Source organism: Dermacentor variabilis, chromosome 8 (genome assembly GCF_050947875.1).
Source record: "Dermacentor variabilis isolate Ectoservices chromosome 8, ASM5094787v1, whole genome shotgun sequence".
In the NCBI taxonomy this organism is placed as follows: Eukaryota; Metazoa; Arthropoda; class Arachnida; order Ixodida; family Ixodidae; genus Dermacentor; species Dermacentor variabilis.
The window spans coordinates 130,309,787-130,381,875 of NC_134575.1; the positions used below are offsets into that span (position 1 = coordinate 130,309,787).

Here is a 72,089-nt window from a genome sequence, read left to right on the forward strand (position 1 = left end):
CCCGCCTGTTCCCTTGGTTGACTAAAGTCCAGTGTTGCCCTTAATCTATTGGAGATTATTTTTGTAAATATTTTATATGATACTGGGAGTAAGCTACTGGGCCTATAATTTTTTAGTTCTTTAACATCGCCCTTCTTGTGGATTAATATAATGCTTGCATTCTTCCTATTTTCTGGGACCCTAGCAGTCGATGGACACTTGGTATAGAGAGCCGCCAGCTTTCTTATCATTATATCTCCTCCATCTTTGATTAAATCGACTGTTATTCTATCCTCCCCTGCCGCTTTTCCCCATTTCATGCCTTGCGAGGCCTTTCTGACCTCATCTATAGTTATAAGAGGAGTTTCTGTATGCTGTTCATTATTGTTTCGAACAGAGTGCTCCTGAGTCCTCTGGGTACTGTAAATGTCAGTATAGAATTCTTCCGCTGCTTTTATTATACCTTCGAGATTGCAGATGATGTTACCCTGCTTATCTTTCAGTGAACACATGTTGGTTTGTCCTATGCCAAGTTTCCTTCTCACTGATTTCAGGCTGCGTTCATTTTTAGCGGCTGCTCCAGTCTTTCTCACGTTACAATTTCAAATATCACTTATTTTCGCTTTGCTGATCAGTTTTGACAGTTCTGCGAATTCTGTATTTTCTCTTGAGTTGGACACTTTCATTCTTTGTCGTTTAGTTATTAGGTCCTTTGTTACTTGGGAGACCGTGCCTACTGGTGGCCTTGGTGCCTTGCCTCCCACTTCAATTGCTCCCTCTGAAGCTAGCCTCGTTATAGGTTCATTCAGCATCATCATCTCTCTGTTCTAAGGCTGCATATTTGTTTGCAAGTGCCAGCCTAAATTTGTCTGCTTTTACCCTTACTGCCTCTAAGTTGACCAGTCTTTTCTTGACCAATTTAACTCTTTCTCTCTTCAAATTGAGGTGAATCCCAGCCCTCACTAACCTATGATGAGTGCGCTGTACCCTACCTATCACTCCTGCATCCTGCACTATGCTGGGATGAGTAGAAAGTATGAAGTCAATTTCATTTCTTGTTACACCATTAGGGCTTTTCCAGGTCCATTTTCTGTCGCTACAATTTCTGAAGAAAGTTTTCATTATTCTTAGCTTATTCTTTTCTGCGAATTCTACCAGCATCTCTCCTCTAGCGTTTCTATAATCGACACTGTAGTTGCGAATTGCCCGTTCGCAAGCCTGCTTTTCCCACTTTTTCTAATTCAAGGGAACAGCAAATTAATATGCTAGTATCGGTAGCAACTTATCTCGTATACGGTCTGGAAAATATTTTTTATTGATAGGATATCTGTCAAAGTGAATGAAAGGCTTTGTTCCCTCTGAAGCTGTAGAAATCGCGAAGTTGTTCTAAATGCCAACGGGGTGTTCGGTTTGTTAGTGGGCTGTAGTGTGCCTAATGGCAGAGAAGGTATTGCTTACCAGTTTTCTTCCGGAAAAAGAGGACGGGTATTCAATTGTTATGGCAGGCGGCTTATGTGGTTTATTGTCAGCTGGTTAACATAGGCCGATCCGCGCAACAGCCAAAAGTGGGCAATGCAAATCCCGTCGCTCGGCACACGTTCCGCGCGGCCACCGGCATCGACGGTAAAAAACTTCTTAAACCCGGAGCCCCGGTATGTATTGTGATATTTTGTTGCGTTACATCTATTGAAAAACACTATATGCTTGTGTTTTATTTTTACCAGGGCTTTCAATAACGAAAATATATGAAGTTAGGAAAAGGCTCTCTGGTTAAGCAGCCATTGTTGACAGTGCGCGGATTAACCACACTTCGTTTAGGAAATTTTGATGCGTTTAAATATTAATTCGCACCGTTCATATAGTTATAACAGGACATACTTCGTTCGGTTTGATTTCATGACATATTCTTTTTCCTCAAAATGCGCTTTGAAGTAATTTATATAAATAATAGATTGAAAGTTTGTGTGTAGCTTGACAATGTCATGCAGGTATATGAAGGAGAACGAGAACGCTATTTTTCTAAAATAAAATAAAATAGCTCCTAAAAGCTTCTCAGTAGTACTTGGTATTTATAGTTCCATCTTTTCCAATAATATAGTACACTGCATGAGTTCGAAAGCTTCCTTCAATCCAAGTTATATTCGTTATATCATCAGAAATTAATTCTGGAGAAGTATGCATTTATTTATTTATTTATTATACCCTCAATGCCCAGGGAAGGTTGCAGAGGGGGTGGGTACAATGGAAATAGAAAACAAAACAATGACAGGGATTGAAAGGAAAAACATTACTTTCAACTACGCTAGGAAGTGTTCAGTAACTGCAGACTTGAACAACGCTTGGTCCTATGTGGCAGCTATGGAGTGCGGAAGGCGATTTCACTCTGTAAGGTATGGCTGCTTCATTTGGGTAGTTCACACGTGATGAAAACTACGCAGGTTCTGAGACAAATTCCTGTCGAAGTGCTTGATTATTAGAGAAGATTTTACGAGAAAGCAAGACGGGAATCTTCTCATTACCAGGTCTGGAAGGTCGAGAGCGCATTTTATCAATGTGGCACTGGCCGTACGAGTATAATTATTAAGTATAAATATAGCTGAATGGTTCTGGACCAATTCTAAGGTGTCAGGTAACGTTGATTGAGCTGGGTCCCATACTACAGAAGCACACTGGACCTTTGGACGGATTAATCTTTGATGCCTGGAGCATAAGGTGTGCTGGCGCTCGACGAAAGTTTCAGGGAAGGTAACCAGGAGAGCGACTAGCGTTGTCAGTAATGTAGGTAATCTGAGAGAGCCATGATAAATAATTCTATTTATTAGCACGAACGTATTTGTAAGTACTAACCTGCTGTAATTTCGTTCCATTCAATGTCATGGTTCTGAAGTGTTCAAAAAAGCCAGATTTCATAATTTCACGTTAAGGATTATTAGCGCAGTACTGCGCCAGTCGGAGACGCGATCAAGGTCGGCTTTAAGACAGTAGTTGTCGTTTTCGCTGGTTATTCTACGGTACAGGACGTAGTCGTCTGCAAAGAGTTTTCTGAATGACCTTTTGTTACGCGGAAGGTCATTTATATTGCCACCAGGTGTCACTAGCCAGCACCAAGAAAGAAGCCAAGACTGGGACGCGCACTGGAAGATGCCGGCGCTGAAGAAAGTTGAGACTGAGGACACGGGCCTTAGAGTATCCATGCCATCTTGTCCAGCTGCCTGGCTTGGCGACGCTGTCCACATATTGAAGTGTTGCTTCGTGACAATACATAGGTATATTGTCACGTAGTGGTGACGGCAGTCGCAGGGACGATGAGGATGGACAAAAGTTTGTCGAAAGAAGACTGTTTATTGGGCTGACTTGCGCCCACAATGCCCTGAATTACCTGGCGACGGCGAGGCGACTAGCGTGCTCGGCGGTCGTCGAACAGAATGCCCGCCGCTGTCGTCTGCGCTCAATTTAAAGCGCGTCTGGGCGCGTCTCAACTGGGCGCGTCTTGCGTCGCATGGCGGCAGCGCGCCTTGCGTTGCGTGGCGCGTCTCAACTGGGCGCGCCTTGCGTCGCATGGCGGCAGCGCGTCTTGCGTTGCGTCGCGTGGCGGCAGACTTGAAGAGTGAGCAAGCACGGCATAGATTCGCGGCAATATAAAGAAGAGCAAAATCCTAGGACTGAGCCTTAATGAACGCCAGATTTATCTGCACGGTGATGTCAGGAACAATCATCAGCAATTACGCACCCATTGCGGTCAGTCAGGAAGCATTCTATCTATTTGACAATATTGGGGTCAATGTTCAGTGTGCTGAGCTTACGTAGTAATAGTTGGTGCGACACTTTATCAGAGTCTTTTGCGAAGTATAGAAACGTACAATCAAGCGGATTTCTTTTATTTAGTGCTAAGATGAGATGATGCGTAAAAGACACAAGCTGAGCTTCACACGAGTTGTGCTTGCGAAAGCGGTGCTGGAACCTGCTGAAGAATGAGTTTGATTTAAAAAAAAATGTTAGAATGTTAGAATATATTGCATGGTCGAGCATTAAATGCAGGGCATACTTGTTAAAGGGATTGGTCGATAGTTTAGGGCAGTGTTGATTAGCGAATTTAAAGACGGGAATCACCTTTCAATCAGGTGGCAAAGTGTAGCACTGTAGAGACTGCATGAAAAGGTGCGACAAAATTATGAAAGAGTACACTTCAGTCTTCTTCAAAAATTTCACGTTTATCTCATCAGTGGCGCAGGCAGATGACAGCCTAAGTTTCCGCATTATGTTAATAACTCCTTCAAACCCAACCACGAGAAAAACCATTGGGAAATATCCTGCTGGTGCAAAGCTGCGGCACCGAAACTGCACGTGAATCGCAAAAAAAAAGACATTCCCAAAAAACGTCGCTAAGAACGCAACAGGATTCCGCGTTGCGCAATGCACGGCCATCGGAATCGGTAAGTGTTACGGCGGTGCCTTTCATTGGTTTAACTCTTTTCCAAAACTTGGATAGATCAGTAGAGAACAGCGAGGCAAGCGTAGTGGTGAAAGTCCCTCCTGCCGTTTTTGATAGACTAGCGATATGGGGAAAGAGCTTAGCGATAAACGTGACAACGAGAAACACTGCTGCCGAGCTTTTCAGAACGGAAGAGGTATTTTTTGTTATTCAGAAACCCTTTCAGATCTGTTGTAAACCATGGCGCTAGCTGCTTTTTGAAGCGAAGCTTTGTCTGCTTCTTCCTTCGACTTCCCCGCTGCTGCTGCTGCGGCTATATTGTTCGCCGCGTCATCGGAGGGGTAGTTCAGAGCGTGTATGTACATGGCAGGAGTGCGGCATAGAAGAAAGCAGACGCGAGAAACTCGTTTAAACTTTGCGCCGCGGCGTATGCGCACCATACTCTCTGGAGGTCCTTGGACGACGCCGCCTTAGCCTCTTGATAGCTGTAATAATCCGCGACTCCCTCAAGAACATTGAAGAAATTGCAGCGCTGAACTTTCTTCTAACGTGCAGACCCAGAGGGAAGCTAGATAGAATGGTAGGGAGGAGCGGCGAAGAGGAGGCAGATAATAGGTAAGACCAACGCAGTCGCGAAACGAGTGAATAACAGCCTTACCACTCTCGCAGATCCAAAAGGGGGGGGGGTCGCTTAGAGAAAAGGTGACGTGAGAAGTATAGGAAACGCTACTAAAGTACATTTAGACATGAGATCTGTTAAGGGGAAATGGGATAAACTTAAGTTTAACGTACGGTACGTTCCTGCTATTTCTGAAAAATAAACGTCGCGCAACTTTTGCCAGGTGTGCAGAAGCAGAACCACATTAAAGCATGCCGCAAGGTCTAGGCGATGCTACGGAAGTGGTTGCACGTCAAATCGATACTTCTGCGCCCCGTGGTAACCTTGCGGCAATGTTATTGCTCGAGGTCGCGGATTTCATCCTATCCGCGGCAGCCGTATTTCCACGGGAACGAAATCAAAACACTCATGCACTCATATTTAGGGACACGTTAAGAGAACACCATGGTGTCAAAATTAATCCGGAGTGCGCTACTACGGAGTGCCTCAAAATGCGATTGTAGTTATGGCAACTACTGCCACATAATTAAAGGAAAGTGTAATAGTTCTGCCACGATGCGATGTGCAATGGGACGAAATGACAATGCTCAACCCTCTCAGAGGTTACGAACTATATGTGGCGCACAACAATGCTTCAAAAAAAGACTTAGCCCCGTGTGTTTTTTGTACTGGCAGACAAAGAGCAGTGGTGCACGCAAGGCAACGTTTAAGATCAACTCGCCACTCTCCTGGTGGACTGAAGGTTGTAAAAATTAAACATTGGCCGTCAACGTCATCGCTAACTATCGTCAATTAAAGCAAACGGCAGAGGAAGCTTCGCTTGGATCGATTTCCACAGTGCGTGCGATCTGCATAATTTGTTGATATAACTTGTTCTGGTACGTGCATCGATCGATGAAGCGACTTCTCCTTAAAAATGCTCCAATTTTGCTTGGATGACTCGCCAGAAAAGCCAGGTGTACATTTAACAATAAACTGTTCAATTTCCTTATTTACTGCTGCATAGTAACCTCCCATGTAGTTTCTTATTGTCTTGGTAACAGTAGTTCGGGCTGAAGGGCCCAAGTTTAAGGTAAATTCAAGGCAGCAGTGGCCGCTAACACCAGGAAAGTCAGTCTTGCATACAGAAGTGTTACACGTATTCAATTAGAAGTTTTTACCGAAGTATTGCCTCGGTTTTTATTTCTGCACCCGCGAACTAACAGGTTTGTCGAGAATACCATTCTTATTGGCTATGGTAAATGAGTTTATTGTGTGTAATGGTACATAAGTGTATAAGAGAAATAGGTCGTAAGCGCCAGCGTAAACATCTGGTACAACAGGGGTTTCTCACAACGCAACATTTCTTGAGCAAATCTTATTCAAAAGCTATTAGGCAGCATAAAAGTTAAACGTACTCGAACATTGAAGCATAAGGCTCATCAAAAGGTATTTTGTGAAATACAAAAGCTATACGAAAAGGCAGAATATATTCAAGGGCAGCGCAATCTAGTTCGGCATATTCGCCGCATACGCTTCAATCCTCCAGATGATGAACCACTGTAAGAAGAAAATAAGACGCAATGAGTTGCAACATCAATCTAAAAACCCATTGTGCTAACTAATCAGCAATTACAAATGTTTTTTAAATGTTTTTCAGGCACTCTCTACCAGTAACAGAGCTGCAACAGGGGCTAGTTTTGCTAGACAAGCTGCTTAAGGTGTAAAAAAAGGACTGACGAGGGACGACACAAGAAGACAGAGCAGGCCGATACGAAAAAAAGAAAATTCGCCAGAACCGATGTCGTGATGACTGTCACTGGTAATGCGTTCGGTATTGAATAAACTTAGTGAACAAAGCAGCGCTGCCATCGAAACAAATGGATGAGGCGTGTACTGCAGAGAGACTCGTCGTTCGTGCTTCGCCACAAACACTCGGCGCCATGAAGCGCCGCCAACCCCACCGCAAAGCCTGTGTGTGGCCTCCAGAATGCATGGCACACGGGTGCGTACGAATGCTGAGAAACGCGTTAAGGTCACACTACACATACGCGTGCCAACGCGCTCAAGCTTGCGCCTCACGCATGTGCAAATGGTGCAGGACAGATCGTACGCATCGAAGTGCGTCGCGAGCACAGATATTTAAAGCCCAGACAAGACGTATACGCCTGCGGACGCGCGCAAGCTCGTGCCCACGCGCCCACGCATGCGCACACGGTGCGGCACCATTCGTAGGCGTCGAACCGCGGCGCGATATCGGTGAACGGCTCTTATCTGTTATCGCGCGCTTGGGCTCCCTCGCGTCGGCGCGCCTCTCTACGCAGCTACTGCGCGGGCATTCAACACAGTGAAGCGGATTTACATCAGGCAAGAAAGTGCATCTTCTTGCCTTTTTCGGCTGACATAACAGCTATAAAATATAACAATTACATTTATAGATATCTAATCATTTGGATCACCGTCAATAACAACGTACGAAGTACCGTCTGCCGAGGAACATGCGAGTGACCCCAGTGAGCGCGCGCTCTCGCGCGTCTTTGTGAATGCACAGCGCCATTCCTCGCCAGGAGCGGCATGCTCAAGGTGCGTATAGGTGCGAGCTTTCGCGCCTACGCAAGCGTACGTGCGGTCTGGGCTTAATGTTTACTCACGCTAAGAAATAGCATTATCCAAGAAGGGGGGGGGGGAGGCGGCACCCACTGCTCCCGCTTCAGCATGATTCTCGTGATGGCTACGTTCTTGCTCGCGTTGATTCCCATTAACTATTGAAATGAGCTTTGCCTAGCTCTAACCTCACCGGAACCGTTATTTATGAGTGCATAGCGCATCCAATTTGTGAGATCCTTCTGCGTTTCGAGCGCTCGTAGGCAAAACGGGACGCTCCCGCATAGCAACAACCGGACTATGGCGGCTACAGGCATGGAGGAATGATTAGAGCACAACCCATTGGAACTACAAACCAGCACGGATACCAGGCGTCTATGGGAGTCGCTTGCGCCCTTTCTCGTTCAACCGTAGGCCGTTGATGTCGCTTTTATAACATGTTCCTCTGCTACTCTACGGTTGACTGGTGCGGCGCTGGAATTAGAACGGGGGCTGTTGTGTTGCGACGAAATGCTTACATAGCTCATGATTTTTTATGAACACAGTGACAGTGACGTCACATGGCTCTGAGCGGTCACTTGGCTCCAAAGCTGACTGCTCGAACCTGAAAAATGTCGGTGCGTGCAGTCAGTTGCTCTCTAAGAGGGCGTTAAATAGCAGCTTCTATTGGCTTTTTCACGCAGTAGCAAACCGCACAGATCTTGCACATTAAGACACATTCTTTATAAAGTTCATGAAGTTCACAGCAGTTTCCTTGAATAAAGAGAAAATCAGACATCCACCCATTCGTAGCAATTGCTACAAGGGAAACCCATACGGGTTCCTCGAAAGGAAAGCCTCAGAGTTGAAGAAAAATTCGTCCTGGGTCCGGGACGAATTTTTCTTCAACTATGAGGCTTTCCTTTCGAGGAACCCGTATGGATTCCCTTTGTTGCAATTGATACGAACGGGTGGATGTCTGATTTTCCCTTTATTCATTACTTCTCTCCACCTTGCGGGTTTTCGCAGAACTACTACGTCAAGCAGTTTCCTTGTATACATTGTAAAGTTCGCTTCAGCGCTCTTTAGAATCTGGAAACCGCCCTACGTTCGATGACAGAACAATAACCACTCATTTTCACTCTTAAAAGTTGCCCGTGAGTATGTAGTGAGCTCCAAAGGCAATTGCGCATACAGCTTCACAGCGTTCGTACTTTCGTGCCACCGTTGTGTTGCCGCCGCATCACGCAGAAGAGCTAGCGGTGCAGTTTGAAAAAGAGTTTCGTGACACAAGGCTTGCAGTGCAGCACGTTTTAAACCACTCAGATCGCTTTTGTAAGCTTTCTGTTCATCTAGACATCCAACAGTATTAAAAGAAAGCTATGCTCACCTATCCTTGAAATAGACTCGATCAATTTCTTGCGCACATCGGGAAAAGGAATGACTTGTGAATACTTTTACCAGATGCTCTGCCTTTTGGTAAACTGGTGCGCGGTAAAGCGGTAAATCCCAATGTCATTCCTGAGATGACGCAATCGGTAATCACCTAAAAAAAGCTTGATTATCCCATGAATCTTTTAGAACAATCTTTTCAGTCTTTTACGGAGGCTAGGAGAGGAAAACTTGTGCCATCTAGCATTGCAGCTGCCACCAATGCTCGTTGTTAACCTTTTTTGCAGCGCTTCTCCTCCTCTAATTTCACTATTCAACCGCAAAACATACTCAAATTTTCTTTTCTCGTTATATTTGTGAATTTATTCATTTATCACCAGTACAAGCACTTTGTGCCTGCAGAAATGACAGCACGAAGGCTGGAAGGGATCGTGGGAGCAGGCGACAGTGAATGGGTTCTAACTAGCGACACTCTCCCTGTACGATCTGTCCCTAGCAGCAAAACAGTAGAAATAGACCAGGCATGCTGGGCACGGTACATCTGTGCAGGTTTGGAGTTCAGTAGGTCGTGGGCTTGGGAACAGTTGAGCCGACTGAGCTATAGAGAAACACATACATGATCGACCCATCTGGAGCGTAGTTCGCCGCTTCACCGCATCATGACGCAAAGTGGCGCTGCGTTCTGTACAACGATCCTCAGCGGCGCATGTCATGGTTAGCGGAAGCTTATCTCCGATGGTTAATGAGCGCAGTCTGCACCAAATAGTGGCGGTATTTCTGCTTCAGAGAAGATCAACAAGCAGACTTGTTGCTTTGCTCTGAATTATAAATAATAATAATAATAATAATAATAATAATAATAATAATAATAATAATAATAATAATAATAATAATAATAATAATAATAATAATAATAATAATAATAATAATCAGCCTGGCTACGCCCACTGCACGGCAAAGGCTTCTCCCATGCTTCTCCAACTAACCCGGTCATGTGCTAATTGTGGCCATGTTGTCCCTGCAAACTTATTGATATCATCTGTCCACCTAATTTTCTGCCGTCCCCTGCTACGCTTCCCTTCTCTTGGAATCCAGTCCGTAACCCTTCATAACAAATTCATTATCTTCCCTCCTCATTACATGTCCTGCCCATGCTCATTTCTTTTTCTTGATTTTAAATAAGATGTCATTAACTCGCGTTTGTTCCCTTACCCAATCTTCTTTTTTCTTATCCCTTAACGTTACACCCATCATTCTTCTTTCCATAGCTCGTTGCGTGGTCCTCAATTTAAGTAGAACCCTTTTCGTAAACCTCCAGGTTTCTGCCCCGTAGGTAAATTCTGGTAAGACCCAGCTGTTAGACACTTTCCTCTTGAGCGATATCAACCAGCTGTTCATGATCTGAGAATGTCTGTCAAATAAGTGCACCCCAGCCAATTCTTATTCCTTCTGATTATTTCAGTCTCATGATCTAGATTCGCGGTCTCTACCTGCCCTAAGTAGATGTATTCCCTTACCACATCCAGTGCCTCCCTACCTATAGTAAACTGCTGTTCTCTTTCGAGAATGTTAAACGTTACTTTAGTTTTCTGCAGATTAATTTTTAGACCCGCCTTTCTGCTTTGCCTGTCCAAGTGAGTGAGCATGCATCGCAATTTGTCCCGTGAATTACGAAGCAAGGCAATCTCATGAGCGAATCGCAAGTTACTCAGGTATTTTCCATTAACTCTCATCCCCAATTCTTCCCAATCCATGTCTCTGAATACCTCCTGTAAACACGCTGTGTATAGCATTGGAGAGATCCTATCTCCCTGCTTGACGCCTTTCTTTATGGGGATTTTCTTGCTTTCTTTATGGAGGACAACGGCGGCTGTGGAGCCACTATAGATATCTTTCAGTATTTTTTACATACGGCTCGTCCGCACCCTGATTCCGCAATGCCTTCATGACTGCTGAGGTTTCGACTGAATCAAACGCTTTCTCGTAATCAGTGAAATATATATATATATATATATATATATATATATGAGGGTTGGTTATATTCCGCACATTTCTCTGTCACTTGAGTGATAGTGAGAATATGGTCTATTGTTGAGTAGCCTTTACAAAATCCTGCCTCCTCTTTTGGTTGACAGAAGTCTAAGGTGTTTCTGACTCTACTTGCGATTACCTTAGTAAATACTTCTTAAGCAACGGACAGTAAGCTGATCGGTCTATACTTTTTCAAGTCTTTGACGTCCCCTTTCTTATGGATCAAGATTATGTTGGCGTTTTCCCAAGATTCCGGTACGCTCGAAGTCATTAGGCATTGCGCATACAGGGTGGCCAGTTTTTCTAGAACAATATGTCCACCATCCTTCAACAAATCTGCTGTTACCTTATCCTCCCCAGCTCCCCTTTGCATCCTCCCCTTTGCATAGCTCCCAAGGTTTTCTCTACTTCTTCCGGCGTTCTTTTGGGATTATAAATTCCTCTAGACTATTCTCTCTTCCATTCTCGTCGTGGGTTTCACTGGTGCTGTATAAATCTCTATAGAACTCCTCAGCAACTTGAACTAGCTCATCCATATTAGTAGTGATATTTGCAGCTTTGTCTCTTAGCGCATACATCTGATTCTTGACTATTCTAAGTTGCTTCTTCACTGCTTTTAGGCTTCCTCCGTTCCTGAGAGCATGTTCAATTCCATTCGTATTATACTTCCTTATGTCAGCCATCTTACTATTGTTGACCAAGTTGGAAAGTTCTGCCAGTTCTATCCAATGCTTTAGGGTTAGAGGCTTTCATACATTGGCGTTTCTTGATCAGATGTTTCGTTTCCTGCGATATCTTACCGGTATCCTGTCTAACGGAGTTGCCACCGACTTCTATTGCGCACTCCTTAATGATGCCCACAAGATTGTCGTTCATTGCTTCAACACTAATGTCCTCTTCCTGAGTTACAACCGAATACCAGTTCTGTAGCTTGATCTGGAATTTGTCCATTTTCCCTCTTACCGCTAACTCATAGATCAGCTTCGCATGTATCAGTTCCTTCCGTTCCCTTCTCAAGTCTAGGCTAATTTGACATCTTACCATCCTATGGTCACAGCAGCGTACCTTGCCGAGCACGTCCACATCTTGTATGATGCTAGGGTTAGCGTAGTGTATGAGGTCTATTTCATTTCTAGTCTCGCCTTTCGGGCTCCTCCACGTCGACTTTAGGTTATTCCGCTTGCTGAACAAGGTATTCATTATCGGCAAATTATTCTGTTCTGCAAACTCTACTAATAACTCTCCCCTGCTATTCCTAGAACCTATGCCATATTCCCCAACTGACTTGTCTCCAGCCTGCTTCTTGCCTACCGTGACATTGAGGTCGCCCATCAGTATTTCTTCTTCATCATCATCATTTTTCTTTGACATTACCCATTGCCGATTCCACGTCTTCATAGAAGCTTTCGACTTCCTGGTCATCATGACTGCAGGTAGGCGCGTAGTCTTGTACGACCTTCAATTTGTACCTCTGATTAAGTTTCACAACGAGACCTGCCACCCTCTCGTTAATACTATAGAGATCCTGTATGTTACCAGCTATTTCTTTATTATTCAGGAATCCATCTCGTAGTTCTCGTCTCTCCGCTAAGCCCCGGTAGCGCTGAACGTACCCACTATTTTGCACTGTATATGCTTCATTTGTCCTCCTAACCTCACTGAGCCCTATTATGTCCCATTTAATGCCCGCTAATTCCTCCAATAGGACTGCTAGACTCCCCTCACTAGATAACGTTCTAGCGTTAAACATTGCCAGGTTCAGATTCCAATGGCGGCCTGTGCGGATCCACAGATTCTTAGCCCCCTCTGCTGCGTCACTGGTTTGACCGCTGCCGTGGTCAGTTGCTTCGCAGCCGCTGGGGACTGAGGGCCGGGGTTTGATTGTTGTATTCATATTGAAGGTTGTGTCCAAGTACTGCACCATGGTGGCCAATCCTGCTTTGGTGAGGTAGTGCATTACCAGTTGTGGTCACCGGGATCAGGCCGCACTCCTGGCCTGTTTATACAGTTTTATCAACACGCGGGATTTTTTTAATCGGGTGGGAGATTGCGCGGCACCGAGATTCGAGCCACGGTCCTCTTGCACGCGAGGCGGATGCTCTACCTCTACGCCATCGCTGCGCTACTGTAACTATAAATTACGGAGACCTAAAGCAGCACTGTGTTCAGCGCTGACAAGAGCAGTAGGGAACACGACCTGTGGGCGAAGGATTCCTTTAGGAACAGTCCCTCAAGCGCGATTTCACCCACGTTGTATGCTAAGAAATGTTTACCAAAGATGCAGTAATGTCGTGCTTCCACTCCTGTATATAATATAACATTCGAGAAAATAACAGAGACCTTTTTGGGGGATTGTGATCACACAATGTGATTATGACCGCAAACCGTCGGAGAGATCAAAGCACCAAGCTGCGAATGAACCCTGCGCAAATTGCGACGTCAAGATTTCAGTGCCGGCGCTTGCGGAGCTTGTCATCGTGTGCGTGTTGCATCATGCTCGGTCACTTGATCTGGAAGTGGTAGGTTACACGGCTGCTGCATTTTCTCTTTCAGCGAAATTGGTTTTTAACATCACGTTCAGTCAAGCTTCCTTGTGTTTGCGTTCCCGCAGGTTAAGGTAAAGGTCTTGCAGGGGCGCACACCAAAATATCCCGCAAAGATGGTCGCGTTTGATGGCCGCAAAGGCTATTACGAGACTGTCTATCTTTTCCAGACAAATGCCGGTGCTCGGGCTGCCTCATGAAAGTACGAAACGATGTCTACCAAGGCGAAAATGGGAGCCATGTGGACGCGCGCTGGCGCGCGCCGTGTAGTTTCCAACCACCATTAATCGCGAGGCGCAGGAAACGCAAGGCACGCGGGCGCGAGCTTTTCTACTACTACTACTTCACGCGCCGGCATGCGTACGTGTAGTTTGACCTTCATGCGGCAGTCCGGCTTCTCTCGCTCGGGCCTCTTTCCGGGCATGATGCGCCATCTAGTGGCGTAGCCAAGAAGTCCGCGCTTGGCATTGAGACGAGAAGTATGGCGCTCCAGTGCATGCGAACGCTGAGTATTGTTCACTCGTTTGCCGCGCACACAATGTCATACAGACAGTTACCCAAGTTGTCGAGAGGTCCATTAAAGAAGTTGTGGGGTTTTACGTGCCAAAAGCACGATCTGATTATCGGAAACGCCATAGTGGGGGATTTCAGAAATTTGGACCACCTGGGGTTCCTTAACGTGCACCTAAATCTAAGCACACAGGTGTTTTCGCATTGCGGCCCCATCGAAATGCGGCCGCCGTGGCCGGGATGCGATCCCGCGACTTCCTGCTTAGGACCCAAGACAATATCCACTAAGCAACCGGGGCGGGTGGCGAGAGCTTTTGTACATAGCCAGTGTACCATGGCGTAGCTTGCTAAAGCATTGGCGTGAAACGGGGAATATACCCAATGCATTTGTTGCGCAGCCTACTAAAGCACGTTAAACATATTTATGACCTTAGCGTTATTTAGAACGGAAGACTAGGATGTTGTGATAAAATTGTATCAAGCATGATTAATGGCGATCATTTATTCGTATCCGCTTTGAAACGGAGGGGGGTGAGAAATAGTCACCTAGCCTGCTTGAGTTGCTCAAACATTCAATACATTACGATTGGGGCCAAATGCGAAAACACCCATGTAGTCAGATTCAGGTGCACGTTAAAGATCCCCAGGTGGTCGAAATTTCCGGAGTCCTCCACTACGGCGTGCCTCATAATCAGAAAATGGTTTTGGCACGTAAAACCCCATCATTTAATTTTTTTTCAAACATTAAATACATGTTTTTCATTCAAGAATTTTTGTATGCATCTCGTTATTCTCTTTTATCGTACTCAAAACTTCTCTTTCTACCTTCTATCGCTACCTACGCCTGTAGCGGATCCGGGCCTATTAATCTCTTCCATGCGTTTTTTCCACAATACTCGAAACGTCTGTTGCTTATCTCGATTGCTATAAACGGTTGATGCTACCGTCCACGTTAAGTCGAAGCGCTTCTGGAAGGTGTAGGTTACCTATAGGTGTCACTGCGTGAATCCTTTGGCATTCCCTAAGGATGCTCTGTGTGGTCTCCAGATTTTTGCTGCAGTGTACACATGCCCCATCTAATTGCGAATGTTTGCTCCGGTATATTTTTGTCGTTAGGCAACCAGGCCGAGCCTCAAATAGCCACGCACTTCCCCTCATGTTATCGTACAGAGTTTCCCATTCAATTTCTTTCTTCTCATTCTTGTAAACCTCCACGGTGTTTTCGTTTCCATCCGGAGCGTTCGCAGGCGCCGGAGAACCACGCTTCTCATCTCGGAGGCCACGGCGGACTTCTCGACAGCGTTCGCACGCACCGGCACGCCATGAATTTCGGAAGCCAAGCGCAGGCTTCGCGTTGGCTGCGCGAGATGGCGACGAGTGTTCTTAGGGAAGCGCGGAAAAGGAATCCCGCTGAAGTACACACCTCATGCATGGCTCGTTTCTACCGCGGCAATAGCTTGTGTCACTTTGCTGGTTCACTCCGAAGCACATTACCGTCGACGGTCATCGTTAAATAGGTTGCACCTCCTTTGTTATTTGCATCTAGAATGCGGTGCACCATAACGTTCGTGACGCCTTGGCATAGCGGAACGGTCGTAGACCCCAATTCTTTGTTCACTGTCGACCTAATTCTAACCTCTGACATTGCACGAGAGGAAGTATGCCTGATGGGCAATCCGCGAACGGGCGGTGACTGCACAGAGTGCATAAAATATCACGTATAATGGTAACGTATCAGATAAAGAGAATCTTCTCCCGTAATAGACCTACAGTTAAAGAAAAGAACTGTACGCACTTACGGCTTATCTTAGCCTGAAACCGTATATCCCTATATCTTGCGCGCGTTCGTTTCCATAAAGCTTAGCTCTCACTACTTTCTTGTCAATAATGCCACGTGACGCTATTACGCCTACGCGGTTCAAGACATGAATGTAGTGGGCGTGCTTTGGTAAAGAAGGACACGCTAAATTATGGCTATTGTTCGGGAACTACATCAACTGCGAAAGGTGCAAACTTCTTTTAGCGTGTACAGGCTGCATCACCTTGCGGTCGCACACGGCTGAGATGTGCGCGAGAGTGAGACACATAGAATGCACATTGATGTGCCGCATCATTCTCGTATTGATCTATCCCGGATTTTCTGCGCAATTTTGCTACAGTACTCAGTATAATCTGTGCTGGAAACAAGAAAGTTGGGCTGGTTTATGATATCACTAATAATTTATCGGACACGTACAACAACAGGACAATAGCTTATAGCGATCGCTTTCTTGGTTTCGAGCTTGAGGCTATAATTTAATCGCCTACGCCATTTTCACCCAATAAGAATGGTACTCTTCTTGACCATGCTTTAAGCAGTATCACACCAACACCACGCGCAGGCGTCATTGATGTGTGTATCACTGATAATCTTCCGGTACTTGTAATTTTCGCCTCAAAACTACCTCACTATAACACATGCTATTTAGTTCTAGCTTAAATCTGGACAACTTTGTGAATATAATTGATAATGCTGACTGGGTTTCCATTGGGAGTTTGCGTGATCCTGAAAGAGGACTAGAGAATTTCTGCTCCTTGTTGCTTAAAGCGGTGTAAGCTAACACTAAAACTTTCAAATGCAAGAAAACGTTAAAATTTCCGCATCATCCGTGGTTAACAAAAGGTTTGTTAAGTAGCATGCGAAAGAAAGATAATCTATACAGGAAAACTAAAAAAAAACAGCCATTCAATATGGGTCTAAAACGTATGTATAAGAAATATAGTAATCTGTTGAATAACCTTGTATTACATCTAAGCGACTTTATTAAGAAAAAGAATTTCTGAATAGACCGCAGGTTAGTAGAATAATTGATAAAATAAATTATAAGCCACAAACTTACAGTGGGGCATCCGGCATTGCTAACACATTTAGTGATTACTTCTATGAGATATACAATACACCTTCCCACCTGCACCTTCACCTTCATCACCTGCACCTTCAATACACCTGCACCTTCATTGTATCCTCTTATTCGTTGTAACCACACATTTCTTTTCTCTTTCCTGTCACCCTTGACGAAGTGTGTTCTACAATCCTGCAACTATAAAAACTCTATCGTCGGGCTAGATAATGTTTCTGCTTATTACTTAAAGCTCGTTGCTTCAAATATTGCGGAAGTATTAGGCAATATAATTAACCTCATATTAAAATGTCGTAGCTTCCCGTGCTCACTTAAGAAGGCCAAGTTAATCCCAGTGCATAAAAAAGATGATATTACAGAGGTCCTAAATTTTCGCGCTATCTCTAGTAGGCCCTCAATTAGCAAAATTTGAAAAAAAAATATTTCTGAAATGTAATAACAAGCACCTAGACAAGTTTAAGTTACTAAAGCCTTGTCAATTTGGTTTTCGTTCAGGTAGTTTAACCAACTTAGCTTTAGTATCATAAGTCGATTTCTTTAAGCCTTCCATCAACAACGGCGACTTCGTCGGTTCTGTATTTCTTGATTCTACTAAATCCTTTGACACCGTTAATCATAACATTTTATTTACTAGACTAGAATCATTGGGTATAACTAGTCCACTTTTAACATTTTCAAAAGATTACTTACTTGATGGCGAACAATCAGCCTGCATACGTGGCATTTACTCAAATGTTAACGTCATTATTCAAGGGGTACCGCAGGGCTCAATACTTGGGCCTTTATTGTTTTGCATCTTCATTAATGTCTTACCTGATTGCATTAATCTTCCTAACGTTGTCCTTTACGCTGGTGATACCACCATTTCCATCTCACATAAATTGTTAACAACTCTAATCACTAAAATGAGCAACGAATTGACCAAAGTTATTCAATGGTGTTCTTTAAACAACCTTATTTTGAACCTGCTTAAAACTCTGTTCATGATTTTTAAATCATCTCAAGAAGTTCTCCCTTATCTACCGCAAGTATACACAAGCGATCATTTAATCTTAGCGACGGATTGTGTAACTTTCCTTGGCATAAAATTAGAACTTAACTTGAAGTTTAATAATTATGTTGCTTATGTTAGGCAAAAAACTGTTTTTGTTATAAGAGATTTCAATAAATCTCGTCCATTTTCTTTTTGTTCACGCCTTATTGTCTTCATACTTTGCCTTCATCTACAGTCACTTTACATATTGCATAACTTCGTGGGGAATTAAATATAACTGTCATCTCTCCTCCGTACAACACATTCAGAACCAGGTCATTCGCAATATTACCAAGAGGTCTTCTTACCCTAATGCTACTCCATTCCCTCCATTCCTTCAGGCTTACTACAGGCTTCCTATATCTGGCTTGTTTAAATTTAATTTACTTACCAGTCTACTTAAATTACTTAATAAACAGCTCGAGTTTACATGAATAGACTCTAGGCTGCTCACTAATACCAATAGCACTAGGTTTGCCGATAATCACAACTTTCTATTACCTAAATACAACACGAATTATGGCAAAATGAATTCCTCCTTCTCAGCGATTCAAATGCGGAATGAATTAACCCATGCTCTTATATTATCATCATCTATGCATGCATTTACATATGAACTTAAAAATTCCATTCTGTATTACTAGTTGTCCTGATTAACTTACTTTGCATATAATGTGTGTACTTCATTTGTTAAATATGTTATAACAATTTACATTGTTAATGTGTGAACATTTTTTCATTTTATATGTATGACTCCTTGCATAAAAATTCAATGTATTCCTTTGCACTAGTTCGTTGACATTTTATTTACTTATATACTACATAATTTTACACTGCTGTATTGATTAATCATTTTGTACCAATCTTCTTCTTAACCGAAGGTCCCACTGCAGTCGTTTGACTTTGGCACCCCCTTCTGTATACTATTAACAGTCAACTATGTATCTTGATAGAATAATAAACTGAAACTGAAACAGAGGAGCTCTTTGTTCAGGGCTCCACTGGTTCGCGCCTCTCCATTACTTGTGCCCGCTATATCAGCTATCGCTGGTCCTGGGAGTCTGAGCTGGTCAGCGCAGCCTCCGAAGAGGAAGGTGCGCATGAAGAAATAGGGGGTTGGCCCAGTGGGTATGGGCATTTCTAGGTGCAGTGATAATTAAACCGTGGGCTTTACTTCGCAGTACCGACAGTATGAGCGATACCATTTGCGGTGGAAGAGGTGAAAATAAAGAGGCGGGGAAATAATCTGTGGCTGTCGCAACGTCGGGCATGCCAACGTAAGCATCGTCACCTGCTGCTTGGTAAGCGCAGCTATTATAGCGAGGGTAAGCACATGACATCCCAAAAAACCCGCCGCTCGCGAGCTGCGTATACGCCTCTAGGGATGTATATTGCGCTACGTTGCTGCATGACTATACACACTCACAGGCTTCAGAACACGAAAGACCTGCGGGCGCTATTCTGTGCATATATACTGTGCCTAAATGCACTATTTGTTTTCTAATACCGGTGTCGCACGTGCATTTCAGATCGCGATCGGCATGATACGGATCGAAATTCTCGAATGCGATTGGCTCTCTCGCGCATTTTGTTCAAAGAAGCCAATCGCGACCGCGAAATTCGATCCGCATCGGGCTTGATAGCGATCAAAAGTGCGCCGCGTGACACCCGTATAAGTTGTACACGACCTAAGTATGAGGAACGAAGTTTCATGGCACAGGGTAATACCTTCGCTGATAGTGCCTCTGAGTATTAGGAGGTGGTGGAGTTAGCACCGTTTATGAGCACACTGAAACATCAGCACGTCTGCACTCAGTGCTCTATACTTCAGCAAAGGTCCCCCCTTTCAAGTGCGGTAGAGTCGTACGTTCCAGGGAAATGTGGGTCACTGCTCATATAGAGCGCAGCTATGCAAAATGGAAATCTTCCATTGTCGAAATTACTAGGACAATTTGAGTTTGAGCGCATACTTACTTTGTAGGAGACTTCGATGAGCAGCACCATCAACGTGACGGCCACCGCCATCTGCGAAAATACGAAACGGCAGTGTGTTCCTCAGCAAAACAACCCTTGGATTCTCACATTCATTTTTTTTTCATCCGTTCAATATTATTAGACCGCCTTTCTTTCCGCCATTAAAGCCAAGTGATTTTAGAAGTGGGGTCAAATCCATCGCCGCGTAAATCGCGCCTATTGTGCGAAATTGACTCGGAGCGACAGGAAGTATCAGTACGACTATAGATTGTACACAACATGCGGCGTCTGCGTCAAGCTCTCACTGTAAAAGTAAAGCATAAAAATATAAAAATAATTAAATAATCCGCATATCGAGATGTCAGCGCTGCGCCCTTATACGATCAACACGATCGGTCGGGGACGCAGAGGCACATCGCTTGGTAGCCATGCTTCAGTGTTTGCATCCGGTGAATGTTTATTGATATATTTGAAGTACCCTCAACGGCTCACGTCATTACAAATGGCAGTGAGCTTACAAGTACTTTAATACCATGCTGAATATGGAACTGGGAAATATTAATAATCACGATCGTTAGACAAAAAGTGGTTTCATTCTGGCAGGGATGAAATGCAAGAAAGATTGATTACGCAACTTAGTACACGTACACGGAAATTCCTGGGCGCCACTGGTACCCATAGTTTCAAAGAAACGTTGCTTTGCAGGTGGAAAGATACGACACAGATATGACACATAAAACAGCATCATGTAGCACGTACCAGAACTCTCTCATTGTGCATTGTTAGTTTTTTACATCCGTAAATATCTTGACCGCAATTTGCCGAAATCCTTCGGCAAAGAACCATCGAATGACTCTACCGCAAAGGCCTCTTGGTACGTGCGCATAGATTACGTTCAATGTAATTGTAGCAAACAAGGTCGTCGCTGCAGGTGAGCGTGTACAGAAGAAGCACACGAAGGGAAGGTTTAAGTCAACTGCACGTCGTTGACTTGTATTTAGGGTGAGAAAGGCAGCCCCAAGAAAACAGAACGAGAAAAACAACCTAACGTTGGTGCCGAATTGAAATCCGGCACGCTAAGAGTTAGTGAAAAGCCTCTTTTAACGCATTCCTGTTCGTAATAAAGCCACAACGTTGAGGCGTCAGCAGGAAAAAAAATAGTGAAGCTCCCCGCATAGCTTGGAGCAAAAATGTTCCGCAAATGATAAGGCCGAGTGCAACACCGAAGCCCAGTAACGGCATCTTAGATTCCGCACACAATATCTTTTAAAATCATAGTGGCCGATACACATTTACCAGCATCTCCTCCTTAGAATGCGGCCCCCTTTCCTTTTCTCCCAAGAAGGTAGCCTTCTTATTTAAAGGTAAAAGGTTTTCTCCCCCAATTAACACAGGCGTGGTGACTATTACTGAGTTTGCTTTAAGTGTGAACGCACTTTCTATCCTTCTATTTTGTGCCCGTAATTCCTGAACCTGGAAATCTCGCAGCCAGCATGTGTAGCGAATTGTGACAACAGGTGGAGACGAGGGCGCACCACAACACGTCTGCACCAGCGTTGCAACCGCTGCTGCTGGATCAATGATATGGTGAATGGTATCAATGAAACGGTAAATGACTAGGCTGGCGCAGTGGTGTTTTTCCACGTTTCTCAAAGCAAGAAGTAAACGAGCAAAACGCCGATTGTGTGACCTCTTTAAACAGCGGCCTTGACATTAGAGTTCTAATGCCTGAAGCGGAAACGCGCAACGCATATTGTCGCTATGCTCCTTCCCAGGTATTATGTTCGACCTCACGTAAAAAGTAATTTCTTCCGTCACGTCGCTACGTGTAGGAACTACAACCAAAGGAACTTACGACCCATTTGCCAGCTCGTTATACTGCTCGCAGAAATGCTGCTGTGCACGGTGGCGTTTCTTCTGTTCACTTACAAACTTATCATTTCACCCTGTAACGTCTCCATATATGAGTAAACCAGAGAGACATAATATCGGTACTTCTCACAGACCCGTGGCCGTATGCATTGTTCAGCACCTCCTACGAAACCATGCTCAACTTTCTGTCCCGAATTCAGCTCCTATCCCTGTGTCACGGATCTCCTCCGGAGAACACTCTGGCCGAAAGAATTGACTAGGCGACAGGGGTACCCACACAGATGCACATTTAATACCACCCACGCGACACGAACAACAGCACACAACCTAACAAAACACACAAGATACAAAAACTATCAGTACACACGAACCGGTAGCACTGCCACTAGAGTTCTATTGAGAGTGGTTGGCGTTCGTGCTCACGTCTGGTTCGGTGCGGATGTGGCGTGGTGTGGGTCCCGTAGCCGGCGTCGGAGTGGCATTCGACGTTCGAGGGCTGGCGTCGCTGGAGGTGTCGTTGGCTGCGTCGTACACGCTCCCGGTCCAAGCGCCCGTGGAGGTGTGGCCGATGATGTTGGCGTTGGGGCACCACCCGGAAGGGTGGCAACAGCGGTAGAGACACCCCTGGCCGTAGCAGGTGGTGGCGTCCTCCGTGGACTCCCGGGAACGGGCTCAGGAACGGCAGGAAGTCTGCGGAGCAAAGCCGTAGAACGCGAGCTCACCGGAGCACTAGCCGGCGTCGCTCTCTTCCGGTCGAACCGTCCCTCACCCGCCGAGTCTCCGCTGCTTTCTTCTCCCCCTGTGTCTCGACCTTCCTCGCCCTTTTATAGCCTTCTTGTTAGTCCACGTAATCCTTCTCTTCGTCTTCTTCTCTTCTCCACCAATCGTCGCTCTCCATCTCACCGGATACTTCTCCACCAATCATCTCTTGTCACCTCACTGGAAACTTCTTCTTTATCTTCTTTCGTTTTCGGTTAATCCACGTCATTCTTAACGCCATCCTCGTCGTCTTCTTGAAACCTTTCTTCGATCGTCCACCATTTTATTTCATCTTCCCTCTTATATGTGACAAGGGCCCCCTCTCTCAAGAGTTTTTCCCTGAAAAACTGCTCAAGTCGTCCTCCTCTTCAGGCCATCCAGCCAGCCGACCATCTTCTGTGGCGATTCTGGCCCCAGCACACCACACAGCACAACGCAGATGACCAGCACACACCAAAAGCACACCACTAACACCTCACTGCCGTTGTCCATACGGTGTTCTAAACATGTTAATGTCGACAACTTAACTGCGTTTTCAGAACAATGCAATTGTCCACATGGTGTCCTTAATAAACATGTTAATGTGCAAAACACACTCCTTTGTACAATCGCGTAACAACCAAAACAACATCAACAACACGATACATCCCTGAGATACATAGCACAGCAGCAACAACAAGATACCTCCCAGAGATACCTAGAGCTGTTCAGTTGGCTCTACTGATGATGTCCGCTGCAACGTTATCTCTGCCTTTAATATATTCCACCTAAAATGCGTATTCTTGTAAGGCCAAACTGGACTTACTGGACTCCTTACTCTGCTTGTCCTTGCTATGCTTTCCTTTGTTTACGTGCTTATCCTTGTTGTGTTTCTCCTTGCTTTGTTGCTTTTCTTTACTTTGCATATCCTTGTTGTCTTTCTCCTTGCTGCTCTTTTCCTTGCTGTGCCTCTTGGAGGCCCGCTCATTGCTCGACTTCGGCTTATTGCCTTTGTCCGCCTTCTCCTTGCTTCCTTTGCTCACCTTCTCCTTGCTGGACTTAGCCTTGCCAGCCTTCTCCTTGCTTCTGGATCTCGGGCTGCCTTCCTTAGAGAAGCCTTTCTTGGCCTTCTTGGACTTGCGCTTGCCTCCCCTTTCCTCTTTGGTGTTCTTGCTGTTCTTGCTGCTTTTGCTTCTTAGCCAGGGACAGAAACCCTTCTTTTTCTTCTTTTCTTTACTATCCTTGCCTTTGCTCTTGCTCTTCTTGTCTTTGGACTTGTCATTGCTCGTGCGCTTCTTGCCTTTGGACTTGTCCTTGGTCGTGCGTTTCTTGTCTTTGGATATCTTCTCCTTACCCTCTTCCTTTCTTTCTAAACGCTGCGTTGCTCTGCCTGTCGCTTGAGCTCTTGTCTCCACTGCCGACGAGAAACTGACTGCTCCCTCACCCGCTGGAGCTGTCGTGGGCCTCTCCTCCTTTGAGAGTTCTACAACGTCGAGCATCCTCCACTCGGGATCGGGGTCCTCGACACTTCTTGCACCCGTTATGTTTCCCAAGATGAGGTCATAGATGGGTTGCTCTACGCATTTTGCCACTACCTGTCTAGTATAATATGGTGTGGACACTAGAATTCTGGCTTCAGGAAGGTACCCTACTGTGCCGTCTGCGAAAGTGAGGGTCGATGTTTCCCCTGTAAGCTCCTCGTCCTTCACCAGGCTTCTCCTAACCAAAGCTGTGTTGTCTCCGCTGTCTCTAAGCACCAATGCAGGGCGGTCCCCTATTTGCCCCACCACCGGCATTGCTTCTTTTGACTTGGGCGCTCCACTCACCACTTCATTTCCCAGCGGGGTTTGTTCTTCTTTCCGCGGTGGAACTTCAGGTGGTGTGACAAGTTCCGCCCGAGAGTCGACAACGCATGCAGCTTGGTCCTGCCCCAGAGTTATCCGCTCTAATCGCTGCGGATACGCGTCCAAATCATCTCTTTTGTCATCAAAAGGAGCCATTGACTTTCTTGGACAAACCCTGGCCAGTCTAGGAGATTTGGTACCCGCCAAGGGACGCTGATAGTCGTCCGTGATCCCCTGATTGCCTTCTGCGATATGCGCCTGTTTCCACAAAAGAAACTCCTTCTCACGTTCTATCCTTCTTTTCTCCTGCTCTTCTGCCTCGCGAGCTCTTCTAGCCTCTCGCTCATCTGCCTTGCGAGCACTTCTAGCTTCTCGCTCTTCTGCCTCGCGAGCATCTGCACGTGCTTGCGCCCTTTGCTCTCTCTGCCTTTTTGCCTCTTCTTTCTTCTCGTCCCAGAGACGCATCGCCTCTTCCTTGCTTAGCCCTAGCTTGAGCGCAAGTTCTAGCGTTTTTGCCAAATCCATACTTTCTGCCGTCGAGAGATCGGAAAGATCTGAGACAAAGCTAAAAGAAACAAGGAAATGAATCCTGGCAGGCTCGCCACTTGTCTTTGTCACGGATCTCCTCCGGAGAACACTCTGGCCGAAAGAATTGACTAGGCGACAGGGGTACCCACACAGATGCACATTTAATACCACCCACGCGACACGAACAACAGCACACAACCTAACAAAACACACAAGATACAAAAACTATCAGTACACACGAACCGGTAGCACTGCCACTAGCGTTCTATTGAGAGTGGTTGGCGTTCGTGCTCACGTCTGGTTCGGTGCGGATGTGGCGTGGTGTGGGTCCCGTAGCCGGCGTCGGAGTGGCGTTCGACGTTCGAGGGCTGGCGTCGCTGGAGGTGTCGTTGGCTGCGTCGTACACGCTCCCGGTCCAAGCGCCCGTGGAGGTGTGGCCGATGATGTTGGCGTTGGGGCACCACCCGGAAGGGTGGCAACAGCGGTAGAGACACCCCTGGCCGTAGCAGGTGGTGGCGTCCTCCGTGGACTCCCGGGAACGGGCTCAGGAACGGCAGGAAGTCTGCGGAGCAAAGCCGTAGAACGCGAGCTCACCGGAGCACTAGCCGGCGTCGCTCTCTTCCGGTCGAACCGTCCCTCACCCGCCGAGTCTCCGCTGCTTTCTTCTCCCCCTGTGTCTCGACCTTCCTCGCCCTTTTATAGCCTTCTTGTTAGTCCACGTAATCCTTCTCTTCGTCTTCTTCTCTTCTCCACCAATCGTCGCTTTCCATCTCACCGGATACTTCTCCACCAATCATCTCTTGTCACCTCACTGGAAACTTCTTCTTTATCTTCTTTCGTTTTCGGTTAATCCACGTCATTCTTAACGCCATCCTCGTCGTCTTCTTCAAACCTTTCTTCGATCGTCCACCATTTTATTTCATCTTCCCTCTTATATGTGACACCCTGCATGCCCACAAATCTTCTGCCCCACTTCCCCCCTCTTCCTTTCTCTCCATCATTGCCGACACAGACTGAAAGGCTTTAAGGCCAATGAAATTACTATCGTTTTTACTTCGTCGATCATATCGTCTTGTGGGCTAACATGAGCCAAAGATGACAAACTGCTTGAGTGCTATGAGCAATCAGCATTCACCATAGTTTTCACACTGCTGCTGCGGTGGAGGAGCGTGAATTTTGGCGGTCGTATGCGTAATATTTCCACAATTATGTGGGATGAGTCCACGGTGCCATTTTATTGTTTTATTTTAAGCATTCTTGAAACATTTGCGACCGCCATGACAGCTCAGACGTTGCCCTCGCATTGGCTACGTAGTGACAGTGCCACAATGAATGCAGTTTTCATCGTAGAACTATAATAGCGGTTCCTTCATTTGAAACGTTCAGTGAAGTTCCGTATACAGTAAAAGGAAGATTGCTCATCTCACGCACTGTGGGAATTGATGTAAGCAAAGGTTTCTGTGCTGTTCGCTTTGATTCACGATAATTAGCGGTGACGTTGGCGGCAAATGTGTAATTTCCTCAGCGTTCAATCTAATACAAGATGGTTAAACGTTACCCTGCGTGCACCACTGCTTTTTGTCTGCGTAGTCGACAGAAGAAACAGGGAGACGTCTTTGCTTGAGGCGTTGTGCGTCATTGTTCGCAATCTCTGAGAGGGTTAAGCATTATCGTTGCCTCCAATGTCACATCGCATCGCCACAGAAGTGTTAAACTTCAATTGAATTATGCGGCTCTGCGTAATTCAATTAATCATTGTAAAATTGTGGGATACATTCGCGATCTGCGCGACGTTTCATTGCGTAGCAAAGACACTCCTGTTCCACGAAATGCTTCTTTCGGGCCTGGGTGTCTTCGACGCTGAGTGCACGCTTTCGAGCCACTTTGCTGGCGCGTATTTACGTGCTCCTTGTGTATACATGACCAGCAGGCTGTTCAGACGCCAGGTCCAAGCACTAGCTCTCTTCAGGCTATGGAGGATTGTAACGTCTGCGCTAACACACACGAGCACGCGACCTCCACAGCTCAGCACCTTCATTTGTGTCGCATAGGAAAGCTAGCACAACACGTATCATACGCACAAACTACGCATCCCGGCCCACGACGGCGCCGGCCGGGATACGCAGAGAGCATATATGCAAGCCCTGTAACAGCGCTTGAATGTAGGCTCCCTAGGGATGGATGGATGGATGTTATGAGCGTCTCCTTTCGAACGGCGCGGTGGGCTGCGCCACCAAGCTCTTGCTATTATACTGCCTGACGTCCTACCTAGGTTAAACAATAAAAAAAAACACTATGAGCTCCCACAACCACATTTTCTGATCCCCTATAGCGAACTGTGCTTTTGTGCGTCTCCGTTTTTTTGTCGTTTCCCTACTTTTATCCCACCAGTCCTCCAATCGCCTCTGACTTAGTGAGGCGCGGAGGCGAGCGCCATCTGGTGGCGTTGCAAGAAATAAAGCGGCACGCGCGGCAAGACCATCGCAGCAGCGCCAGGAAAGTCGGGAGAAGAGTCAGCGAAAGCTTCGCTTCATTACACCTGAACTGCGTCATTTCATTGAAGACTACTGAAGGACTGCTACTCGCAGAATCACCGTACTTTATGGGTAACCTTAGTGAGCACAACTGGATAAATGAAACTTGTTTCATGAAATTACCACACGCCAACGATGGGCCAGGGCTTGTGCCAGTGCCTACGAGCTCACGGTACATTCAGACAATTGCTGTACCGCAGCCTGGTTCTTTTAAGTCGTTAGCTGCAACGCTTAGCACAACTGTATAATTGGTGATAAGATTAAGCGCAGGCTCAACCAAAATGCGCCGTCGATTAGCAAGGACCTGCGAACTTTAAACGTGTACACAGCAAGCACACACACACGCATTAAAGTGTGGTTAGTCATCAAATAAAATTAAGAAATCAATAAATATATAATCAGCGCTAAAATGCACATCTACTTAACGCAGAATGGATAACGTAATGCGAATCTTTAACTTACCGACAGAGCAAGTATTTCGACCAGAAGGTCAACCTGCAATGGAACAAACAATGAACAATATTAATCTCTAGAATTACCTATACCAATAATAAGAGTAAAAAATTCACTATCATCATTGCATAAAACTCAATACTGAACGGAGCAATAATACTACTAAACTAAATGCATGTCAACTTTGGGCCAATGCGCTGGCATCTCGCGTCGCCCTCTTTACCATCAACCATGAATTAAATCCACCATGAGCGAGAACAAGTTCTTGCTGCATGAAGCCTTTAAACTATTTTTCAATACTGTAACGACAAACTGTGCAAGAATGATTTTTGGTGCGAAATATGAAAAATACCTGCACGAACTGTGAAGGAGGCGAAAAAATAGGCCAGTTCATCATATTACCATGGAATTTTAGCTAAACTTTGGCCTATTGGAAAAGTGAGGTTTAGTAATACTGTTGAAGACAAGTGATGAGAAAACCGGCTACGAAGAATGCGAAGTACAAAATATTTTTTCCATAAATACCAGTAGCATATGTAAGTGGAAGTGAGTACAGCATACCTGTACTGCTTGTCACTAATATCATGCACCTAGTACGAAAGAAAGGGGACATTATTGTACGCGAATGAAACCGAGTGTATGTTGTTTACGAGCTTGTTGAGAAACCACCAGAATTTTTTGTCGCAAGCATTAAATGACTAAAAAAAGGCAATTATTTGTTTTTCCTGCGTTGTTTTACCTGTTCATCATCAACATAATCGTCATCACCATCATCAGCCTATCTTATGTCCACTGCAGGACGAAGGCCTCTATCTGCGATCTCCAATTGCTCCCGTCCGGTGCCAACGAATTTTTTACATTTCGTCGCCCCACATAGTCTTCTGCCATCCTCGACTCACTTCCCTTCTCTTGGCACCCATTCTGTAACCCTAATAGTCCACCGGTTACGTAACATATGGATTACATGAGCTGCCCAGCTCCATCTCTTTCTCTTAAAGTCAATTAGAATATCGGTAACCCCAGCTTACTACCTCATACACACCGCTCTCTTCCTGTCCCTTAACGTTATGTGCAACATTCTTTGTTCCATCGCTCTTTGCGCGGTCCTTAACTTCTTTTCGAGCTTCTTTGTCCGTCTCGAAGTTCCTGCCCCATATGAGCCCCAGTGAAATGCATTGATTGTACACCTTTCTTTTTAATGATTGTGGTAAGCTTCTAGTCAGGATCAGACAATGTCTGCCCAATGCGCTCCAACCCATTTTTATTCTTCTGTAAATTTCCTTCTCATGATCAGAGTCCCCTGTTAGTAATTGACCTAGGTAAACGTACTCCTTCACAGACTGTAGAGGCTGACTGGCGGTCCTGAACTCTTGTTCCCTCGCCTGGCTATTGATAGTTATCTTTGTGTTCTGCATAGTTATCTTCAACGTCTCTATTAAGGCATCAATTGAACAGGGCTGGGCAGCATCGGAGATACATGGATCCAAGGAACTATTTTAGCAGGAAGCTTTACCTCGGGGGCTTCTATATAAATATATGGGAAAGGAGAAATTGTTTTACTCTGCAACCACTGCACTAGGCTTGCTGAGGTTTGTTGCATTTAAAAGAAAAAGGTAAAATCTAGTGAGCGCTGGTAGCGGTTAAGTAGGCCGTCAAGATTTTAACAAGCGATGTCAAAAATTCTACTTCTTATTAAAACAAAACTTTCAAGTTTACAGTTTGGTAACTGAGCCATAAAAAATATATCACAACTCCGTAAGATCCATGAAATAGTACATCTAAAACGAACAAAATGGATGTATTATACAAGGCTCTCGAATGTACCACTCATATGTTAACATGACTTTTTCGAAACCCTTGTAAACAATGTCAAAAATTCACTTCAGGTCTTAATTGGTATATTGCCTTGACCAGCATCTCCACCTTGCCCGCATTGTATGCTTTAGAGGATGCAGTGTACTGAAAAGAGATATCTGTTCTTGGTTCAAAGCAACGAATTTGTAAACTTCTTGCTTCTATCGTTGTGAACCTTACCAGTATATGAACATTCATGTTAAAAAAATTCACCGACAAGTACGGTACTCCCTAATGAGAAATTTACGCGCAGCTCTATACGTGTTTTTATTTCGCGAGATACTGAGGCAAATAATTTGAAAGAGACCTTTAGCAGAGTCGGCAATCGTTGAAAGTCGTGCGCGTCGGATTTCTACATGACTCGTCGAAGGTTCCAGCATAATCGCTGGCTCCGCTTGGCTTTCAGAAATAACTACAGAATTCGCGTCGCGCATTCAATGAGATTACAGAACAATCGCATACCATGACAATCGAAAAATGCGCGAACGAGACCAAACGAACCAATCCAAACAAGCGCGAGCGAGGGCTCACGCGAGCAGACGATACTATGAAACAAGCGGTTAGGCTGAAACCAGATACGAGTACGCATCTAGCGGTCGGGCGGGTCCTCATCAAACCAGTTTCCCGCGCGCACGTTACTGTAGGGGCCGCTCTCATTGCTCGCCGTTCGTGGCTCGCGTGTTTCATCTGCCGATCCGCGTTCGCTCTTTCATGCTTCGCTGTTGTACTCGTTACCTCAGTTACTCCGTCGTTGATGCTCGGCGCAGGAACGGCCCATAAAGAGCTGCGCTCTAAAAATTCAGCCATTAAATCGAAATTGCGCTCCCAACAGTGACTAGAGTTTAATTTTTTCTCTCAAGTGCAAGGAATTCCATTAAAACCAACCAAATGGTTCTCTCAGTAAAGAGTTTCTGCGTTTTAAGTGTACTTGAAATGGCGGCATTGGTATTGGGCCTGAGCTAAAGCTTCCTCTGAATATACTGTTTGCGTATGCATCTTGTAACTGCATATGTGGGTTCCAACAATTGTCTTCAGTGCTCTGCCCCGTCATAAAGCGTCTTGCTATTGGTTTCATTCTGTGCTGTTCTATATAGTTCCATAAGTTTCTTCCACTCCATCGCCACTGTTCAGTAAGTAGTTTCTCCATCCCAGGATTTGTGCTTAACAGCCGTCCCTCTCTTGCTTTCGACGCGTTCATTAACGTAGTATTTAGTTTCTAGTTTCGCTGGACAGTGCCACGCTTTCTACACTGTGAGTCCACCTTTTTCGAAAGTGGCTAATGTTGTTTTTTTGTGTGTTTTCCCAGTGCCCTCTGACGAGAATGTGAAAGACGAGTATGCTGTAAAATTTGAGCGATTAATCTTCCTGACCCGTCTGTGAGCAAATTTTGTGGAAACATTTACTGAAGAGCTGAGCGCTGCTAATAATAGCCGGCAGGTAATCTTATATGGTGCTCTATCTGCGGTTACGCCATGTAACATTTATTTGTATGACGGGTCCAAAGTGAAATCACGACGCGCGTTTTGCAAGACCGTTATCAGCACAATCCACGTACTGCCCCACGTTGAATTTCAACCTTCACCTAAAGGGACACTAAAGAGAAAGATCATTTCCTATTTACTAGTAAATAGACATTCTACATTACAAAAACGCTCCTTTTATCTTGAAAAGAGGCTTGGCAAGATAGAAAATGCAAAGGAAAAAAGAAAGGAAAAAACAAATCGTAACGCCGCCTTCAAGTTTGTGCACGGGATCACCGTGACGTCATAGATTTTGACGGCGTCTGCAGGACCTACGTTGTTCAATAAAATCGGAATAAATTGTGTTCTAAAGGTGCTATAGATTGAACATGGCAAGTTTCGGGGCCGTTTACTAGGCGAACGCACTCCAAATGCGAAAAGAAAGAAATACTTTGACACCTGTAGCATCGCAATAACGTATAAGTGCATAACTTTCTTATTAAATTATTAAAAATTGAACTTCGGCCTTCATTTTCACTTTGAATAATCGACCTGCTATTGCGAAATTGAAGACCATGAAGGTTCCAAAAAATAATTGATCAGTGAACTGATTAGTGTTTCTCTTTAGTGTCCGTTTAAAGTTAGGCGCACGTTGAACACTGGTTGAACACTTCTGCAGAAAACTAAAGTAATGTTTAACAGTCTCGGAAGAGAACAACAGTTTACGATAGGTAGCGAGGCACTGGAAGTGGTAAGGGAATACATGTCTACTTAGAGCAGGTGGTGACCGCCGATCCGGATCATGGGACTGAAATAATCAGATGAATAAGAATGGGCTGGGGTGTGTTTGGCAGGAATTCTCAGATCATGAACAGCAGGTTGTCATTATCTCTCAAGAGAAAAGTGTATAACAGCTGTGTCTTACCAGTAATAACCTACGAGGCAGAAACCTGAAGGCTTAGGAAAAGGGTTCTACTCAAATTGAGGACGACGCAACGAGCTATGGAAAGAAGAATGATAGGTGTAACGTTAAGGGATAAGAAAAGAGCAGATTGGGTGAGGGAACAAACGCGAGTTAATGACATCTTAGTTGAAATCAAGAAAAAGAAATGGGCATGGGCAGGACATGTAATGAGGAGGGAAGATAACCGATGGTCATTAAGGGTTACGGACTGGATCCCAAGGGAAGGGAAGCGTAGCAGGGGGCGGCAGAAAGTTAGGTGGGCGGATGAGAATAAGAAGTTTGCAGGCACGGCATGGCCACAATTAGTACATGACCGGGGTTTTTAGAGAAGTATGGGAGAGGCCTTTGCCCTGCAGTGGACGTAACCAGGCTGATGATGATGATGACGATGACAATCGAACACTTACCAGCGTAATACACTGAGTGCGTTGTACTAAAGATAAAGGTGGCATGAAACAAAATTACTGACTGCGCAACGTATTTGCTTTGATTTCTGCTGCACGTACGGGCAGCTCCACATAATATTGCGGAGTTGGGATACGGGGCGGGGGGTATTCTGTAAGAGTCCACCTAGTGGACTCTCCATTTCGGCCGTTGCTGATTGGATGCAGCTGTACGAGCGAGTAGGAGACGAGTCGCCCTAGCCAATCAGCAGCGGCCGAAATGGACAGTCGACTAGGTGGACTCTTACAGAATACCCCCCGTGTACTGTGCTAGCACACCAAAAAAAAAATTGTACGTGTGTGTAGAGCAAGCTTGAATGGACAGAGGTCTGCTGGCGGTAGATAAAAAATTTGCGAATAATCACCTGTAAACTTGCAGCGGCCGCTACAACGCAGGTATAATGAGGAACTAACTAATGCATTAAGCATCTTACAATAGAAATGGCAAGTATCATATCGGATACAATTAATCCACTTGTATCTTGTATCGGCATCTGAATGGCTTATCGGTTCAGTATCTTGCATCAGTATCATGATCCATTTGCGAAATATCTTATTCCAAGCTCCACCCGCCGTAGCTGCTTAGTGGCTATGGTGCTGGGTTGCTAAGCACGAGGTCGCGAGATCAAATCCCGGCCCCGGCGGCCGCATTTCGATGGGGGTAAAATGCGAAAACACCCGTGTACTTAGATTTAGGTGCACGTTAAAGAACCGCAGGTGGTCTAAATTTCCGGAGTCCCCCACTACGGCGTGCCTCATAATCAGAAAGTGGTTTTGGCACGTAAAACTCTAATTCATTTCTTTATCCCAAGCTCTACAATAAAGGTATTGAGGTGGTGACGGTGGTGATGTTGCGGGTTGTGGGTTGCGGGGAAACGATACTGCTCAGAAATCAACTGCATCGCTACTGCCGAGGTTGCGGCCGCCGACGATGTAGATGCTTCAGCCTCCGAAGCTATACGTGCTGCCCGAGCCAGTAAGCAGAAACCGCCTGCGGTGGCAATGCCGCATGCAACTGATGTCGTGCGCGACAAGAGACCGAGGAAGCACCAGCTGCCAGCAACGCCGGCAGGCGCGCGCACCAGCTAAGCCCAATCGGAGGTGACAAAGAGAGACGCGGACTTGGCACCGGTATCGCCGGCGTCAACCCGCCTCACTCCGGGGCCTCGCGTCGCTGGTGACGTGATGTCGCGCCGATGCCCTGTACCCTTACGCAACACCGGGCTCGCTAATTATGCATCAGGTGTTCCGTTCAGCCCTCTCTCTGCTCCGTCGAGGAACGCTCGTGAGGTGGCGTCGCAGCCGATGGGAATTAAAGTGCATGTAGCTGCTGCAGACGCCGGCTTTCTCGCTCAATGGGACATTTGAGCTTGCAGATCAAAAATTAGATATGTGGCTTTACGTGCCAAAACCACCATACGACCATGAGGCACGCCGTAGTGGGGGACTCCGGATTAATTTGGCAAGCTGGGTTTCGTCGGCTGTGCATGGTGCACAGCCGTTTGAATTCGTTAACATTCTTTGGGTCCTTCGCGCACTTCCCGGGGGTTCTGTTTGTATCTATCTTTCTAGCTAACCTTTTCTCCATTTTCCTGGGCTACTGGCTGGCTTGTGGTCGGATGGGTAGTGCATGGGGTTGCTGTGCTGAGGGAACAGCGTTCAAAACCAACCATCGGTATAACTTGAGTCAGAGAGTACCTGATAATGTGTACATACGTGCCACTCTTCAACAAACCTCTTTCATGCCGACATCGGTCACCGTAGATGCAGGACTGCGCAGGTACTGCTGTTTGAAGAAACTCTTTGACGCCGACTTTGAGCGCTGGGTTCGGCCCACTTGAATGTCTAGTGTTACGCCACTGGGAACGTACCGTTATATAATTGCTAAAAAAGATCCCGTAAGTTTGTCCCATGCCGAGAGGAATCAAAGGAACGTCAGAAGAGTTGCTCAAGTACAGCCACCCGACGAATTAGCCAGATGGGCCATAAATGCACTCGGTATGTGCCAGTTTTCAACGAACGCTTTCACGCCATCGGTTTAGCGAGCTGCGCCAATAATGCACTGGGTATGTGCCACTCTTCAACAAATCTCTAGCCAACTTATCTCAGCAATTGGTCCTTCTAACTAGCTAGCTGAGATAGTCTCCAATAACATAAAATCCACCGCAGAATTTCAGCAGATGGCAGCCTACGATCTTACCAGGATAGGCGCTGTGTATAGAGCCGAATGTACCCAGGGCCTTACACTAACCCCGGAACACGTACAACTTGCCACCACAGCGACCAAAGTGCTCAACACTAAGGGTTTCACAATGACATCTGGATTGCCGGCAAGAGCAGAACCGTACACCAAAAGATATGGCTGAAACCATTAAGATTATACAATGGAACTGCAGGTCCTTTAAGCGAAAGCTTGCAGCACTGCAGTTCCAACTCGCTAGCTTTGATCCCAAGCTAGATGTTGCAGCCTTACAGGAAACAGCCACGCAAGTCAAAATTACTGGGTATATCACGTTCAATGAATTAACTGAAGCCAACAACAGACCTTCTACGGCGGTTGCTATACAACGCAGCCTTACGGCATTGCAAATTGATCTGGAGGAAGATAAAATTCCTTACACGGTAGTACAGCTAGTACCACGAAAAAAGGAACACAGATGTGTATTCATTCTTAACTTGTACAGCTCCCCGAAAGATAAAAGCAACAATGTTATTGCCCTCCTGAAGAAAGCATGTAAAGCCGCTGAAAAGGAACAGCTCGTTGTTGTGAGATACCAAAACTGCACTAGGAAAGGCAATGCGTTATATTCAGTGAGAAGTGACTTAGAACTTATAATCCTCGCTGCCCCAGATAGGCCCACGCATATCGGCAACAGTGTAAGCAGGAATACCACACCGGACTTATGCTTCGTGAAAAATTCCAATGGGGCTCTTTGCGATAACACCGAAACTAGTCTTGGGAGCGATCACTATCTCGTTGTTATCACTATCCCTTCCAAAGGGAATAAAAGGAAAATGAAGCTAACTCCACACACCAAATGGCATGTATTCCGATACGTAGGACACCGCAAACAGCTCACCCGTATAACAGACCTTACTGCGTGGACAAATGAGCTTATCCTGGATGTGGACAATGCCACAGCCATGGCATCGATAGAAGAGGAAGGCCCCATGCTGGACTCGAAACTCCTAGGTCTATAAGAAAAGCATCAAGACCCTCAGCAGAGATGGCTAAAGAATAAGATCAACCGCACGCTGCGCTACGAACTCGCGGCCCTAGAGAAAGAGATTCAGGACTACTCTAGCGAGCTCAGCACTAAGCAATGGAACCGATTATGCGACAGTATGAATGGCCAGTTGCGCAAAAAGAACCAATGAACCCTGCTTTAACACATGCTAGATCCACAACACTCTAAAAGTGCTGCTCATAAAAGGATTCAGAAAATCGTCCACAGTTTCCCGGGAACAGACTCTGATCTCTTCAACCTATTGACCGGGCAATATCTTAATACAGAACGGGAACCGGGTGCATATATAGAGTACAGAAAAGATGAAAACACAACGTTAGACGACGACATCACCGAGGCCAAAGTACGCGCAGCTCTCAGCTGCCTACACACGACATCATCAGCCGGTAAAAATAAGATCACCAACGAAATTCTCAGGAATCTAGATGAGCCTACCATAACAATAATCACCAAGCTTTTTAATCAGCACTGGCAAAACGATACACTCCCGCCAGAGTGGAAGCACACTAGCGTGGTCTTCATTCCTAAACCGGGCAAGTCACTCAGTCTAGAGAACCTCAGGCCCATATCCCTTACCTCTTGTCTTGGTAAGGCTATGGAGCATGTGGTTCTCAATAGGCTGGTTGACTATGCCGAATCCAACCACCTATTCCCAGAGACAATAATCGGCTTTCGGCCCAAACTGTGCACCTAAGACATACTATGGCAGGTACAAAATGATTTCCTTAACCCAGCGCCTACACGCGCAACTCTAACAGCGTTAGCATTAGACATACACAAAGCGTTTGGCAATGTCTCACATCAAGCCACTCTATAAAACGTATCCAACATGAACGTCGGTAAGAGAACATATACCTATATTACCACATTCCTCATGGGGCGTACTGCCACCGTAAACATAGGAGATATTGAAAGTAAAACCATAGAGCTCGGCACTAGAGGTACACCACAGCGAGCAGTACTTTCTCGTTTCCTCTTTATTACCACCATGACTGGCTTATCCCAACAGCTCAAAGAGATTCCACTTATCAGGCACGCCATCTACGCCGATGACCTAAGGATATGGACGTGCACTGGGTCGGATGGAGAAATTTCAGAATCACTGCACGCAGCGGCTGACACAGTGCAGAAACATGCTCGCAACAATGACCTCAGCTCTTCGCCGAACAAATCATAACTGCTTATATTCCGCAACGAAAATCCCGCAAACCCGGCTGCCAACATGCCCGCACACATTCAGGTGCAGGTAGCTGGACAACCCGTCCCACCCATTGCTAAAGTAAGAGTGTTAGGATTGTGGATCCAGCAAAACAAGCACAACCAAGACGCCGTAGCACGACTCCAAATTACAGCTGGGCAATTACAGAACCTTCTCAGGAGGGTCTCCAACCGACGGCATCAGGTTAAGGAGAAAGATGCCTGCAGTCTAATCCAGGCTTTTTTTATGAGTCGAGTGGCGCATTTCTGCCCTTACTTGCATCTCAGGAAGAGGGACTCGGAACGGATTAACGGTCTAATGCGAACGTTATTCAAACAGGCTCTTGGGCGGCCAAAATGGACTAACACGAAGGCACTCTTGAGCTTTGGGGTGCATAACAACATTGAGGAAATCATAGAGGCCCACAAATGGTCTCAAACAGTTCGATTATCTGGTACAGACGTGGGACAGTGGATCCTGGACAGCTTGAGGTATCGCCCAGCCTTAGACATCCCGCAACGACAGCGGATACCCAACACTATCTGGATCATGATCATTATCCCCCCGCTTCCGAAAAAAACATGAGCATCGAAAACAGCGGTAGACACAAAGCTAGGGCGGCAGCACTTTGGAAATGTTACGAAAGCCAGCCCGCCATATACATGGATGCTGCTCGCACCAGTGATGGTCGACACACCGTAGCCGTCACTACTTGCGACGGACACACCATCAGCTGTGCGACGGTAAACACATCTTCCATTGTAGAGGCGGAAGAGGCCGCCATCGCCATGCGCACTTCCATCCCAGACACCAAGATTATTATATCCGACTCGAAAACAGCGATTCGTAACTACACCTCGGGTTTCATTTCCCCTCGAGCATTCAGAATCATCAAAAAAAAAAAACTCAGTCAATTGAAGTTGGTGTGAGTACTCGCTCATGCGGGCAGCCCTGGCAATGAGGCCGCCCACCTAGCCGCCCGAGCAGCAAGTAACTGGGAGGCGGGCTTGCCCGACGGTGTTGACTGACATGCAAGTATCCACACCTTTAACGAAATGGCCGTTTGTTACCGCGAATCGAGGCATTTATATCGATCCCCGCACGAGACACTGGTAACAATACAGGCCACTAACCTCAGGAGAGTACACACTAGGTCTGTACTTAGTCCAAAAAGACTAGCTGCAATGACCGGTGGTGAATACCCACCAAACTGCAAACATTGTAACTGTCTCTTGGCCGACCAAGATCACATCTTGCGGTGATGCCAAAAGAACCCTCTCCCGAGAGAATTCTTTAGGCGAGCTCTTTCACACGAAGAGTGGGAGGTGAAGACGAAGACTTCCAACACGGAAAACCAGATACGGTTGGCGGAATGGGCTGATAGCGTCGCGGCGAAGCAGACGCCACGCTAGCCGACACCGCTAGGAAAGAAAACTCCACTCAACATTGACAATAAAAGTTATTTCTCTCTCTCTCTCTCTCTCTCTCTCGCCAACTTAGGTCACTGCGATGTGCCACTGACTGCGTGGGAAGCGACGGAACAATTTTGAGCGTTGGCAAGCTCTGGAGCGCCTCGCTTCTCGTCTCGGATACCATTCGTGGACTTCTCGGCAGCACCACGAGAGGGCGTAGCATGTAAAAAAAATAAAGCGCTAAAAAGAAGCATAATGCGTTTCTCAGCGTTCGTAGGCACGGCTGCAGAACGTATTTATGAATTCACGCGCAGGCTTTTTGGCGGCGTCGCCAGATGGCATCGAGTATTTTTAGGAAAGCGCCAAAGAGGAACCTCGTGGCAGCGCATGCATAATACATAACTCGTTTCGAAGGTGGCAATATAGTGTGTCGCTATATCGATTCAACGCTAAACACATTACCGCGTGAAGTGCTAATGACATGGGTTTTGCCAATTTGATTTTAACGCGACAACGTTAAGCACCCTCTGCCGCAGAAAATCCGGCTTCGGCGTCCGGCGTTTAGCGCCGACCATTTCGTGAGCAAAATATCATTCCGTACCACGAGTACCCAACCACGCAGGCCCTCCGTGTAGCACAGAAGCGTTACAGAACTAATTGAATTTCTCAAACTAAGATGCGCCAGCAAAATCGCAAGGTACGCCCTACGAACAACCTACGGACACGACAGCGTCGGAATGTAATTTGAATATGTTAGAAAACAATTTTTTACGCGGAAGCCTAAGCACGAACCCTTTTTCCAGCGTTTCTGCCATCCAAAGAGCGGTGCGCCCGGCACTCGCCTCCGCACATACTCGGCCCAAGCAAGAGGCCGCGTTTCCAGCAGAAAACTCGCCTTCGTGCATGGTGTTCGCCGCCACCACCCCCCGGTAAACATTCCGGTTAGATAAGGCTTCAGTTGCCGGTAAACAGGAAATATGAGAAGGAGTCAGACATCTTTGAGTGCTTTCTGCGTTCCATTCTTGACCCCACAAATTTGGAACACCATTGCACGTCAAAGAAAATTAAAACTTGCTCACACGTATTTCTGGCCACGAAGAGTAAATTGCTATGGAAAAAAAACATCGAAATAATTGACTGAAATATTAGTATGGTAATTATTTAATTAATTATGAATTTGGTGAAGTATTCACAAGTAAGCACTCCCCCACAGTATATCGAAAACGGTGGTATGGGCTGTACATTAGGTTTGAAGCACTAAATCAGATTTTTCAGGCATCAAATTCAGCCTATAAAATTGATACATTTGGCTTTGTGGGGTTAATGCAAAACTTCAGCGTTCCTCGTTTTCTTTGTGCATTTCGCTTCTCTTGCAATGCGGCCGCCATGGCCAGGATTGAAACTGTCGCCCTCGTTTTAGCTGCGCAACGCCAGAGCCATAAGCCACAATGGGGGCTGAAGTAAGGTCTGGTGACCGGGTACAGGTAAATTAGTCTGATTTTAGGCAGTTCCCGACGGACAGCGATTGGGGTCAGGGTAAGCGTTACCCGCCGTGGTGACATAGTGGCTTTGGCGTTGCATTGCAATGCCCGAGTGCGCGAATCGAATCCCGGCGGCGGCGGACACATTTCGATGGGGGCGTGATGCACAATAACGCCAGTGTCCCGTGCATTGGGTGCGCGATAAAGAACCCCAGCTGTGGAAAATTCATCCGGAGTGCTCCACTACGGCACGCCTCATATCATATCATCCTTTTGGCACGTAATACCCCAGAATTATTTTTTTACCCGCAACCACAGAGTGTGGTTTTACGTAGGCATTGTGCTTGTGAGAGGGAGGGAGGACTATGTCTATTGGTTTCATCGAAGTCGCGCGCTGACAAAATGGTGTTCTCCCCTTATTTGGAATATCTGTAAATAAGCGCTTGCTTGACAAAGTTTCAACGTCGCAAATTTCGCAAGACGCGCTTTAGTGCTGCCCCTTGTCACATTTGTGAGATAACATGTGGAAGCCCACAAATGGGAGAAATGTGGAAGCACCAGCCATGTAAATGTCTGACAGAGAATACCGCGTAAGTCGTTCACGGTCTCATTCAGTGCAAAATTGCGTCAGGTGTTTTTTAAATTGTCACTGCCATGAATAGCCTGCATGCGCTGCTATAGGCTTAAATGACGATTAGCGGCCATCGTGCTACGATTCCGTGCTCATAAATCACATTTTGACAACTGTGCATTATAGGTGTCTCTGAAAGACCAAACAAGAGTAACAACCAACCCTGCTTGCCGCCGTGAATGTGTTTAGCACGCTTTGTGAGGTGGTTCACTGCGGGTGTGCTTTGCATTCTGTGTCGTCGATGGCGCTCCAGTGACCAGCGTGGCTTACGCGTACGCGGCAGCATACTGGCACATCGAGGGCAGCATACTGGCACAGCGATGGGCCGAGCAGATGGTGTGAATACCCATGTTGGCGAACTCCTGGCGGACAACAGCCGGGATCAGGGAAACAGCGACTGCAGGTGCATTGGAGGGGCTGGAGTCGAACGCAGCCGGATAGGCGGCCTCGATCTCACGCCGGACAATCCTGGTAACATCGCCAGTGTTGTTGGGACGAGGAGCGTCGGCACAGGAAGATGTCGCTGGGGTGTTGGGCAGACGGGCGAACTGTTGGTCGATACGTCGGCTTTTAGCGAATTCCAGGCGGCGGCACTCTTTTATAACTGCATCCACCGTCGCGACGTTGTTAAATACGAGCAAGTTGAAGGCGTCATCGGCAATGCCTTTGAGGATGTGGGAGACCTTGTCGGACACAGTCATGTGTGCGTCAACTTTGCGGCATAGAGCCAAGACGCCCTGAATGTACGTGACGTAGGGCTCCGTTGACGTCTGCACACGACCGGAAAGCGCCTTCTGCGCGACAAGTTGGTGACCGTAGGGGTTGCCGAACAAGTCTCGAAGCTTTTGCTTAAGCGAATCCCAACTGGTCAGCTCATCTTCGTGCATGCCATACCAAACTCGAGGTGTGCCACTGAGGTAAAAGACGACGTTGGCGAGCATGATAGTAGGGTCCCACCGGTTATTGCGGCTGACGTGTTCGTACAGGCTGATCCAGTCCTCGACGTCTTCCCCATCTTTTGCCGAGAATACGCCAGGATCACGGGGAGCGGAGAGGGTGATGTAGGTCGTCGAAGTGGCAGCAGGTGTCGGAGCCGGCGGAGTCCGGTTGTCGTCGCCGGGAGCCATGAAGGAAGGCTCCACGTACCGTCCACTGCGAAGCTCCGTGACGCGGTACAGGGAACGTCCACCTCCACCAGATATGTTACGTAGGAAGACACCGACGAAAAGCTATTTACAAGCATATTTACAAGGCGATACGCCGCAGTTGACCAAGAGGCAACAGCCCGCGCTAGCTTCCAATCGTCGTCTTCGTCTTCTTCCTGCTCGGCTCTTCGTCATTGGAAATACTACTCCGTAGCAATATTATATATCCTTTCTTGCTTCCTGCTCAATTAGCGCACTTTAGGAGATTTATCTGAAACTCGGAAGCCAAACACCCTACAATGCCACGAGGATATACCCGTCGCGACATTCTAGTAAATAAACATTAGAGGGTCTCCTCTGAAGCCTAGTGACGCCTTCGGCCAGTGCACTGAAGAACTATAATCTGAAAATTCGGGAACTGAAAGTTTCTTGAGGTGATTGCAAATAAGCGGTCACAGGCTTCGACTCTTTCACTTCCACCGACGGTCCTTTATGCCTCCCAAGTAAATGTAGGCCAGCGCGCTTAAGAGGGCAGGATAGCTTCAATTATGTTTTGCCATAATGGGAAGCAGGAATAAGAATGAGGTAATGGGAGAACATATATCGCATGTATTGCTTAAGTTTATCTCTTGAGAGTGTCTTGTTACATTTAGTACAAAACAGTTCTTGAGCCAGCATGCTCAAGAAGGTCCGGTGAGTTTGAAGGTGCTAGCAGGTGCGTAGTTCATAACAGTGGGCAAGCTAGGTGTCGTGGTTTAGTCGGTTTCTGCTAACAGAACTACGTTCCTGCAATTCGGTAGTTTGCGCAGCATTCGCGCCTTGGAGTTTGAAGAGGTCTAGGAAGCTACCGTTAATAAAGAAAAGAACGCGGTGTCTGCTGCACTAGTGACACCCTGTGATCAGTAGGCTATCTTATTGTAGTGCAAATTGTTTATAAGCAGCGTTATACTTACTCGAGCTGTGGTAGTGTTCCGGCTATCGCGCGCCCCTACCTTTGATTCTTCTGATGGCAACTCCAGACTTGATCCAGTAGCCTGGAATGAACCAGTTTGCGATTACGATATAGCCACTGAACAGTTGCAAAAAGTTTGGGGAGCCGCACGAGTGGGCATGGTGTCTAACCTAACCTGAACTTAACCGAGAACTGGAGCTGTACCATTATGTTCAGCCGAATCGCGACCAGTGAGCACCAATATATTCCAGTCCATCTTGGAACCAACCCCTACCTGGGATTTTTTGGCAGAACAGTTTCGAACTGGTTAAGCCGCAGGCTGAGCACGGGGTCGATGCTGAAGTTTTCCGAGAATAGACGGCGCTGTGCGAAGTAAGTTTGCTCGGAAGCACTCAAGTGGCTTGCCACAGCGATATCATCGGCTCAGTAATCTCTATGCGTGATCGGCATGCATTGCTGATGCATAGTAGGGAAAAAATGCTGGTTGTGCTCAGGACATCTGGGAGGGGGGGGGGGTGTTTAGGCACAGTATATAGCGCACTGGTTGCTGGTTGTACTGTCCGATAGACGGGTTGCTGTTTGCACTTCAGCCATCCGTGGTGTTCCTGCTGTAGGACTGAAGTTTCGCGGAAATTTCCCGTGGCGTAGCGCAGAGGTGGTGCCTCAGTGGATAAAGAGAAAGCGGGCGTTGATTTCCTCGCCAATCATTATGCGGCATCGCGGATTTATAATACAGTTGGCTCACTCTGCAGCGATTAGATGACATTACTTTCTGTTTGTAAGTTAATTTGTGCCAACGCTTTGAAGAAAGAGTGGATGAAGATGTATCGTTATGGAGCGGCAAAAGGTTGCATTAGCCCGCTAGATCCTGTCAGCCCGTAAAAGAAATGTCTCCAAGTCTACCATATTCTGCTCGCTGTCCGCACTACATACTTATCTAATTGTTTTTAGACGGCTAAAGGACATTTTATAACATTTTAACACAAATGAGCTCCTTATTCTTCTAACTTTGGTTATGGCTGCGCACCTTAGGTAAATTATGTATACGCTGAGTTGTTTCACTATGAAATTTATTTGTTCTCTCCAAATACTGTAGCAAGAAATTCATGTATTACTCAAGGTGATGCGGGAAGTATTTGTAAAGTTGCGTTCCTTACTGCTCACTTTCGCGAAATGATGTTACGCGCTCACTTAGAACTAGGTGATTTATTTCATTTCTGCAAAAAACGAGAACATAAAGCATATTATATCGCATTCTAAAGGGGCAACATGTACCGTGAGCGCGGGAAACTTTGGCGGAGTGCTGACACAAAATTTTTGTGTCCTCCTTATGTGGCTCTAATAGATAGACGCTGACCCCGCAACATTAATATCAAGCCTGATGTACTCGATGGCGCAAGAAATCCCTAACTAAATCCACTTTTATTGTGACCTGTTGAAAACTTGGGATAAAAGGAGTTCGGATTCTGGGCACTGAATTTGTTCACGAGGACTCCTCTACACGTCAAGAAAATCGCATGTAGTGGTGACGTGGTATGAGAAACTTCTGGGGCATGCGCTAGTAAGCCTCGTGAAGTGGTTGTAAACGACAGAATAAATGTACCGCCGAAAACAGCACGCACGCCACATAGGACATTCTTCCGTATGTTTTACTTTGCACATCTTTCATTCGACACTCGATCCTCTGTACGGGCTTCTTTCAAAATGCGCCAGCATCTCCTTTCTCAAATTCTCTTTACAGTATTCGGCAGTCTAAAGCTTTGAAAGGGGCTTCGACCGTTGAACCGACCCGCGCATCAGTTGTACCACAAGAGCACCATACCCTTGATTTCATGACATCAAGAAGGGCCTTTGCGAACAAGCTCCACACCAAACAGGTACCTCAATTTGACTTTTTTTGAATTAATTAAAATAAATTCGATAAGTTGCCGCCTTATAGCATAATTACGTGAGTAGAAGGTATCGAACAAAACAAAAATTGGAAGGCGATTCAACCTTCAGTTTAGGTCGATAAAAGCGAGTGTCTTCCTGGGCAAAGCTCGGGGTGAGAATGGGGTGTATAAACCACACAATTTATTGTGAGAACCGTGCTGTAGCGACAACGGCTGATAGGCGTGAAATAGAAGTTGATGAACCCCACCCACCCCAACCCACCTTTTTCTCATCAGTTACCCTCACCAGCGCATCCTCAAATTTATCGTCATCATAATATACTTCAAACAGCAGCAGCGCTGCCATAATCAGCACCATAGTCTTTGTGATCATCATTATCGCAGTCATCATTATCACCACAATCACCATCGGCACGAATTTTCATAAGAAATTGTATGGTTCATCCTTATCCTCAGTTCTGCTATATATTGAAGACAATATAGGGAGTTATGGTTTGTCATCATCAGTAGCAACAATAATCAGTTGTGTCAAATTTTGAAATTGTCAGCCCACAAAAGGGGCTCAAGCTAGAAACAAACGTACGAGATTCCGAAAAGCGGCTGTAGCGCGCCAAGCTAGACATTGGGTGCTATAACGTAAAACTATTCCAAACATTTTTGTTTCAATTCTGCAATGAGCCCTACGCGATTGATGAAATTTTTTTCGAACCAGCACCCACTGCGCCTGTCGTTCCTGCGACGTAAAAAAAGTCGCAGTTTCGCCCAAAAGGCGAAGCATCGATTGCGATAGCAAATTTGTAGATAGCTATACGAACTAAGGCTAGCAGTTTTATCAGCCGTATCAACTTGTAGACATTCGCTTACTAACAAAATTAATAATTATAGAATGTGTAAGTGCGACTGAATGATCACGTAGAAAGAAAAAGGCAAACAGAGACAGCGCTTTCTCTGCATGCCTATATCATCGATTGAAACCAATTAGCCAACCAACGTGTCTTAAATAAATGAACAAGCTCGGTGTCACGGTTGCACGGGTCAACATGAACACATCTCGCTCGATGAGTGCGGAAACTCGCTTTCAATATGCTGGAGTGAGGAATCGCGGCAGCGACAGTGGTCGAATTCCCCTTCGTGCATCTTTTGCTTCAACGCGAATGAATCGTCAGAACACAGCTCGCTATATCAAGCTACCGGCACTACGCCCACTTAGCAAACATCTCAGAGGGCTGTGAAGATGACGCCCGTGCGGGCGCGCACTTTGGCAACGTCGCAGATCGCTTTCAAGATACGGCGCCAGCACGGCATGGGGCTTCAGCCTCCCCCGAAATTTTTTCGTGCTGTCCGTGCACCGCCGACCAAAGCAACCCACGGCGCCGGAAATCATTCTGGATTTTGTCTAGAGCGTCTTTTTCACGCTCGGAAAGCCATTTCACGGCACAAATTGCGAACTCGGGCTGGATTTCGCGGCAACCCCCATGAGGGAGTCACACAACGCAAGCAGCGCCATCTGTGCACAAAGTTTCAAGGACGTTTTGATGGCGAACGGGCTCGCCGCGGCATCTCGCGAAGGCCGCGGAATCTACACCCTATCATGGAATTTACGGAGCGCGTGAACGTGAATTCCTAAACTTTATGGGTATAAAGTTCTGAAAAAATTTTGATGTGAAAGGTGCATTGCGTGTGCTTTAGATTTTCAATTGCGGAACTTTGTAAGTTCAACGTTCCAATAAATATTTGACGCCAAAGGTTCATTAACTTTTCCAAAGTCTTACGTCGGGCCATACAACGAAACAAGCCAAATCAACACATTATCAGACAAGTTGACAAAGCCCGCAGCGAGGCCCGATGAGACGAAGCGTTGTGGTGGTTCATTCGTGCCGTCATGTCACATAAAAAAATATCAACATTTTTTTTTCCACCTGCGCCAAAGCATCCAGTGAAGACACTAAATCCAGCCAAGGTAACTACGTTCTCATTTATTTTTTCTACTTTGACTTTTAATCGCGAGGATACATTGAGCCTCTTCAATTTGTTTGTTCTCGCTCTCCTACCAGCGGGCTGCCAGAGCCAGCCAGAGCGCATGCGTTTTTCTCGTGTTGCCCCGACCACCGCGCGGCGCACTTCGTTGCGCGTTCGGTTTTCTCTGGCCGAGTGCATTTTTGCCTGGCAGAGTTTTGGACGCTTTCTAGCCAGCAGACGAGAAAAACACACAACAGTCGCTCGCCGCCATCACTGTGGGGGCATGACGGATTGCACAGTGTTCGTTTGAGCGCCACCTCTGCAGGAAGTCTTGTCTCGCCGATGTAGCATACCCAGCAGTATGCGCATGGTTCTTGGTGGACCAACCGTCTCGTGTTTTCTTTGATATTCCTTTAATAGCCACATTAGTTGCCTAAAGCAGGCATTCGATTGGGACCAACTTACTTCCCGTTTTTTTTCTTTCATTACGGTGCCCCCGCCCCACAGAAGGAAAAAAAAAACGTTGTTGCGAAGAAGCGAAGTGTCGCATGCTGAAAGTTATATTTTGTTACTTCTTTTGCGGAAAGTAATGGGACATGTGACGCTTCAGCTGCCGGATACGCTTATTATATTATTGCGATGGCAATTATATGGACACTCTAGGCGCATTCCTGCCGTCGCCCTCATGTTCCGCATAAAGTCCAAGGGTGATAACATCGTGATACGCTTATTATATTATTGCGATAGCAATTATATGGACACTATAGGCGCATTCCTGCCGTCGCCCTCATGTTCCGCATAAAGTCGAAGGGTGATAACATCGTGACTGCGCGCCGCATGCTGTATGTGCAAGTAAAAGCGTGTGGGGGGTGGAGGGGAATGGGTGAGCCGACGATGGTGGCCCAGTCTTGTGTGCGCAAGGGAGAAAAGTGAGGAGCAAGCGCGCCGCCTTCCGTCGCGCGCGATACATCGAGGGAAGTGGATGGAATGGGGGCGGGATCTATGATTCTGTGAACCTGTGATTGCGCAACATGTTTATTTGCCTTGTTTCAACCATTATATACCTTGACTTTTTCTTAGATACGTAGATTTATTGGAGACTTGTACGTATGTTTAGATATCTTGTTGCGAGGTTTTGTGCATACGTGCAGTGAACTTGGTTTCCAGTGGCACTTTTTGCCCTTTATCAAGCTGTGTCTTCGCATTTGTATATTCCGTTGTATCTTCACATTTACAATGTACGAGGGCGAGTCCAATGAAGGTGAGCCTACCCACCCTGCGCAATTATGGTTCTGTTCATTATCTGCAAGGCCTGCGCGTAGCACACAGGCATCTCTCATTTACAAAAGTGACACGCAGCTGTGAGGATAAATGTTCTTTAATGGGCTCATACACTGGGCTGAACATGGTTGCGTGAAATATTGGAAGCTCCAGAAGTTGAGCAGCGTGGTGCCGTGAGGTTTTTGACAGCTGAAGGTGTTTCCCAAAATGATATTAGTCACCGTATGGCTGCCGTGTACATTGAACAATGCATTTCATTGGCCACTGTTAAGCGTTAGAACAAATGGTTCAAAGAAGGACGTGAAAGTTGCAAAGACGATCCCAGACCGGACCAAAGACCCCCTAACAAAATTGCAAAGGTTGCTGACCTGATGACACAAGAACGGAGGATAAGAATCGATGAACTGGCAGAGCATGTGAACATCAGTCACGGTTCGGTTCACCGTCACCGTTCACGCGATAATTCATGAACATCTCGGCTATAGGCTCTTGTGTGCGCAATGGATGTCCAAGATTTTGAACCACCGCCAGAATACGGAGAAGTTCGGCGCCGCCTTTACTCACCTGATCCGGTATCACAATAAGGGTGACGATTTCTTGTCGGCAATCGTGATCGGAGATGAACCATCATACCACCACTAAGAGCCTGAAACACGACGGCAAAGCTTACAATGGAAACATTGGAATTGACCAACCCCAAAGAAAGAAAAGGGCGTCATTTCCGCCGGAAAGGTGTTGTTGACTTTTATTTTTCGATCGACAGGGACCATTGCTGATAGAATTTGCTAAACCTTGAGAGACTATAAATTGTTTCCGGTATTGTGAAACGCCGTATCGGCTGCGTGTCGCAATCAAGAACAATTGACGAATGGGGTCATCTTGTCCCACAACAATGCCCGTCCCCACGTATTGTCAGTGCGTAGCGTTCAAGAATTCGTTTGCAGCATCTTTGGCAATGGCAATGCAGTTATTATTCATGTATTTAATCCCTAGGCAAATTTTTTAATGGAAGCTTTAGCTCGGGCCCAACTCCGACGTGGCCTATTCAGATACATGTAAAACACAGAAACGCTTTTCTGAGATAACTCCTGAATCGCTTTTAATGAAATTTGTTGCATTTGAGAGAGTAAGTTAAATTCTAGTGTCTGTTGGAAGCGGAATTTCGATTTATGGCCCGAACATTGTTTAAAATATTTTGAAAAATTCGGAACTTCGAAGAAAATAGAAGCACGAAGTTTACTAATTAATAGCTCTGCATCAAGAACAGATATCGCGGTTCTGTAAACGGCATCCATTACACTATTCAAAGCGGATACATTCGGTATGTCTATTTGTATCTTACGTGAATTGGTTGTGCTATGTACAAGGGTTCTGAAAAAGCCCTATTTCCATAATACTTATTTATTGAGACTCATGTGTAACATTAATTTTGTCCGCTGTAGATGTACTATTAAGTGCAATTCACAAAATTGTGATATCAATTTTCATTGATGATTGACAGAGTTGTAAACTTCATTGTTTCGTTTTCTGAAAATTTTCCGTGTTTGCCATTTTTCAATAAAATATTGACGACCTAAATCGAAAATTCGAAACAAACAATCACTAGACGTTATGTTTTTCTTTTAAATGCGACAAACCTCATAAAATTTGGTGCTGTGGTTGCCGAGAAAAATGAATTCTCATTCTATATGTATTTAGATAGGAGCATCCGACCTAATGTTTCCTCTTAGGAGGAGGCCGAGGTGCATAAAAGCGCGTGTTAGTGCTGTACCGTCGATGCAATTCTTCTGCATACGCCGATGAACTGCCGTTGCCGCTGCAGTTCTCGCAATTTTAAATTCTCCAAGGGAGCTGCTTGGAAATGTACAAAGCTAAAGTCTGACTAACTTTTCTAACTAATTTTTTTATATTACTAGAGAGAGGTGCCACATAATATATTTAAAGGCAGAGCAGCGCCAGTCAACGTAGATGAGCGTTGGCAGCAAGGCCGGGTTTAGTCCTCTGCAGCGTGAGCATAATAAGAAAGAATTCAGTTGAGTACAAAATTCACATGCAAGGAGGGCCTACGTCGCAAAACAAACAAATCAGTCAGCGTGTTAAGTCTGCTCAGGCAGTATCGAGGTGTGATGACTTCCCAAATGTGACGCGAATTTTTCAGCGAAAAATGGAACAAAAATACCATATGCAGCAACTATTAGCAATTCTCGTCCTGAACTACTTATTTTCTAAACACATTTCCCAAATAGAAAACACAATATCTAAGATGCCCTCGGGCGAAAAGAATAAAGCTGTTAAAGAAGCACTTCCTTGGTATCATTCCGATAAGACACAGCGTGATTTATATCATCTACAAACAAGGCAGGGTGGAAACCTCGCAGCTCAAAAGAATCAACAAGATTTATGCATGGAGCAACTAGCAACAGTTAAATGTGCGAAGCCACGCATAAAATAGATGCAAAAAATTGAAGCGTGCGACAGCTGGTGCGACGATTTATGTGGGCCACATAGAACCAAAAATTTCAGTTTTTGCAAGCTTGAGTAGCTGTAACATACAACACAATGCGCTCGTGCAGTCGTGCTGCCTAGCTAGCGCAACGCGGTAAAGAAGCGGAAAACAATTGTATAAGCGGTAAACGGCATTCCGAACTGTAGCGAAATGGCTTCCGCATGCTGCACTGCAGACTAACATCGTCGCTTACGCGTCTAACTAATCGGGTGGAAAAAAACACCGACGAGCCAAAGGAAAGGATGATAACAAGAAATTTCCCGCCGAAGAGACGATCCACTTTTGCTACCGTTGCTCCCGCTATGAGGCTTTGCGGGGAATTATTAATACCGTATCGCCGGCATGTTTTCGCCGGTATTTGAGCCCCCCACCGTGCAGCAATTCTTCTTCGACATTCGCTGAAGCGTTGGCCGCCCCACACATGCGAAGGGTGTTGCCTATTTTGCTCTGAAAACGTGAATAAGACGGAGAAGCACTGTCAACGACGCAGCAAACTACGGCGCGCGGCTGGCACCTCTCCCGTGTGTTCTGCGCAAGGCCGCCACCAGTGGCGCGTCGATCGGCGCGCACTACGCGTATACGGAACCTTACGCTGACGGCAATGGCGACAGCAACGCCGACGGCAGAAAAGCACTTGGAGTGTTCACATATTTACTATCGCTGTTGCTCTTCATGGACAGGATACCGCTGGTCTTGAGGTTGCCGTGCTGGCGGAAAAGCTTCGCGCCCTTGTGTTGGGTGGCTGGATGCTGTCGCTACAGTGGCTCCCCTCTCACGTCGGCATCCAGGGCAACGAAGAGGCTGACGCCCTGGCAAAGGCAGCACAACATGCCACTGTACTAGCCAGTACCACTGTAACGGTCTTCGACTATGCAAGGCACACATTGCAGCGGCGCCCAACGCTCCCCCTCCCCGCCCACTTCCTTACCGCGGCCTCACAAAGCGGGAGCGGTCTCTCTTGCTGCGCCTGCGGATCGGCTGCTCCTAGACGGCATCCCGGAGGTACACCAAAGCCCTGGATCCATCCCCGGCTTGCTCAGCGTGCGGCGAGAATGAAATAATCTACCATTTACTTTGTTCCTGGCCCGCCTTCTCGAAAGAGAGGACTTCTGTTTACATATCATTCCGACGCCTCGGACTACCATCGGTCTGGATATCCAAGCTACTGTTTTCCGGCCGGCATCAAGGCTGCGCCTTCAGGCACTTTCATACGTTCGTGGAGGTCACGGTATTGTCGTGTAAGTTGTGAATTCGCGGCATGGCTACCGCCGACAGCGGTACCTCACGGTACCGCGCTGTGCAATTGCCTAAAAACTTCTCTCCGTCTTCTCTGTTTTCTTTCTTTTTTATGTCCCCCTCCCCTTCCCCAGGGCGCTGAGTCGTGCTCCCTAAAGGTCTGCAGAAAATAGTACCGCTTCCTATTTGCAATCACACCCTATGCGTTCGCCCGCACACCCTCGCATGCATTCACTCACACGTGCAGCATACGGCGAACTGCGACGATTTTATCGTCGTTGGTCTTTATACGAAACCTCACGGCCACAGTGACGGCAACGCCGACGTCAGAAAGGTCCTGTAGTGTGCATATAATTGCTATCGCAATAACACAGTGAAGACGCCCTATCTGTTATCAACACGTGTATTTGTTTATCGATTGACCATATTTCATCGCCTAGCAAATGTTATCGTTCAGCGCCGGACGCGCCTGCATGATCGGAAATTTCTGGAATGTTATCGATGGTTTTATCCCCTTTCTGCTGTCGCCGAACCTTGTGTAATCTGATTGCATGTATGTGCGACGCGAATTGTGTAGAACGTTCTGGAAGACATGCGGGCACCAGCGATTACTCTTGAACGTTCGATGGCTCATGTATAAAAGCTGACGCGCTTGACCCGCTGAGCAGATTTCGACGATTGCCGACTGTGTTCGCCGCTATCGCTGTGGTTTGAGTGTAGCCTATTTACGAGGGCAGTGGTTCGTCCAATAAAACACAAGTTTCGCCATTCACAGTTTTGCTTCTTTCTTCAGGGTCACTACCACATGACATCTGGTGGAGGTGCTAATTCGTTTATGCACCGGACGCCCCCTACGAGCCGTGATCCAAGCCCATACCGCAAGGACAACACCAACGTCAAGCCGCTGACTGCAGTAGCTGCCCCCGGAGCACGGACTTCTCCCTGAGTCGACCAAGAAGATCATGGCCAACACAATCCCAATGGCTGCCCAAGCATCGCCCATTCTGCTGCAGCAACTTTAGGTCCCATCAACCTCCCACTAATGATGGACTGAAGACCCAGAATCCTGGTCGGAGACCTACAAACTAGTCGCGACTTTCAATTGCTGGGGCTCTGACGATAAGCTGCGCCATGTGTACTTCGCCTTAGAAGACGCCACCTGAACATGGCTTGAGAACCAGGAGCCGATCCTGACAACATGAGACCTGTGCTGTGGCGGCTTCCTACGAACCTTTACGAGCGTCGTGCGCAACGAAAGGGCCGAAGGTATGCTAGAACCCTGAGTAAACTACTCAACGAGAACACTGCGATCTTCACCAAGGAGCTGACGAGCCTGTTCCGCCACGCCGACTCTGATATGCCTGAGGAGGAGAAAATTCGTTTCCTCATGCGTAGGGTAAAGCAGGAGCTCCTTCGCCGGATTGACACACAACACGCCCAGGACTGTTGCTGAATTTGTTTCCGAAGCCACCACCATTGAGAAGGCGCTTTACATGCAGACAAGGCAATATAACCGCCGAAACTGTACCAATGTTCAAGCACTCGGCAGTGACGACATGCGAGAGACAATCAGAGCGGATGTTTGCAAAGAACTGCAGAAGACCTTCCCAATGTCGCAGCTTCCAGTGACCTCAGTCACCGATATCGTCAAAGAAGAGATCCAGCGATCACTTGGGGTTACTGAAGTGCAACCATCGTCACAGCCCAAGCCGGAAACGGTTACATACGCCGCCGTCGCCCGTCGCCAGATTCTCCCTCGGTGCCTGAGCCAGGGCCCCAAGACGCCACGATTCCGTCGCCAGACACCGCCGCCGCCACCCCGCCCACCTGTCGGCCTGCGAAACGCCTCGAGGAAGACAGACATTTGGCGCGCCCCCGACCATTGCCCGCACTGCTACCATTGCGGGGAAGCCAGCCATGTGCACTGCCGATGCCCATACCGCGACTTGGGACTGCGAGGGTTCGCCATCAACGCGCCGCATCCACAGCTTGGGGAGCGCCCTCATGAGATCGCCGATTTTCTCGCCGCCACTCAGATGGACGACTCAGATGGCTCTCAGATGGTTCGCCGTCACCAGGCCGCTACCTGTCGCCGCGACGACGACCATAGACTGGCCCAGCCAGGGGCCGGTCTGCGAGCCCATACCCGGAGTACTAAAAGCAGCAAACGATGGAGGTGTGGTTGCTTTTCGTCGAACTGACGAAGACCCTCCACCGCCGACGAAGACGCCGAAAAGTCTGTTTCGATTATATATCAACGGTACGCCGCCATCCCGACGAATCCTGGAAGCAAAGAATACGCAGACAAAAGAAGACCTGACGACGCGACGTTCCAGCCACACGTCCACACGACGCAGCTGTGAACCGACGCCAAAACCTAACTGCAACACAAGATTCGACGCGCTACTCGACGGCCACTCAATCACCGCCTTAGTGGACACAGAAGACTACTCCGTCATGAGTGGACCCATCGCCGCCCATTGAAGAAAGTTAAGACTGCATGGGAAGGCCTTCAAATTTGAACCGCTGGAGGACACCTCATTACGCCAAATAGAATCTGCACGGGAAGAATTACCATTCATGACCGGACCTACCCTTCCACCTTCGTTAACCTTCAACAGTGTTCACGAGACGCCATTTTCGGCATTGACTTCCTGAACCTACACGGCACAACAGTGACCTGAAGTCAAAGTCAATAACGCTATCTGAAGATCAAGTGATACCGCCGGAGAGCGCTCGTAGTCTCCGTGTCTTGCGTGTACTTGAGGACCAAGTCAGTATCGAGTCTCGCACCAGCATTGTCATCTTCATCGGCAGCGGAACACCCGCAGACATTAAAGACGTCATCGAAGGCGACCGAAGTTTAGTGCTCCACCGTGAAATTCGCGTCGCAAGAGGGATCGCTTGGCTGCACAGAGGGAGAGCGAAAGTGATGTTGACAAACTTCAGCCAGCAGTTCAAGCACATGAACAAGGGCACTATGGACGCATACATCGAGGAAATTGAGAAAAGCAGCACTGCGTTTGGTCTCTCGGATTCTGCTGCCCGACGACCATCGTTTCCGAACCAAAATTCGACATAAATCCAAGTCTCCACCTGAGTAAGCAGCCACGGCTCAGAATTCTTCTGCCGCGATACGACTGTAATTTGACGTCATCGATGACTCGACACACCAATTGCAAAGCATCGTATAATAACTGAAGAGTGCGCTCAACCACTCCACCAGCCCTTACGGAGTTTCAACACGAGAACGTGAAGCTATAAGTCAGCAGGTCGACGAAATGCTGTGCGACGCCGTCGTCCAGCTGTCGAAAAGCCCGTGGGGATCTCCTGTGGTCTTGATGAAGGAAAAGGATGGAACCCTGCGTTTCTGCGTCGATTATCGTCGACTGAACAAGATCACGAAGGAAGACTTAGGCCCCCTCCCACTGGTAGACGACCCCTTGGATCGGCCCTGCAACGCAAACTACTTCTCGTGGACAGGTCTCAAGCCTGGCTACCGGCAAATACAGGTCGATGAAAGAAATCGAGAAAGAACCGGCTCCATCACGCCAGATGGCCTCTACGAGTTCAAGGTCATGCCATTGTTCTGTGCTCGGCGCCTGCAACGTTCCAGTGCATGATGGACACGGTGTTAGCATGTTTCAAGTGGCAGAACTGTCTTGTCTACTTGGATGATGTCGTCGTGTTCGCCCGGAATTTTGACGATCACCGTAGGCCGCTTGCCACAGTACTAGTGGTCATCAAGTCGTCAGGACTCACTCTGAAGCTAGCAGAGTGCCGCTTTGCCTAAGATGAGCTTCTTTTCCTGAGCCACGTCATCAGCAGCACTGGAGTCTGCCCCGACCCGCGAAAGACAGCTGCCACCGCAAAGTTCAAGCAGCCCGCCGACAACAAGGCAGTGTGTAGATTCCTTGGCATGTGTGCATCTGCAGGTGTATGTAAAGGATTTTTGACGCATCGCTGAGCCGCTGACACATTTAACTAAATCTAGTGTCGAGTTCCTAGTGGGAAACGCTGCAGGCGGACGCATTGCAAGAACTCAAACGACGCAGGCAGTCGTTACCGGTACTTGCGCACTTTGACGAGGACGCCGATACAGGAAACCACACTGACGCCAATAGCCTAGGCCTCGGTGCCGTTCTAGTCCCGAGAAAAGAGGGACTTGAACGGGTGATGGCTGTCAAGAGCTGAAGGCACTTCTTCTAGAACTGAGAAGGAATGCCTCGCCATCATTTGGGCTACAGGAAGATTCCGCTATAGCCTATATGGCGGGTCATTCAAAGTCGTCAGCGACCATCGGCATTGTGTTGGCTAGCGAATTTAAAGGACCCTTCAGGACACCTGGCGTGGTGGGGCCTCAGACTGCAAGAATAGGACATCACTGTAATCTACAAGTCCGGACGAAACGCCCTGATGCCGGCAGCCTATCACGCGCCCCATTGAATCGCCGCCGAAAGATGACGAGGATGCCAGCGCCTTCCTTGGAATATTAAGCGCGGAAGATTTCGCTGAACAGCAACGAGCAGACCCGGAACTGAGAAGTCTGGTCGAGTATTTGGAAGGGCACACCAACGTTGTCTCTAAGCGAGGATTGTCTTCGTCCTCGCTTCAAAACAACCTATACTCGTAAAGAATATCTTCTTACCAATCCGCGCCAACTACCTTCATGTTGTTTCCTTAGCGTTGCGTCGAGAAGTACTGCACGCGATGCATGACGATCCGACCGCTGGACACCTCGGATTCTCCCAGACACTATCGAGCATACAGGAAAAGTATTACTGGCCACGCCTGACCGCCGACGTCGTCCGTTACGTAAAGACATGCCGAGGCTGTCAGCGACGCAAAACACCACCGACAAGGCCAGCGGGATTACTACAGCCGATCGAGCCTCCTTGCCGACCATTTCAGCAGATCGGGATGACCTTGTTGCGACCCTTCCCGATGCCAACAACCGGAAATAAGTGGATCGTCGTGGCTACGGAATACCTCACCTGATTCGCCGAAACGAAAGCTCTGCCATAAGGTAGCGCAGCCGAAGAGGCGAAATTCTTCGTGAAGAACTTTTTGCTGCTACATGGCGCCCTAGAAGTCCTCATCACCGACAGAGGAACGGCCTTTACAGCGGAGCTAACCCAAGCCATTCTACAGTACAGTCAGACAAGCCACAGGAGGACTACAACTGCCTACCACCCAACGACGAATAGTCTTGCATAGCGTCTGAATAAGTCCCTCGCCGACATGCTATTATTATACGTCGACGTCGAACACAAGACCTAGGATGCCGACCTGCCATACGTAACCTTCTCTTAGAACGCGGCGGTGCAAGATACAACACAGATCACGCCGTTCCATATAGTTTTCGGCAGGAACCCTACGACGACTCTCAAGCCCATGCTGCCGCGCGTCAACGACGAAGAGAATCTTGACATCGCCACATATCTCCAGCGCGCCGAAGAAGCCCGACAGCTCGCCCGCCTACGGATAAAGAATCAGCAGCTTACCGACAGCCGACACTACAACCTCCGACGACGCTACTTCGAGTACCTGCGCGGCTACCGTGTTTAGGTTCGGTCCCCGATACGCCGACGAGGAGTCAGTGAGAAATTACTGCGGCGCTATTATGGACCTTACAAGATCATCCGAAGTATTGGCAAATTGGACTATGAGGTCGTGCCAGAGGGCATTTCGCTACCACAGTGCAGCCGTTCACGACCTGAAATACGAGCGTTGTCCATGTTGTGCGACTTAAGCCATTCAACCAGTGCTAAGACACTTTGGGACTTTGCATGGCTGAGCTTTGGACTTCCGATGAATTTTGTTTCTTTGGACCTTGTTTATTTCTTGTATTCTTACTTCTTAGCGAGTGTGCTTCTCTATTTCGCTCTCCTTTTATGTTTGCATCATCGGGACGATGCTTTTTAAGAGGGGGGTATTGACACATGTACTTGTTTATCGAATGACCGCGTTTCATTGTCTGGCAAATGTTATCAATCAGTGCAGGACGCGCCTGCATGTATCAGAAGTTTCCTGAATGTTATCGATGGTTCTATCCGCTGTCTGCTGTCGCCGAACCTAGCGTAATCTGATTGTAGGCATGCGCGACGCGAATTGTGTATAACTTTCTGGAAGACACGCGGGCACCAACGATTACGTTGGAAAGCTCGGTTGCTCACGTACAAAATCTGACGCGCTTGACTCGTTGAGCAGATTTTCGAAGATCGCCGAGCGTATTCGCCGATATCGATGTGTTATGAGTGTAGCCTGCTTTTGAGGGATCAGGTTCGCCTAATAATACGCTATTTTCGCGAGTCACAGTTTTGCTGCTTTTTTCACCGTTACTGCCACGTGACAAAATGATATGTGAACACCGATAACGCATGATTTGCCCGAAGGAAAGGAAAACAGTAATTTCACATTCGGCGCCTTTTTCGCCATTAGCGCGAAAGGCGTCGTTTGACCAATTGCATTTGGTCAAACATTTTCGGGTAGAGCCCGCTTTGCCTGTCAGCGACGTCGCGAAGCCGCGTTAACTCGCTGCATCAAAGCGACGTGCACACGTTAAAGACGGCTCCGTTCTGAAAGGAATAGAAGATGGCAGCCAGCCAATCGCTGTGGCACTGGCTACTCGGAACAGTCGGGTAGCAGGAATTGCGTATGATAAAAGGATTTGCGTGGCAGTATAACGTTATCGAGTCTTTTCGGTATGTATACGACATTGCTCTGCGAACTCTACAATGCTGAGGATCCGTTTCAGCAGCATCTTTAACCTCCCGTTGCACGCCGCTGCGATTTTCGACCAGCCACCGCAAGCTCAGGAGGAGCGGACCAATCGCAGACGCCAGCACCACCCTTTTGATCCTGTTTTTTACTTTCACTGGGCTGGCGAAGCCCCATCGAAACTCCCTCCACTTGAGCATGCTCCGCGCTTCTTCTCATCGAATTAGATAAAAGAAGTGCTGGATGTAGGCAATGCTAAGCCACAGTCATGCGATTGTCGCAATTATTATGTTGTAGTTATTGAAATATAAAGTGCTTGACGCGATATGACGTGATTGCACGCTAACGACAGTTTTTTCTACAGCTGATTGACAATCACACCATTCCACACCATTCGTGGTATCACAGAGTCTCTGGAGTGATCAACACACCGTGTCGAGTCACTACCGCGCGGTATTCCCGTCTCACTTCATTTATTTAAAACCACGTAAAATGCTTTTTTTGATGTTCTTGAAACAGGCAGCGATAATAAAGTTCGTATTATTGTGGGGACCGGAGGGTGCGACAATCACACATCGCGCGTTCGATTCGGGCGTCTTGTACAGCGCAAAATTAGGACCATAGCCCTGCGCTCAATACTTTTGTGCAACGTCAGAAAATGCAGACTACCAGTGGGCTTGGCAGCACTCCGACAATGCGGTTCACTGACGCCGGACGCCTTTTCGCATTACAGGTGCTCACAGGCTTCTGCTTCACCGTTGGCACCTGCTGTTCTCCTGGTGCCGCCACGGGGCCCGCGGGCACGCCCGGCTTACGGTGTGTTGGCTTGCGGGATACACTTACCTGGCTGAGCATCCTCTATCGTCTGCCCGGGAATGCCAATGCCGACCGACGCTCAGCGCCGCCTCACATCTACAGTCAGCTGTATGCCTTCGTGCGTGGTGTAGGCTCGCCCTACCCTCAGCGCGCTGGTGTTACAGACGGGCCAACCTCGTCTACCCTCCAGTGCTCCGAAAACGATGCAAGCGCCGTTGACTACTGCGCCGCACCGCCCCTGAACGGAAATTCATCGCATCTATCGTCTTCATACAACTTTGCCTCAGCCGACGCATCGAAACAGACATCAACCTTCACGCATAAAACACGTCACCCCCTCGCTCTCATCAGTGGGCTTGGCAGCACTCCGACAATGCGGTTCACTGACGCCGGACGCCTTTTCGCATTACAGGTAACAACCAATTACGCTATTTATGCGCGTCGTTCCCGCTATGCCGCTTTGCTAGTGCTGCCAAGCCCAGGCTGCTGCATTACCATTGTTCGCGACTGCACGTCTGTCATCTTACAACTTCTTGCTCTCTCTGGCGACATAGAATTAGATCCCGGCCCTAACACCCGTTCCACTTCAACGCAGGCATCCTGTGACATAATGGCTGCATTGGAGGAAATAAACTCAGGTCAGGCATCTCTTCTAAGTGAAATGAAATCAATTCGAAATAAACTATCTCAGAACGACAAAATTTTTGACGACATTAAAAGGCGACTAACAAAAATTGAAGGTGATGTTTCCGCCATAACTGCACTAAAAACCGAAGTTAATTGCATCAGGACAGTGGTCGATACAAACACTAAAGCCATTTCCGACATTTCATCAAGACTAAACGATTCAGAAGATAGAGCTCGTCGTTCTAACCTTGTGTTTTTTGGGGTATCTGATACTGAGCGTGAAACGTGGCAAGAATCGGAGAAGAAAATTGTGGAACTTTGTGCTTCTAACCTTAATATCAAGTTGGATCCCTTCGATGTTGAGCGCGCTCATAGAATTGGCAGATACAGCTCTAATAGAAACAGACCCATAATTATCAAATTAGCTCATTTCAAAGTAAAACAACACATTCTTTCAAATGCTAAACAACTTAGAGGGTCCAGCTACAGCATATCGGAAGACTACTCAGCTAACACTCGGCATGCACGTAAACAACTAATCGAGTTCGGCAAGTCGCAACAGAAACCTTTCAAACTCCGGTACGACAAACTAATCGTGGATAACAGAAGTTACAAGTATGATAACACTACAAACAGAGTTATATCAACTTCATAGCTACCATCACGCACTATCGCAAAACCATATAGCATCCCTGTATCATTCGTTTATACTAACATTAGAAGCTTATTACCCAAACGCGAAGCACTCTGTAGCCTTATCGATTCTGCTGATTGTAAGCTTCTTGTACTAACAGAAACGTGGCTGAATTCTACCGTCGATAACACAGAGCTTAATTCTTTCCTTCCTGATTTTGACATATTTAGGCGGGATCGTGTAGGCAAACGCGGAGGAGGTGTTCTGATAGCTGCCCATCGCAGCCTTTGTTGTTCCATTATCAATATCACTTCACCTCTAGAAATCTTATTCGTATTGTGCAGTTCTTCATACCTACAAACTATTATCGGTGTATGCTATCGACCCCCCGATGCAGATGCTTCCTTCACTATTCACTTCCACGAGGCACTGCAAACTGTTACGAAGTCATTTAATCATGCGCAACTACTCCTCTTAGGTGACTTTAACTTTCCTGATATAACATGGTGCGAACCAGCCATAACACTGTCTAAAAATAACCTTGAATGTAATTTTCTTAACACATGCCTCACCTTTGGTTTGACGCAGCTAGTGTCTACGCCAACGCGGAAAAACGAACAGTGCTCTAACATATTCGACCTTATCTTAACATCCCATCCCGACAGTGTTTCTTCTATAACGCATCTACCAGAACTAAGTGATCACTCGGTACTACATGCAGAATTATCCTGGCAGCTACCTCATTGCAAAAAATCAAAAAAGAAAATAACACTCTACGATAAAGGTGATTACATCAGCATCAACAATGCACTAACCGAGTTTTACAACTGGTTCATTATAGATTTCCCGAAGCGCACAGTAGACGCCAACTGGACGCTTTTTAAAAATAAAATGATCGAACTCACTACGACTTACATACCAACCATCATTTTAACAGAGCGACCTTCGTCCCCATGGTTCAACAACACATTAAAACGACTAAACAATAAAAATAAAAGATTGTTTCGTAAAGCCAAGCGTTCCAATACCGCTCCGGCCTGGGAAAAATATTACTTCACTGAAAAGGAGTTTGATTCCTTAGCCGCAACAGCTAAACGAACCTTCTACTCAACTACACTCCCTAACATGCTGCAAAACAATCCCAAACAATTCTGGAAATACATTAACCCAAATAACCGTAAACCATTACTATTATATGATAACGATAATAACCGTGTTCCAGACCATAAAGTATCTGAAGTACTAAACTCTGTCTTCTCTTCCGTGTTCACTTCTGAACCTAACACTGACCTCCCAGACTGTCCTTACCTCAACAACCCAACGATGCCTGACATAACAATCGAAGCACATGGTATCACCAAGCTAATTGAGTCCCTCAAATTAACATCCTCAGCCGGCATCGACGGCATCAATTCCAAAATGCTTAAGAACACCGCGCACATCTCTAGTGCATTTTTGTGTCATATCTTTCAGCAATCATTATCATCTGGAGTGGTGCCGCAAGACTGGAAAATAGGTAAGATAATTCCAGTACCAAAAAAAGGATCATCATCATCGTGCCACAATTACCGTCCAATTTCCCTCATCAGTGTTTGTTCTAAACTAACGGAGCATATAATTTATTCTCATATTGTAAACTTCCTAACATCCGCTAATTTCTTTAATCCAAATCAACACGGTTTTCAGAAAGGCATCTCCTGCGAGACTCAACTAGCCCTATTCGTTAATGACATCAGCTCGCATCTTGATCAAAACATACCCATAGACGCCCTCTTCCTAGATTTCCAAAAAGCTTTCGACAAGGTTCCTCATGAACGGCTCTTTCTAAAACTATCATGTCTTAATCTTAACCCTCGTGTTCTCCAATGGATACGCAACTTTCTCACTAACCGTCAACAGTTCGTTTACGCTAACCAATGCTCGTCTACCTTATCACCCGTTATCTCTGGCGTGCCACAAGGCACAGTCCTGGGACCACTACTCTTCTTAATATACATTAACGACTTACCGCTCTTCCATCGACAATGTAGTTGATCTCGTTTCATATGTCCAGCATGAAAGGTCCAGTAAACGTTTATCTGCAGCTTTATTCCTAGATGTGAAAGGGGCATACGATAACGTATTACATGAGGCTATTCTCGACGCTCTTGTGACGGTTGGCTTAGGTGGTCGAGTATTTTTATGGATTGCAAGTTACCTATCTGCAAGATCATTCTATGTATTAACTGACGATGGGCCAACTACGCGACGCTATACCAGCAAGGGCGTTCCTCAGGGCGGTGCTCTCAGCCCGACGCTATTCAACCTCGCTCTTATTGGGCTTGCTGAACACTTGCCAACTACCACCAAAATTTCAGTATACGCAGACGACATCTGTCTCTGGACTTCGGCAGTCACACGTCCTCAGATACGTGCACGGCTTCAGAGAGCGGCTACTTTGACAGCGAGCTACTTGTGTGAACAAGGTCTCAGCATATCGCCAGAAAAATGCGCCCTAGTGGCGTTTACTCGCAAACCAATGACGCCTTATGTCATCTCAATCAATGGGCGGACCATTTCCTATGTCAGAACCTACAGATTTCTTGGCGTAATTATCGACCGAGACCTCTGTTGGAGCCCGCACGTAGCTTACATGAAACGACGCCTAACAGCAACCTCCCAGTTGTTTAAATACCTGACAGGAAAGACGTGGGGGATGTCAGTAGACGCAATGCTGAGACTCTACAGAGCTCTCTTTCTCGGTTTTTTAAGATACAGTCTACCTGTACTGAACAACACCTGCAAGACAAATATTCGTGTTCTGCAAGCAGCGCAAGCTCAAGCACTCAGAGTTTGTCTTGGTTTGCCGAGATGCACGTCAACTGAGGCAACTATTGCGATTGCTCGGGACCATCCAATGCAGACTCACATCACGGTGGAAACCCTGAGAACGCATATCAGACATTTGGCACGGGCCCCCTATCACCACCTTGCAACACTACCTTCAGACAGGCACCAAGCATCATTCTCAAAAACTATTGTCAAGTACAACGACAAACTTCCCTCGGGCTTCACCGCTGCATCTAAACCATCGATGCCCCCTTGGTGCCTTGTCAGCCCCACAGTCCATCTCAACGTGCCAGGAATCGGGAAAAAGTCTGAGCTGTCGTCGCCTGTGCTGAAACAACTGTCTCTGCTTCTTCTGCACGAGCGGTACGCAGACCGTGCACATATTTATACTGACGGTTCCACAAACATCCAGTGTTCGTCCGGTGCTGTAGTCGTCCCAGAAAGAGGTATTACCATCAGCTTTAGGACTGACCACCCAACGACTTCTACATCTGCGGAACTAGCTGCTCTTCGAGCTGCACTTTGTTTTGTCAATCGGGAACCACCTCGACAATGGTCAATTTTCAGCGACTCAAAGGCAGCCCTACAATCTGTACTATCAGCTCTGCGTCGCGGGCCATTCGAACAGCTCGTATTCGATATTAGATGCCTACTCCATACTTCACATGAGAAAGGACATCACGTGACGTTTCAGTGGCTGCCAAGTCACTGCGGCGTCATCGGAAATGAAGACGCCGATAAAGCCGCTCGGACAGCTCTTGAAGACACACAGGAAGAGGCCATACCACTTTCACGGTCCGACGCAGCCAGCAGACTTCAAGTGCTTGCACGGGAGATCACGCTCTCTCTATGGTGCACACCCAGCAGCCAGACCAACCGCAGCAATCATCAACACGACCTGCCCTCCTTGATGCATCTATGTATGCCAACCGGACTCCGCCGAAGTGAGGCCACCCTGCTTTATCGCTTATGGCTAGGGGTGGCCTTCACGAAATCTTACTCGTTTCGCATTGGAATGGCCGACAACGCTCTCTGCAATGCCTGTCTTTGCGAAGAGACGCTGGAACACATTCTGTGCGACTGTCCTGAATATAATGTTCAGAGACAGTCCATGGCGTCCGTTCTAGCGCACCTTGACAATAGACCATTGTCAGTTGCCACCATTTTCACATATCGCCGACTGAAGTCATCGCAGCTGAAGGCGACGAAGGGACTACTTCGGTTTATGAAGGATACGGGCTTGGACAAGCGGCTGTGACAGTGATGTCACGTACCGCACAAGAGTGACAGACTGTAACCAAGGATGTGTGTGCCGTGTTATGTGCCCTCTATCTCTTCTCCCCATCTTTCATCCCCCCCATCCCGCTCCCATGTGTAGGGTAGCAAACCGGTTAGGCAAAACTGGTTAACCTCCCTGCCTTCCTTCTCCACTTTTTCCTTCCTTCCTTCCTTAACGACTTACCTATAGGCTGTTCTTCCAAAATTCGTTTATTTGCCGATGACTGTGTAATCTATCGTCCTATTACTAACGACGCTGATTCTCGCGCCCTCCAGTCCGACCTTAACGTCATTGAAACTTGGTGTAACAATTGGCTAATGTCCCTCAACGTCAAAAAAACATCACTACTTACTTTCCATCGTCGCCAATCATTTATGTCAGCTAATTACACTATCGCCGGTTCGGAAATATGTGCTGTGACTTCATATAAATACCTAGGCGTTAACTTGTCCAATAACCTCAGTTGGTGCTCACACATTTGCAACATTAGCAATGATGCCAATCGTGTACTAAGCTACCTGCGCCGTAATTTACGTCTTGTCCCGCACTCAGTAAAACTACTCGCATACTTAACAATCGTTCGACCCAAACTAGAATACGCATGCTCAGTATGGGACCCACACCAATCTAACCTGGCAACAGCACTAGAATCCATACAGAATCGTGCAGCAAGGTTCATTCATTCTGACTACTCTTACCACACTAGCGTTACTAAACTTAAATCATCTCTGAAACTTCCCACCCTCGAGCAGCGCCGCAAAACAGCAAGACTGTGCCTCTTTTACAAATTTTATCACTCACTGCTTCATCAGACCGACATCACGCCTGCGCATCGCACTTCATACCGTCATGGCCATTCAAAGGCTGTTTATCCCCCTCCAGCTCGCACCTCCGCTCATCTTAACTCTTTCTTCATTCAAACAGCGAAAGACTGGAATCATCTACCTTCTGAAGCGGTGCACCACTCCAGTCATTCATCGTTCAAGGCATTTATTGAAAATATTATGTAAATATGCCCACCCCTCATGTAAAACCCCAAATGGGGTATTTGAGGTACCAATAAATAAATAAATAAATAAATAAATAAATAAATAAATAAATAAATGACTGTGCTACAGGTACGAAAAAAGCAGCCTCTAAAGCTATTGACGCCGTACACGCACTAGTAAACATGTAGTTCCTGGCAAACAACGCACGGAACAATGCACACTATTTGCGGTTCAGCCAGTGCAGGCCAGGTTACGATAGTGCTTGATCTAGCAGCCAATAAACTATAAGCGCGTTTGATTAGGCTTTTGAAACGACCGTACAAGTTACCATCCGATGGTTCCGTTAGTGGTTCGGTAAATTTGAAGTTAGAAGACTGCAATACAAATAGATTGGAATAGTTTTACGTTATGGGGGGGGGGGGCACATTGTTTTTACAAAATGGACAGCAATCTCATGTTAGTACTTGCTGGAGAATATAATTCAAGAGAACATTTTGGAGATGAGATGGGGAGGGTGGATAAAGCATTGCATACAAGGCGCTACTGGCTTTGAATGCACAAATGTCGACATGCCTATATATGGTGTTTTTTACAGCTGCATTAAAATTTTTAAAGAATGCCTATGGCAGAGAGCACATTTCTGACCCTATATCTAAATTTCTCAATGAAGCGGCCATTACTTCGACGAGAAACTAATGTTTACATGAATTTTTACGTAATTACGCTAATTAACCTTGACGAAATCCGCAATGAATTCCTTTATAGATATGCCGAATGGACATTTAAGTTTTTAACACTAATTGTTCAATCATCTATTTCTAGTCACTCGTTTTCCACTGCCTGGAAGAGCGCAAAAATTGTGCCCGTACATAAAGGTGGTCCAACCTCTGGCACTAGCAACTACTGACCGATGTCGCTCACGAGCGCCTGTTCTAAAATGCTAGAACATATTGTGTCAAAGCAGCAGCTCACCTATTTGGATGAACACAATTTGTACCGGTCAACATGGCTTTCGCAAAGGATTGTCCACTATTACTCAGCTTATTGAACTTGCACATGACCTTCCTAGCACGAAAAATGCCCGCGGCCAAAATGAAATAATATTCTTAGATTTTGCAAAGGCCTTTGACAAGGTGTCCCACAAAAAGCATTCACTTAAAATCAGTGTTACCTTCAAAAACTCTTCGCTTACGCGGTGGTTCACTTCCTACCTTGCAAATAGAGAACAATATGTTCAACGGGGACATCAGCAAACTAGTTTATCTCCAGTGGTATCTGGGGTACCCCAGGGTAGTGTCTTAGGGCCCCTTTTATAACTAGTTTTTATAAATGATCTGCCAAATGACATCATTACCCAAATAAGAACGTTTGCTGACTACTACATATTGTACAAGAAAATGGAGTCACCAGGTGATCAGGCCGACCTTATTCTTAACCTACAGAAAATTAAGAAGTGGTACGATCGGTGGCAAATGCAGCTTAACCAAACTAAATCGGTTTTCATGTCCACCTCTAAAAAAGAATATTTTAAATTTCTCAAAGTATTAACGGTCATGAACTGGCTCGAGTTAAACAATATTAATACCTAGGTCTTATATTTACACCCGACATGCGTTGCAATCTTCATGTAAATGAACTTTGTGCAAAAGCTAACGAAGTATTGTGGGGGCCGAGACGTAACCTATACTGTGCCTCCCCAGAAATTAAAATTTTAGCTTACAAAGCATTGCTAAGACCCATAATTGAGTACGGAAAAATAGTATGGCATCCCTGCACCGAAAGCAGCTGTCTAAAACTAGAGAAGGTCCAACGTCTTACTTCTAGATTTATAGTTAATAAATACCGCCGTTGTCACTCTCCAACTGAATTATCAAAACTTGCAGAGCTGCCATCTCTGCAAAAAACGTACGGAGTATGAAAGGCTTAAATTCCTGTTCTTAGTAATTCATAACCATGCCAAAATAAGATACGACCAGTACTTCCAAATGAAGACGCAGGAAACATCACGGAACAGACACAGTCTGTATATACCTCCTTCCACATTGCACAATGACTGCTTCAGGTATAGTATCTTTTCCCAGGGCAATTCAGTAGTGGAACTCTTTGCCTGATTCAATTGTCCAAATAAAATCAGTTAATGCATTATTGGAAGAAATACATTGCCTTATGTACTACCCTGATGCACCCTGATTTTTTGTACTAATATTGTGATATAATAAATCAAAATGTGCTGTGTAATTATTTTGTTGATGTGTTTCATATCAGCAGTGCTCTATCATTTTCTTTCTTCTTCTTTTTAGTGCATTGTTCAAGCTCACTAATGCACTTCTCTGTTTATGTATGTTAAATCCACTCCTTTAATTGCCCGTCATGGGCTGACAGTATCAATAAATAATAAATAAATAAAAATTCATTACTTTACGCCACATATTTCAACATCCGAATTATAGCCGAAGAGTTCGAGCGGCATATACACTTGTAACGGCACAAGTTTCGAGATAATAATTTTCAACGTGTCCGCCTAAATGCATTGATGTTCGAGTTACTTTGAGCTTCAATGCATAAAACAGAGGTTTCTTAAAAAAGTAACTGGAACGCCAATGCATTTCGTCGCACACCTTCAAAATTAATATCCCTCTACAGGCATGTACCCGGGGGGCCCGAGCCTGGGAGGGGGGGGGCGGCTATCCGCCCAAGGCACCACTCCTCCCAGACCTTCCTGATGCGTCGACAAATCGATCTATCTGGCGGTCAACATTTTGCTGCCTTTTACAGCGAAAGCGGTGTATAACTCCCGTAGTATTTCACAGCCTCCGTTTACAGAAAAAAATCATCATGTGGGCCGATCCTGGTGATAGTTCAAAAAGGGTTCAAGATCAATGGCACATACCCCTGTGGATTTGGGAACCTATAACGCGCGCTTCGGAATTTTCGGGATCGGCCTACGTATGGGGCGTTCTTAGTGCCTGCTTCACATCAGCCGCGGTTGGGCCCGGTATTGCAATATCTTCGGGATCGGCTTACGTATGGGGCGTTCTTAGTGCCTGCGTCACCTCCGCCGCGGGTGGGCTCGGTATTGCAATATCTTCGGGATCGGCTTACGTATGGGGCGTTCTTAGTTCCTGCTTCACCTCCGCCACGGGTGGGCCCGGTATTGCAATATCTTCGGGATCGGCCTATAAAAGGGGGGTTCTTAATGCCTGCATCACCTCCGCCGCGGGTGGGCCCCGAATTGCTATATCTTCGGGATCGGCTTACGTAAGGGGCGTTCTTAGTGCCTGCTTCACCTCCGCCGTGGGTGGGCCCGGTATTGCAATAACTTCGGGATCGGCTTACGTATGGGGCGTTCTTAGTTCCTGCTTCACCTCCGCCACGGGTGGGCCCGGTATTGCAATATCTTCGGGATCGGCCTACGTATGGGGCGTTCTTAATGCCTGCTTCACCTCCGCCGCGGGTGGACACGGTATTGCAATGTCTTCGGGATCGGCCTACGTATGGGCAGTTCTTAACGCTTGCTTCACCTTCGCCGGGGATCGGCCAGGTGTTGCACTATCTTCAGGTCGACCCGCAGCGGAGGTCAAACACTTTGCGTTTCGTTGCAGAGCTTTGACTGTCGTCAGCTTTCGCTGCAATTCCATCTTCACAGAGTGGAATGGTTGTCCATATTTTCACTCCTTTTAGATGGCGTTAGTTATCTACTTCTCCTGCGGTGTGGAGGTCAGTTTTCTCAACGATTCCGTGCCCTCGCGATTAACTCAAGATGAATTAATTTGTCCCCATATATTGCAGTAGGCAGGGCGAAGTTTATGGTTTTAATTATCATATTTTATTTTATTTATAACGTCCAACACAATTTTTATGTCACCATGTATTCAATAAACTCGCGCATCTCTGTTCAACCTTTGTTTAGACTGATACAGGGGCCAGGAAAGGGATTGGGTTCATAGTTGGCTGGTCTGTATGCTCGTGGAACAAGTTGTGGCCGGAGAAAACGCCAGTTGCGTTTAACGTTTCTTGTTGCTTCCTTATTTCCTCCAGTGACGGCTCGTCGCGACGCTGGCAGATACTCGGAACTATATATCCGTGATGTGGTTTAGATAAGGTGGTAAATAAAATATTGCAAATCAGCGTCCATCATCAGATCCTGGAATAATCGTTCATCCCATAAGCAGTGACTGTCACCCGTTACCTCGTCTAGTTTTTTTCTTATTGTGCAGCACTTTTCGTGCAAAATTGGCGACTGGAAACAAGAGTCGCAAGGAGATGAGAAATTAAGCGATCCACTAAGGGAGAAAGCCAAGGCAACAACCAAATAGGGAGGAAAAGCGAAAATTGTTTGTGAAAATATTTATGGATCAACATCCTTTTATTGAAAATGCAGGAGAGAAAACGCCGCTGCAAGTGGAGAATAATTCCATGTGGTTTGAATGACGCTTCTACAGTTATCAGTCAAGCCGCGTGACATAACCACTTCTATGCTGTGCTAATGTGGGTCTTTTTCTAACCTTCCGCGGTTGGCGCAGTACGTCTAGAACCGCAACGTCCTGCGCTCTACGCGGTTGTGCGGAACTGGTGACCACACATCATTACGCAACTTCCCAAATAACAACTCGAGTCGGTTTTGGTACTTGGTACAGCAGTAAACGAGGGATCCAAAAGAACTGTGATTGTTCCGCAAATATACATTTCTCTATAATTCTTCCAGAGCTAATTAAAAGAAAACGCTACTAGAAATCTTTATTTTGCACTTTCGCTTGCTTGTTAACTTGTTCTTAGCAAGGTTTTTCCTGGCGTACCTGTGAGACACATGTTATTTCTATTTTTTTGTGGCTTTAAGCGTCTTTATGGTAAATGGCAGGCATTATTCACATTTATGTTATTAAAGTACCCTCCCCTTCATTTGCATAGAAAAGTTACCTTGGGTTGGGCCCGCCCAGAAAAAAAAAATCCTGCGTACGTGCCTGACTCTAAGCAGAAAAAGTTATCTCACCTGTAAGAGTAAGTTACACATCTAGAATGCCGAAAACACAGCGCGAGAAGAGGCCTGTAATACCAGTAAAGGCGCGGAAAAGAAATACTAGTGTCGGCGCCGCCTTATAAGTACGCGCAGCTGGTCGACATTAACGCAATAAAATTTACAGGGTGCCTATTCGGGCGTATTCAACTCTTCATCAATAAACATTACCTTCACTGCGCTCGAAAAGACCCAGCGATTGAAAATGACTGGTTTTGTGAACCTGTACTCACAAAAAGAGGCCAAAATACGAAAAAAAAAGTGCTTCGCATTCCGTGTCGCAATGCTGGCCTAGCGGTACTGGGAAAGAAAAACAAAGAGCTTCGGCCTTTATAGTATTTTCTAATAATCAGAATCACGAAATTTATAAAAGCCAAGCATTTAAGCAACGCTTTGTGAAGCAGATCTGACTTAGTGTGTCCATTTAGTGTCGCTTTATTGCCCACGCAAAGAAAAGAAAAGACGGCTTGCAGCAGCTCCACGCAATAGCCATGCGAACCGTGTCCAACGCTTTTTTCCGGAAAACGGAGCATATTTTATCGCGATTGAGCCGGTTGAGTAACGTCCGAAATCATTTGAATTTTTATAAATTTTGCTGCGGACCTGAACCTAACCCGAACAGAAATAAATTCAGTTCGACCCCTTTGGGCGGAAAGCTTACGTTATCTAAAAGAAAAACAAAAACAAAAAAATTCCCTGGAATATGTCTGTAAGTCCTGTTAGGCTTGACAAAATCCAGAAAAGAAAATGCGACGCAACAATGAACACTAAAAAATAAGTATTGATTTTTGTATCTCATTGCTTGTTTGGAGAAATTTGCACATCAAGTAAGCAAAAGAAACTGCTCCGGTTTTCCAATACAAGTTAAACATGCAGAAACCTCACTCTGAAACGCGAGAATGCTAGAATATCATTTGTACAGCAACCACGATATCTGCATACGTGATATTGCAACATGCAGGTTGTGGGTCACGGGCGAGAGTGCGTCAAGCCCCCCAAAAACAAAGAAGAGTACGCGTATCTTCCCTGCTCGCAAATGAGCCTCCCCCCCACGGACGCGCTTTTGAGGAGCCAGATGCTCTGGGGTACATTATTAAACGCCCGAGAGTTCTCCTGAGGGCTCGTGACTATATGTTCGCGCCGCAGCTAAAAGAAATACCAACCTATTTATCAACAGCTTGGGAAGCTTTCCTACATTGTAATCTTGAGCACTGCCATAAAAAGTGGGCGAGTTATGCGTAAGTTTGCTCTGACGTGTCACGCAAGAGCAGTGTGCTACGCTCTCTACGGGAAAATGCGGCTTGGTGAGTTGTACACTCTGCTGAAAGCGTAAAATAGACATCAGATTTATAGGTCCGAGTATCTTCTACCTCGATACTTAAAAAAATTTCAATAAATGTATATGCACAAGAAAAACCAACGATATCCATATAAAAACCCAACTTACCAAGCAAAATGTCAGAATTTTCCAATATAGGTCAACAGTAGCTCTTATCTTTGCAGCTTGAATATACCTGAGGACGCGGGCTTTGTTTCCCTAAAGAAAGAGAAAACAGAAAGTGCAGTTCTGTTAGC

General features: G+C 46.5%; 1 protein-coding gene across 1 annotated transcript; it reads right to left on the reverse strand.

Moving 5' to 3' along the window:
• Positions 1-6,290: 6,290 nt before the first annotated feature.
• Positions 6,291-53,544, reverse strand: LOC142591571 (uncharacterized). Its single transcript, XM_075703882.1, has 6 exons — positions 53,334-53,544; positions 48,429-48,460; positions 42,734-42,814; positions 27,954-27,986; positions 19,976-20,026; positions 6,291-6,569 (listed from the first exon to the last, which is right to left on the reverse strand). Exons 1-6 carry the CDS (start codon positions 53,542-53,544, stop codon positions 6,519-6,521), a joined length of 459 nt encoding a protein of 152 aa, XP_075559997.1. The 3' UTR covers positions 6,291-6,518.
• Between the last annotated feature and the right edge of the window lie 18,545 nt (positions 53,545-72,089).

Coding starts and splice junctions, on each gene's coding strand:
- LOC142591571 (XM_075703882.1), bottom strand. CDS start 53,544: ATGGGCATCGGCAGTGCACATGGCTGGCTTCCCCGCAATGGTAGCAGT. Junction 27,987..42,733: donor GGAACACTACCACAGCTCGA/GTAAGTATAACG, acceptor GTTCCATTGCAG/GTTGACCTTCTGGTCGAAAT. Junction 20,027..27,953: donor TCGAAATACTTGCTCTGTCG/GTAAGTTAAAGA, acceptor GTATTTTCGCAG/ATGGCGGTGGCCGTCACGTT.